The 61,019-nt window shown below is 27.5% G+C and overlaps 9 protein-coding genes across 15 annotated transcripts in view; 4 read left to right on the top strand and 5 right to left on the bottom strand.

The window, feature by feature from the left end:
- Positions 1-780: 780 nt before the first annotated feature.
- On the top strand, positions 781-3,207 carry Bm4201 (zgc:92784, putative; the record flags this gene model as incomplete). Of its 6 annotated transcripts, none has more annotated exons than XM_043080788.1 (8): positions 781-809; positions 959-1,082; positions 1,461-1,586; positions 1,734-1,892; positions 2,116-2,237; positions 2,422-2,509; positions 2,751-2,847; positions 3,071-3,207. In XM_043080788.1, the coding sequence occupies 8 exons, from the start codon at positions 781-783 to the stop codon at positions 3,205-3,207; spliced, it is 882 nt and encodes a 293-aa protein (XP_042936722.1). The 6 variants fall into 6 exon arrangements, with proteins under 6 accessions (XP_042936722.1, XP_042936721.1, XP_042936723.1 ...); XM_043080787.1 differs by having other exon boundaries at positions 959-1,088; XM_043080789.1 differs by lacking the exon at positions 781-809 and having other exon boundaries at positions 960-1,088; positions 1,461-1,581; positions 1,747-1,892.
- A 5,719-nt stretch (positions 3,208-8,926) lies between these two features.
- Positions 8,927-13,563, top strand: Bm2804 (Uncharacterized protein; the record flags this gene model as incomplete). Its single annotated transcript, XM_043080786.1, has 8 exons — positions 8,927-9,120; positions 10,184-10,310; positions 10,589-10,801; positions 11,479-11,589; positions 12,123-12,184; positions 12,279-12,396; positions 12,918-13,046; positions 13,444-13,563. The coding sequence occupies 8 exons, from the start codon at positions 8,927-8,929 to the stop codon at positions 13,561-13,563; spliced, it is 1,074 nt and encodes a 357-aa protein (XP_042936720.1).
- Positions 13,564-14,642: 1,079 nt separating this feature from the next.
- On the top strand, positions 14,643-18,898 carry Bm10270 (Uncharacterized protein; the record flags this gene model as incomplete). The annotated part of the gene is made up of 12 exons (XM_043080785.1): positions 14,643-14,735; positions 15,232-15,345; positions 15,569-15,704; positions 15,952-16,037; positions 16,320-16,383; positions 16,548-16,612; positions 16,747-16,820; positions 17,042-17,153; positions 17,317-17,396; positions 17,949-18,225; positions 18,433-18,576; positions 18,758-18,898. 12 exons carry the CDS (start codon positions 14,643-14,645, stop codon positions 18,896-18,898), a joined length of 1,386 nt encoding a protein of 461 aa, XP_042936719.1.
- A 1,805-nt stretch (positions 18,899-20,703) lies between these two features.
- Positions 20,704-23,994, bottom strand: Bma-aex-6 (Uncharacterized protein; the record flags this gene model as incomplete). The annotated part of the gene is made up of 6 exons (XM_043080784.1): positions 20,704-20,887; positions 22,295-22,407; positions 22,618-22,732; positions 23,060-23,142; positions 23,274-23,348; positions 23,923-23,994. The coding sequence occupies 6 exons, from the start codon at positions 23,992-23,994 to the stop codon at positions 20,704-20,706; spliced, it is 642 nt and encodes a 213-aa protein (XP_042936718.1).
- A 2,503-nt stretch (positions 23,995-26,497) lies between these two features.
- On the bottom strand, positions 26,498-29,875 carry Bm3661 (Uncharacterized protein; the record flags this gene model as incomplete). Its single annotated transcript, XM_001892200.2, has 9 exons — positions 26,498-26,659; positions 27,003-27,111; positions 27,325-27,408; positions 27,672-27,826; positions 27,987-28,107; positions 28,269-28,510; positions 28,786-28,933; positions 29,121-29,299; positions 29,684-29,875. 9 exons carry the CDS (start codon positions 29,873-29,875, stop codon positions 26,498-26,500), a joined length of 1,392 nt encoding a protein of 463 aa, XP_001892235.2.
- Positions 29,876-30,352: 477 nt separating this feature from the next.
- Bm3140 (mothers against decapentaplegic homolog 3, putative) lies at positions 30,353-34,913 on the top strand (the record flags this gene model as incomplete). 2 transcript variants are annotated; one of them, XM_043080782.1, is made up of 10 exons in its annotated part: positions 30,353-30,447; positions 30,837-30,960; positions 31,616-31,743; positions 32,155-32,348; positions 32,650-32,768; positions 32,916-33,108; positions 33,230-33,349; positions 33,575-33,790; positions 34,264-34,401; positions 34,645-34,913. In XM_043080782.1, 10 exons carry the CDS (start codon positions 30,353-30,355, stop codon positions 34,911-34,913), a joined length of 1,596 nt encoding a protein of 531 aa, XP_042936716.1. The 2 variants fall into 2 exon arrangements, with proteins under 2 accessions (XP_042936716.1, XP_042936717.1); XM_043080783.1 differs by lacking the exon at positions 30,353-30,447 and having other exon boundaries at positions 30,859-30,960.
- A 5,895-nt stretch (positions 34,914-40,808) lies between these two features.
- On the bottom strand, positions 40,809-43,747 carry Bm17662 (Uncharacterized protein; the record flags this gene model as incomplete). Its single annotated transcript, XM_001892197.2, has 6 exons — positions 40,809-41,080; positions 41,362-41,628; positions 42,167-42,427; positions 42,586-42,810; positions 43,013-43,222; positions 43,288-43,747. 6 exons carry the CDS (start codon positions 43,745-43,747, stop codon positions 40,809-40,811), a joined length of 1,695 nt encoding a protein of 564 aa, XP_001892232.2.
- Positions 43,748-49,034: 5,287 nt separating this feature from the next.
- Positions 49,035-51,125, bottom strand: Bm17661 (Uncharacterized protein; the record flags this gene model as incomplete). Its single annotated transcript, XM_043080781.1, has 5 exons — positions 49,035-49,303; positions 49,572-49,838; positions 49,997-50,188; positions 50,391-50,600; positions 50,666-51,125. 5 exons carry the CDS (start codon positions 51,123-51,125, stop codon positions 49,035-49,037), a joined length of 1,398 nt encoding a protein of 465 aa, XP_042936715.1.
- A 6,863-nt stretch (positions 51,126-57,988) lies between these two features.
- The window catches only part of Bm17660 (Uncharacterized protein), a gene marked incomplete at both ends in the record, with an annotated part of 5,367 nt that continues 2,336 nt past the window's right edge, over positions 57,989-61,019 (bottom strand). The window contains one exon of the mRNA XM_043080780.1: positions 57,989-58,367. Within this exon, the coding sequence (XP_042936714.1) occupies positions 57,989-58,367 (379 nt within the window). The remainder of the gene's footprint in view (positions 58,368-61,019) is intronic.

The following is a 61,019-nucleotide window of genomic DNA, read 5'->3' as shown; positions in this document are numbered from 1 at the left end:
TCATTTTCATTTTCCTTCAAAGCAATTGAAGTTACAAATTATAAATGGAAATTTTAAATTGTATAGAATATTGCAAAATATAACTGCTAAAAAAAATAATATTTAAAAATATCCAAAAATGAATAAAAGTAAGCATTAATTTACAAAATAATTTAGTTAAAGTATTAAATTTTAATCAATTATTTAAGAACTAACTTTATGCCATTCTAAGTAAAAACTAATTCCTACATATTTGTTTTACTTCGCCAAAGCAAACTATTATACCACCATCATAAAGCCATCTTAGCTACAGGAAATAACAATTTGCATTTCGCAAATTGTATAATTATGCTTCCATCGGTTTAACGTCAGAATGCGATTTTGTTTTATAACTGATTTTTCTTATCCCATTTTTTTCATCCCTTATATTGGTTGTTATTTTAGCAAATTCATTAAATTTTAATTCAAAAACTCACCTTGACACTTTTTTTCTTAGTTTTATGATGAACAAATATTATTTCATGTATGTTTGAAAAGGAAAAAAATGAAATGAATTAAAGATTATAAGAAGAATTTTTGGAACAAACATAAAATGATCACTTGTTGAAATTAAAAGCTACGAATAATAATCGAGCATATCTCTTTTCTTAATAAGTTTAAAAATAGGGATAAAAAGACATGTGGAATTTGTTATGATCGAATTTTTTTAAACTCTTTTTTTTAATTATCGGTACACTGATTAGCAAGCATGTGGCATTTGTTAATGATTTTTCAGCGTAAGCAGTTTGATGATTAATTTTGATGATGCATTGGTATTCTCGTATACAGATGTATGAATAGAATAGTTTCAAAAAATCTAAGTAAATTTTAATTTTACAACTTAAGACTTGTGGGTGTACATTTGTTTTTTTTATTTTATAGCAAATAAATGATGAAGTTGCCATTAATTAACAAGCAGTTTTGAGTAAGGAATTTTCAGAATGGCTGACTGGGCAGATGTTGCTGATCTTTTGGGTGAATTGAGCGATAGTGATGATAATGATGAGGAGAAAAAGTCGGATGCAAAAGAGAGTTGCGCCGAAAATGAGGCATCAGTATCAGAAGTAAAAGTGGCTAGTTTCATTTTTTTCAATTCATTAATTATCTGTTTGTGCATCATATAATGATGAATAATTAATATATATTTCTGTACTCAAAAAAACGGTTTTTATATTTCTATTTCATTTTTCTGCAGAAAGTATTTAGTTAGCAATCTTCATTTACCGATGATTTACAAGTTATCTCCTGAAGTCATGATTTGAATACTTGAAAAGATCATTATTAATATTACGTGAGATTTATTAAATCTGTAATAATTATTAAATCTCGTAGCAGATTGCCTCAATTATCTTTTTGTTTTATATTTGTCTGTTCTACAAAGCAAATGGTTTTAATGTTTTTTTTTTTTTTTTTTTTTTTTCATTATTGTATAAAATTTTTAGCAGTCATCGAGTGTGAAAAGAAAATCTGATAATGATATTGGTACAGATGGTATACCGGTTAAAACTAGCAAGGGAGAGCTACCTCTTCATGCAATCGAATTACTGGACGATCCGCTATTTGGTTTAGTATGAATTATAACAATTGCTGTTTTGGGGAGAGGGAAATGTTAAAGGATTTGGAAGAGTAGTAAGTCAAATGTTGTTAGATCGAAAGCAAATAATAAAGTTATTATAAAAGGCATTTGATAATAAAGATACATTTTAACGTTTCAGTTAGACCCTGCAGATTTTACTACAATGGATGCTGTATCGAAGAATTCATCTCTAGCCTCTTCTTCTGCAGCAGGTTCATCAAACTTAAAGAGTGGATTGAATGTCCATTTTGCAGAAAATGTTAGAGATAATGAAAAGACAGGCATTAAGGATGCATCAGTAAGTAGTCTAATTGCTACTTTATTTTGATGTCGTTAAAAATATTTTATCAAAGTGATTTTTATTTTTATTATTGCGGAAAGCATGAAAGATGATGATGAAGTGTGTTATAGAAAATGAAGGAAGATGAAAATAATATTAAAGAAAAATAGAAAAAAAAAATTCATCAAAGCTGGATCATCACGTCATTTCAGTCGTGGCAACAATGATACATAAATTGCAGAGAGCAGGACCGAGTAGAGGGAATTCTCCTGAAACCGAAAATTCCGATGACGAGCAAAATGAAGCTGCTTTGCAGCCGAGAAAATTAAGTAGACAAGATGAAATCTTGCGTCAAAAAATGCAGTAATTATAGATAACAATTTTATTTATTTTATTCCTCAATCTTCGATCCATATAACGATTTTAAGAAAGTGATTCAAGCACATCATTTTCCAAAAGGAATAAAACACGGTAGTAAGGTTACCTTTGATCCAACTATCTCTTTCTTCCACATGCTGTAGTAATTATTCTTTGTGATTATTTGTAGGATATTGGTAGCTAATTTTTCGTCTGAACAGTTGGCACGTTACGAATGCTTCCGACGTTCATCTTTTCCGAAAAGTGCAATTCGAAAAGTGCATTTTTCTTCTATCAAAAATTTTATTAAATTTTATTTTTATCAGAAATATTAATTCATTTATTTTATTATCACGAATTCATTCAAATTTTATATTTATAATATTCCTATGGTCTTATAATATCCCTTTTTATAATATTACTTTATCCAAAAATTTTATCGCTTATATAAAAAGAAAGCAATTTGGAAAAAATTTCTTTAATTATTTTGCGTAATAAATAGTAAAAGGAAAAGTTTAGCTTATTCATCAAGCAACGGGTGTCACACCTGGACATAATGTTATAATAGCTGTCGCGGGACTTGCCAAAGTATTCGCTGGGGAACTTGTCGAAGAAGGTTCTATTGTTTTTTTTTTTTTGAAAAAATATTTGTTCCATTGCTTTTTTTCTATTGCTTTTTTTTTTTTTTTTTTTGAATATTTTTCCCATTGTTTTGAATGTGCGTTTTAATTATTCGTGGATTTTTTACTAAATTTAGTTGGGTTTTATAATCTTTATCTTTGATATCTGTGTACTTTCTAATTTTCAAAAGCCAAAGTCTTAAGATGGTAATATTTTAGCATTAGACATTCGCGAACGGATGGGAGAAGAGGGTGAGCCATTGAAGCCACATCACATTCAAATAGCATATGATCAATTGAGAGAAAAGGGCAAACTTTTTCCGCCTTATGGATCTCGCCGAAATCCTTTCATATAATTTTGTTATGTATCATATCGTTTTATATAGGCAATGAGATGTCGCTTTTTATTTATTTTTTTGCCGATTTTTTTTTTTTCCTTTTTGGTGAAACTGTTTAATGTCAGGAAGCTAATTGATTGTCACTCCGTTTAATTGCTTGATTCTGATTCTTTTCTGATGTAAATCTAGGGTTTTTTCCTTTTTTTTTTCTCAAAAATCTTGAAAAATCAGAATCCTGTTCAGTAATTTTCTTAGTAGTATGCGGTAAACATGAAATATCAATTACTACATATTCATCGCTTCTCATTTTGCTCCATTTTTACTTCGTGTTATTCCTGTTTGATTCTAATTAGCAATAATATTGAATGAATAAAAGTCGAAATTTTGATCATTTCTTGCTTTGCACAATCTGATTGCAATGACAAATAATGGTAAATTATGGGAAAATTTTTTATTTGAATTACGATATGACGCTATAAATTTTCTACTTCTATAAAATAGTGTTAAAAGAAATTAGATTTATGCTTTTAATTTATTTCTAAATTACTAAACTACTTATAACTAATAACTTATTGACGAATTATTTCAAATGTAACTTCAGTTTCAGTTTGAATATACACTGCAAGAAAGGTAATTTTAAATATGTGTTAATTCTTAAATCATTTTTTTATTTCTAAATTAGTAATTTGACACTTTTCAGTCATTAATACTTAAATTCAAACTATTTACTTATTATTGAAATATACCTGTACCACTGTCATGCACTAAGCATTAGTTTTTCAGGATTTTCAGTCAACTGTAATGGATGGGAATTCTGATGGAAACATAATTCAATGAGGTATATTTTATCTATAAATTTTAAAGCTTATTTATACATAACAGCTTAAAACTTACAAAATTATAATACAATTATGTAAAGTCATATGATTGTCTTATTGTATACTTTTATAATCTTTACAGCTAGCAACCAAAATATTAAACCCTTATTTTTTATCACATCTTTTTTTTTTTTTTTTTTTTTAAAAAAAAATTTTTTTTTTTTTTTGTTTAGGATAAATTTTATCCCTCGAAATATTACTTGAATTTTTCTTCTATCATTTTATCTGTTGATATCGATTAACATGCTGTCAACTATTATCTTTTAATGACACACACACATTTAATCCAGTTTCAAAGATTTCACTCTTTCATTTATAATTCTTTTTACATGCATACATAATTAGTTGCATACATGCATACATGTATACATACATACATACATAAATACATACACACACACATACACACATACCTACATACATGTACACACAAAAAAAAAGAAAAGGGATACATCAATTAATAATAGTTGTTAGTAATTCAAGTGAAATGGTAAAAAAAATCTTTTTGTTAATCAGAAGCATATTTAAATGTCAAATGGATCTTAAATAATGGAGAAAAAGAAGATGAAAGGGATAGTTAAACAATTAACATGCATATTGAATTCTTTCTTAATTTTACAATAAGAAATTTCATAAATTTTCTTTCATAAAAAATAAGAAGGTTGTTTTTTCTAATTAAGAAAGATTTACAGTTTTTTTCTTTTTTTTATTTGAATTAATATTATTCTTTTTTATTTTTCCAAACAAATTATAACAATTTATTCGTATAAGATAAGTGAAAAAAAAAAAGGGAAAAAAAACGAAAACAGAGAAAATGTAGCAATTAGTTTTTTTTTTTTTTTTATTTTCTGAATAATTTGTTATAATTTGTTAGATTACTTTTGTACTACTTCTTTAAATCATAGAGAATTTTAAGTATTCATTATGCAAATATTTATATTTGCGAATTACGTTAGTGTTGTGGTGAATAGCTCAAATTTATATAGTTTAGCTTTTTAATTTATTCCACATCAAAAATTAATTCCTCAAGTATCCATTTATGATTTATTCTTACTTAAATAGTTTTTATATGTTCACATATTTATTTAATCAAATTTTCTCTCATTCTTTGCTATTACATCATTGCTTATTCATTGTACTTTTTATCAGCATTAATGTAATGAGTAAACAATATTTTATTAATGTAATTAAATTTTAAATACTTACCTTATTCTATGGAAAAACATAGGAGATATTTATATTCTATGAAAATTTTCGTTTATTATTAAAAAAAATGCAACCAATCTATGAGAACTTTATTCATTATCATCAAAATGAAATGAAATGGAAAATGCGACATTTGGTTTAGAAGCAAATTGAATTAATTCACTGAATACGGCAGATTTATCTATCTTCTAAATGTTTACATTTTGCTATTTCGTATAATCCTATATTCACTTTCTTTAAATACCATTCAATTTTAGCTACTCATTAATTATACAAAAGATCCGCGATTATTATTCGTGGATTTTTAACCAAAAATTTAAATTCATCTTCGAGATTTAAACAGAAATTAAGATAAAAATAAAATGAAATGATGAGAAAAATGATGAATAAGTTTTTTTTTTTTGACTTTTTTGTGATTTTTCTTTTCCTTAATTTGAATTGGTTGATTTTATTTTATTGCTTCTATTCTTTGTTTCATTTCTTAATAGTTTAGACATTTTTTTTTTTTTTTTTTAGTAAATTTTATTTTCTATATTTTACATTAAATGAATGAATATTTGTCACTGAATGATTTCGACGATTATATGTTGAGACCTAATTTATTTGTTTGTTTCCTTCATTTGTTTCATTCGATGATCCATCTTCTCGTTGAATTCTAATTATCATCTCTCTTCTCTACATACTCCATTTCTTTGTTTCTTTACTACCTTCACTTTTTTATAACAATTATTGGTGTTTTTTATTACTATTGTTATTATCATTATTAATTATTATTGGTTTTATTGTTATTATTATTACTGTAAGTCATAAATTAGTTATGCTTCTTCAAGTTGTTAGCAAAATTAGTTTGATTTTAATTTTAGGAGATTTTTTTTTATTTTTTATGGTAGCAAAACAGATTAAATGAACGGAAAGGTGAAAATTTTTTAATGTTTTATACCATACTGAAATTTCTGTTTTAGTTTAATGAAATTTTATAATAAAAATTCTTCCGTTGCTATCTCATCTTTTTTTCATCTTTAATAACTGATAACTGATATTTAATCTTGCTCATTTCAATTACTATAAAATATTATTGGAAAAAGCAATTTTTCTATAAAGTAATCTTTCATTTCTTTTTTTTAACTTTTTGTGAGATTCACATTTATAAATAAAAAATGATTCTTTTAATATTTATTAAATTGCACTTTATTTTATGTTTATTATCATAACTTGCTCTTGATCATTTTACAGATATTCATTTTAAATATCAATTGTACCGAGATATCACTGAAATTGAGGCAAATTATAGCAATTATACAGTTTGATAAATTAATTGATATATTTGTTCCAAATTTATAATCAAATTCGAAATTGCTTTGTGTCTATTTGTATTTTAAATTTATTGTTACTATTAATTTTTTTTTTTTTATCTTTATTATTAATTATTACTTTTCTTACTAATTATTATCCATTGTTTTTATTGATTATTAGTGTTATGTGATGACAAATAGTTATTATCATTACCACACATGCTACCATATTCATGATACTATGGTTATTAATGATCAGTAAAAATTTTCGGTATTTTTGGAATTTACTTTTCTTTCGTTTTTTTTTTTTTTTTTTTGTCATCCTTCTTCCATTTTCATTCTTCTTCTACGACTCTTTACTTCTACTTCGATTTCCGCTATACCATCCATCACCATTTCTACTATTTGATTTGCTGGTTTTTCTTTTTCTCATCAGATGTTTTGTTAAAACATTTGAAAATAAGCTTTTTTCTTAACTCACCGGTTTTTCTTCATTTTTTCTCTCTCCTTATTTTGAATTACTACCATATTGCTATTACTCATATTATTTTCTATTATTATTTTGCTGTTGTTATTAATATTAATTATTATTTATTATTAATTATTGTTATCATTAATTACTATTGTTATTCTTATTATTGTTATTATTACTATATGTTATCATTAATTATTAATTGTTATAATTGTTATTTTTATTAAATCTAATGCGGAATTCTTATGCTTAATTAAATTTTATATGAAAAAAACTTCTATCATTTTAATTGATCTTTAAGTTGATTTTGAAGTCTTTTTTTTTCTCTTCAGATATTAGTTAATTTAAATTTAATGTTACAATTGGTTATTTAAACTTATTTTTATCGCGTTTATAGCATATTTTATGATTTATTTATTTATTTATAATAATTTAAACAATCGTATTGTTTAAATTAATTTTTAAATTATATTTAATAATATTCATAGTTTTCATTCATTCCCAAATGTATTTATCCATCTAAACATGATGCATACGTTATTTACTTCTGAATACATACAGGATGAATATTATAGTAATATATTTATTAAATTCTTGAAATAATATATTTAATCTAAATTTATACATTAACTTTATATGTTATATATACAATCCCAAAGGATGTTTCGTTACATTTGCTTTAGCTGATTAAATTATCAAATGCACTTTACCATGGAAAATTTTATTTTCAAATATTTTTCCTTCATTTCCGATAATTATTTAATCAAATATTTAATTCTTAATTTTAATGTAACTTTTAGACTCTTTTTAAACCTTTGTGATAAACATTCTTATCTTTTTCTTTTTGATTTCTTTTTCATATATGTTTTTTTTTTTATTAAAATCTCATATTTACGCAAGAAATAACAAAAAAAAAAAAAAAAAACATTCCAATTTATGCTTGATTGACAATTGTTTCAAAAATTTTTCTCAAAAACCAATTTTTTATTTTTTGCATTTGGCTTCAGCTAACTGAATGAATGAATAACTTACAAGCATTTGTTCATTTTTTTTTTTTTTTTGTTTGATTTTCAAGATTAATCTGTCTGCTGGTGTGATATAAAAAAAATTTTTCAAATTTTACTCAATCAATCAGATTAAAACTATCATGATTATAACAGGTTTTTTCTTTTTCTTTTTTTATGAAGTTCGAATAAAAGCTTACCGAAAAGACCTGTTGCATTGATAGCAATTTTTTTTTTTTTTTTCTTTCTTTTCTTTTACGTCCATAAGAATATTTTCGCTGTTTTTTTTTTTTCTTTTTTTAAAAATTATTTTACTTTAGTGAGTGATAGGAAGCAAGAAGGCATTCTTTATTTTTTTTTTCTTTTACATTTATATTTCTACGAATATTTTGATAAAATGCATCTGCTGATATTACTTATTGCAATGACTATAGGTTTGTGAAATTCTTTTTTCTTTTGTAAATTTTATTTTATTTTCTTAATATTATTATATTTGATGAGACATTTGCTGAATAAGGAAAAAAGAAATTTTTTTTTTTTTTGAATATTTTAAAAATTATCCAAAAGTTATTAATATTATTTAGCAAAGAGTAACTTAATTAATTTGGCCAATTTTTTTATATGAATGCAAGAAATTACTTCATTTTATATATTTTAAGGGTAATTATAATATTAAGTACAAGTGCGCCAAAATGATGGAAGCTAAATGAATTGTAAAATAGCAAAATAGATTTTAGCTGATGAAAAATTGAATGAAATTACTGTTTAATTCTAGCAATTGATTAAATATTGATGAAAATGAAAAAAAAAATTAGTTATATTTATTAGAAATAACAAAAAATAAAATTAAAATAAAAAAAAAATTTTTTTTTATTTAAAGTACTAATGAATTGTCGAGAAATTGGCCATCATACATCTGTGGCAATTATTGGTGAAGGTTCATCTGGAGTATCATCAGCTTTAGCGCTAATTGAACGTGATCCAAGTCTTAATATAACCGTCTTTCATAATGTGCCATTTGAGCAAACTGTTAGTTTTGGTCCTGCTGGCTTATTTCGAATTGATACATTTCAAAACAGGTTTGTTACTATATGATTCCTTTTTTTTTTTTTTTTTTTAAAAGCAAGAATTGTTCAATATCTCAACTAAAATCTTTAAATAATAACCATTGATTTAAAACTTTGATTATTATATCTTTCATTCCATGTTTTTTTTTTTTTTGCTTTTATTTTTATCTATTATTATAAATTATTCAATTAATTAATTCCATTTATTAATGACTATTTTTATTGCATAATGTGAATGTTTTCATTCTTTTTTATTTCTTTCTTTACATAATAATGCATTGAAATAGTTAATGAATTATGTATAATTGAGATAATTAGGTGAATCTATTTTATTTTACTAGTACTAGTTCCGATCGTATCATTAATAAAGGAAGATGATAAATAAACAGTATTTTAAATGAATTTTAATGTTCATACGAATTTAGTTAGAAAATTCACTTTTATCTAATCATTAGAATAGTTTAAGCAATTGCAATTAATTATGCAATATTTACCTATCTCTATGAAAGGTGTGAATTTTGAGTGAAAATTTAAAAGATTTAATAAAAATTTTTGAATTTTTTCTATTAAATAATGGTAAGATGTTATTTATTTTGTTAAATCGATTTGCAATCAAAAATATTACAACAAATTAGAAAAAAAAAAAAAGAAAAATAGCGAAAAAAGATTAAAGTTTGTGATCTGTAGAATATATATATATGTCAGATTGATAGAAGGGATTTTGTTCCTTTATTCCTGATATGATTCTTTAGTAAAAGGGAGAAATACTTGCAGTAAAATTCTATTTCAAATGATTTTACAATTCAATAATTTACGAACTCTTTTGATGCATCTCATGTATTGAAATATTTTGAATTCCATTCGTTGTTTATTTTCATTTTAAGCTTTATCTAAATCATTTTATTATTTCTAATAAATTATAGTTAGTATATTAAATAATGAATTATATTCACTATTTTTAGCAATTAAAAAAAAAAAAATTATAAATTTGTTTTTTTCGAAATAAAAGTTCATCACTTTCTATGTTCCTTCTTGTTTGTTTTTAATTTTTAATTTTTTTTTTTTTCTTTTTCAGAGCTTATGGAAAACGTTCATTTAATCGTTATGCTAAATTATTTCGAGAATATGGTGGTGAAATCTCTGGTGTTAATTTGTTATCCGGATATATTTTATCAACAAATTTGACAGAACTTGTTGAACAAGTTCTATAATTTAATTTTTTTTTTTCCTATAAAATTTATTTTTGATTTGTGGAATTCGCCAAAATTAATGCTTAATTTTTTAGATTGCACCAAAATTATGCTTTTTTTTAAAAGAATATATCAAAAATTATTGTTTTTTTTTTCTTTTTTTGAAATATATCAAAATTAATGAGTTTTTAAAACCAAATTAGTGCTCTATGTTTATTTGTTTTTTCCTAAAGTATGTCAAAATTTATCAAAATAAATTTTGCTAAAATTATATTGAAATTATTTTAAAGGATGAAATTTATGGTGATATTGTTTACAATTTTCGTTATCTTCGTGAGAATGAAATGCAACAATTTGCTAATCAAGGTGAAATTGATCGTGTTTTTGCGATACATTTTACAACATATACAACAGAAGGTGGTAAATATATACCATGGATGAAGAAGCAGTTATTAGCAAAAGGTGTACGATTTATACAACGTCACATTAATACAGTTAAAGATGTAAGTTTACATTTGTATTTTTAATTTATACTACCAATCATTTTAAATATTCAATTATTATTATTATTATTATTATTATTATTATTATTATTATTATTATTATTATTGTTAGATCAAATTAATGATTAAAATAAATTGAAAATTTTTTAATTTGATGGTTTTTGAAAACAAAAGTATTGATGAAATGATATCTGAGCTAAAATAAGACAAGTAATTATTAGGACTTTATTTATTATGACTAAAAAATTAAAGTTATTCTTTTTTCTAAATAATAGTATTCAAAATTTTAATTAAAATTTAAATAATATGATCAAAGTTTTTCATTCTTTTTATGGTATATGACTTATTTTAGTGTAGTATTATTTTTCTCTATTATTTATTATTTTTAGCACTAATTATTTTTGCCTTATTTATTATGATTAAGAAATGTGGTTGAAAATAATCAAAGCATCATATACTTATAAAAATAATAATGCACATTAGAATAATTCCTAAAAGATTAGGTTTTTATCTTATTTTAATCTTGAACTGATTAAAATGTTATGATAATAACACTGTAGAAATGTTTTTAAATAGTATTATATTATTTTAAATTAGATAAATGTTGTATTATTTTAAATTAAATGAATAATATTATGCTATTTTAAATTAGGTAAATAATATTAGATTATTTATAGCTATTTGATGAATTCGATATTATTGTGAATTGTGCAGGTTTAAATGGTGGTAAAGTAGCAGGTGATGGTGATGATAAGAATATGTTTCCAATACGAGGCATTATATTTGAAGTAATATTTGATAGCATATTTCTAAATAAATTAGTTCATATTTAAAATAAATTAATTTATAATTCATTTTGAAATGAAATGGTAAGATTATACGTGAGCTAATAATGAATTGACGGAGGAGTTTGTTTTGTAAATATTTCGTTTTTAGTTTTCATTTTTAGTACGTCATTTTAAATGATTTGCACTTTGCTTTTGATCACATTTTTTCTTTTTTTTAATTAGCTTAAATATTTTGAAAATCTGTTATAGTTATATTATTATCACACTCATATCATATTTTAGTTATAAAATTAAATTTTAATAATTGAATAAACAATTTGTGTGAACAATGGGATGTTCTCATGTCATATGCTCCCTCTTTCTGTTTTTATGAAAAAAAAAATCAATTTTTTTTAATAGAATGACTTAATGATATATCCAATTATATTCTTCTATATTTATGATTGTTAAATTTCTTTCTTCGTTTTTTTTTTTTTTTTTTATTTCATCTAAATAATCTTACATTACAGAAATTTAATGTATTATTAATTAAGGTTAATGCAACATGGCATAAGCATTTCCTGTACAAAAGATTTGATACATTTTCTATACCAACGTTAGTTTTTTAATTTTTCATTTATTATTATCTTTTTTAAAATTATTCTGATATCAAAATTGCATTTTATATATATATACATTTTTTTTTTCAGTACAGATAAAGTGTTTATCGGTTCTGTGAAGCAAAATGGTAGATATGATCTTGAAATTACACCTGCTGATCGGAATGATATCCTTAATCGATACTATCGATTGCAGCCAGCAATTAAAGTATGTATAAAATGTGGTAACGGCATTCAAATTTTAATAATTGGAAATTTAATAAAGCATTAATTAGTTCGTCAAATATTTTCTAGATGTGACATTTTTTCTGCTTTTTTTTTTCCTTTTTTTTAAAAAAAAAAATTGAAATTATTAATACAGACACATTTTAAAGTTTGTGCATTTCTTTTTTTGTAAATGTGAGTCTTAGAAGAGAAATGTAACTGATATCCTATTAACTTTACCTGATGAGAAAATTTAGTTGACATATTTGATACACTTACTTTGTCTGTCACATTTAACTCTAACTGATCCACTGTAACTCATTATTAAACTATATATTAAGGCAAAAAAATATTGTTGAATTTAGTGTACTTAATTTAGGCCATAAAATAATAGTTACAGTAGTAAGACAAATTACAAAATTAAGTTTTGTTGATTCAGAATTATCGATTTCTTTATAGTTTAATATCCAATTTAAAAAAAATGCAAAATTAATTAACAGTTGATGAATAAATGTCATTTCATAGGGTGCAGCTATTTTGAATGAATGGTCTGGTTTAAGACCGGGTCGTAAGGGAGGTATTCGACTGGAAATGACAACAATTCGTTTCCCAGCTCCAAAATTCAAGGAAACTTCTAATGAGAAAATTGTTAAAGTTTGTTATTTTATTATCATCAATAGCTAAGTAAAGTTTGTTTTAAATAAGCATATTGGTTGTTTCTTGATCGTTATTATTCAGTTCTTGAAGACATATGAAATATAATAATCATTCAGCTTAATGACATCTAATTCATGATAATATATTCTACAAAAAAATTGTCACTTTGTAATCAATATGAAGTAATCATTTTAAGAAATTAATTTACTGTTTATTTTAATTATTAGTCTACATGTATTGAATTATCATTATGCTAAAAAATTTAGGATCGTGCATTTATCCTAAAATTTAGAATTTTGATGGTTATTTTGATAACTTAATTCCTTTATTTTGTTTTGTTTGTTTGTTTACTTTTTATTTTTAAAGCATTTTTTATTCTTTTTTTTTTTTTTAGATTGTACATAATTATGGTCATGGTGGACATGGTTTGACATTAGGTTGGGGTTGCGCTGAAACAGTTGCTGATCTTATCACAGGCAGTGGTATCAGTAGTAAGAATATTAATCATGAATAAGAAATATTAATCGATGATGTTTGTATATTGTGTATTGTTATTGTTACTGTTGTAGTAGTATGATGAGATGAGTTGTTTAAAAGTTGAAAGATTTTTAAACCATTAAAAAAAAGCTAATGAAAAAAAGATGATATGAGAATGAGAGAAGAAGGAAAAATAAATGATTATTGATTACAAACTTTTTTTTTTTCCATTAATTGTCTTGTTATATTTCATATGTGTGCAAAAATGTTTGACAGATAATTAGCTAATAATAAGTATTACTATTAGCTAATAATGAAAAGATGAAAAATGTGAAGATAAAAATCAAAAAGAAAAAGTAATTACTTTAAGATTAAAGTAAAAGAAAGAAACATAAAGATGGTAAAAGTTTTGGAGAAAAAATCATTAGACTCATTAAATTTCTGTATATTTGATAAGTGTATTTGTGATAATCATGCTCAGAAAATAACGCCTCCATGTCTTTCTTTTTTTTTTTTTTTTTAATTCTTAATTTATTATATAGTTTTTGATGATGATAATAAAATAATGATTTCATTGGTTTTGCATAAATATGCTTTGCATATTTTTTTTCCTCATTCATAGATGATATTGATATGATATGTTGGTATGATTGAAAATATCAAATTAATATTTCCAAAGATTTATAACAATTTTTTTCTTTTTTTTTTTTGACATTTCTTTTACTAATTTGCTATTTCTAAAAAAAAAAAATCATTTATGTTAGGCAAACAATAAGTATTATCTTTTAATTTTTCAATATTATGTTTTAAATTTTTACTAAACTGATTAAATTGTTCTTTTAGGATCATTGGTAGAATACATGGTGGTTAAATGGTTAAATTGCAAAAAATATTATTATTATTGTTAATATCAATATCATTACTGTTATTGTTATTATTAATTATTATTCCTATTAATTAATTAATCAGTTATCAATCTGTTAAATTATACTGGGTTTTGCTTGGTTTTTTTTTTTCTCTTTAAGAGGAAATTTCTAATTAATTTGAATGATGAATTGGATATAATTAATCATAAAAATTGTATTTTGTCAATAATATATAATAATTTTTGCAGCAATGGATAAGGTGGACGAGATATATCCGGTAAACAAACGGTATAGTTTTAATGAAACGACAAAATTAAATTATATGAAGGAATCAATTGATCAGGTTTTATTATAATATTTTTTGGGGAAAATAAAATTACAAGGAATGGTTGATTTTATTTTAAGTGAAAAAAAAGTGCGTGTGTTTAAAAATTACGATCAATTTACCAATTAATTGTGCATCATATTTTGTCTCCAATAAAAAAAAAAAAAATGGGTTGGTCTATTTGATTTATACTTTATAATATTAGATGAAAGGTATCACTCAGGTAGAGACGAATGAGAGTTCTAGTTACGTGGCTTTTAATTTCGCTAACATTTGATCTTTGAATAACCAATTAAATATAGTTCTCTGTATTAATACCATATGACAATTATAATTCTTAAAATCTGTCATTGTTTTAGGATGTCATGAAAGAATTAAGTGGTTTGTTGTGAAAATTTTTACAAATTTATTTAACAATATATCATTTGAAAACAGGAAGAGGTTTATTATGATTTTTTGGTTTCTTTTTTTTGAAAGAAAATAGCAAGGTCCTAAGGTTCATCTTTTCTTTCAGGAGGTAAAATTTTGTGACACAGAAATAGCAAAAAGAAACGAAGAGATCGAAAGTTACAGAAAATTACAAAAGCATCTCGAGGAACTTCCAAAGAAGCTTACACATAATGTTAATGTAGGAAATTTTTTTTTCCATATTTTTTATTTGAATAATATTTTATTGTAACTTTTCATTTCCATCAGATTATGTAATATTTTTACCTTTTGGTGTTGGTTTAATATAATATTTGTTCATAAAAGTATGAATACAATAAAGTATGATATATTAATTTTACTGTTTTTGTAATTGGTTCTAAGTTTAAATCATGTATTGGTTTTTTTTTTTTTTCTAATTTCAGGTTCCGCTGGGTAAAGTTGGTTTTATGCGTGGTCGCCTTGTACATACCAATGAAGTAATGGTTTTACTTGGTGATAATTATTTTGCGGTGTGTTCATGCTTTCATGCATGTGAAATTATTGAGCGTCGAATATCTTGTAAGTTTATTTCTCTTAAAATTAACCATGGTTGGTAAAATGATTTTTAAATCTTACTTTTTCATGAGTTACTTTTATAATTACTTATTATGTGATACAAATTAAATTGTAAGATTTATAAATTTGAGAAGAAAATAGAACGATATAATAGTAATTAGTTAATATGCTAAAAGTTAAATTTTGTATTTGCTGTAGTAAAATAAAATGCATTAGATGTGATTTGCATGTAATAAGAATTCATTTTCAGTTATTCAAAAGATTATTAACGACTTTGAAGAACAGAAGAAACGTGCTTTAGCACAAATGAAATTTGGTAGTGAATTATTTAATTTGGTGAGTTATTTTTAAAATATATCTTAACGTGAAGTACTTTATAAAAATTTTTACATAGTCATATGGACAGTACTTTATAATGATCACCGAAATTTTAACAGTTCTGTTTCTAATAGGATTATCAAAAGTTTGATATTTTTAGAATCTGATAATAATGTTTGTATGCGATAATGAAATCTTGTAATATAGCAGTTCTTAATATTTCGAAAACTCTTTTTTTTGTTTGTAATTTATGATATTTGTAAAAATTGGATATCATAATGATTTGTAATTTGTTTATAGGAAAGCGAACAAGTTGAAATACGAGAACCACTTGATGAAGCAAAATATGAGGAAGAAAAGAAGTGTAAGTTTCTCATCGATTTTAATAATAATTGCGCCTAAATATTATTTTATTAATAAATGCCTAAATGTTGATCTACTTTTTCATATGAAATTAAAAATTTTGTTCATACCAGAAATGATTATTCTATAATTACTTTCCTTTTTTGCTATAACGTATGGTTTTAGTGAAATGGATGCGCAAAAGTTATCATTTACAAGCAGAGGAACATAAAGAAGAATGTAATAATGAAGTGAGTAATTTGCTTACTTTAAGAACAAGTTGGAATGTAAAATTTAAAATATATTTGTAATTGTTAGCAAAATAATTTTGAAGTTTTTTTTTATTCTGCACAACTTAAATAATTGAGAAAATTTCTAACTTCAGGAAGATCTTAACGAAAAAGACAAAAAATTGATTGAAATGAATGATATAAGTGAGACAGTCAATGATTTAACGAAGTAAATGTTTACAAATTTGTTGTTTCTTTTTTTTCCATTATGAAATTTAAGCTGTTTTCTACTATCTTATATTAATTTGTATTATTTTTTCTTTTCTTAAATCTTTTTAATTGATAGATATACAATACGCTTCATTTAATTGGAGCTTTCTTTTAGCAGTTTAATTATGAGTGATTTTGTTTCTTTGTTCTTTATTTATTTTTTCTTCTTTTTTGTTTTAGTAATTATCAATATTTGTGCACAAAACCAAATGAAGAATTGATTGAAGCTGGTGATTATAACAAAAAAATAACTGACGAAGAATTTGATGAAGAAATCAAGAATTTTCCGACGGTTAGAGTAAAATTTTTTTTTATCATCTACATGTATTATTTATGTGTGAATTGGATATAAGAGTTTTGTTTTCAGTAGCTTTTATAGAATTATCAGGATATTTTTCTTCTTTTAAAGAGTGATTGTTTTTTTTTTTTCATTTTTTAAAAAATTTCAAGTTTAGGATTATCAAAAATTGCTAGCAAGATTGGATGAGCTTGAAAGGCAAGAAGAGGAAGAAGGTGAATTAGAAAGCGATTATTGGTGAGCTATTTATAAATTCAGATAATGATAGTATATTTTAATTGTTCTACAATCATTTTTATTCTGAATGAATGCTTAATCGTATTACATAATTATGTTAGAATAATTGCGCTTTTTTAATTGTAATGCAAGAAATATGCAATGAAAGCTTGCATTAATGCAGCTTACATGCATTGTTATTAAAGATTTATTCATTAGGGAATATAGCTTTCAGTTTTGTTTTCTATCTATTAAGTTTTAATTAATAGTAATGCTACTTGTGCATCATTACTAATTCCCAAATGAGTAACATACACATATCTATCGTAATAGTTTATCAAAAAGAAGAAAAAAATAAAACAGAGATATTTAATTTTTTGTAGTTTAGTTTAAATCATTTAAATTTTTCAATTGTTTCGTAATTTTTTTTTTTTTTTTTTTTTTTTTTTCATTATAATACAGTAATATTTTATTTAGACTAAAATAATTTAGTAGATCATTGAATTTATTAACTATATTTATATATTAATTTTAAATTACTTTGAACTGTAATTAATTTGATAACAATTTTAGTAGCAGTCTTGATTCGGATGATTTTCCATTGAAAAATAAGGACGATACAATTAGTAGCAATTTATTGGACAAGAAAAAAGAAGAGAAAACAATGGAAGCGATGAATGATGAAACAGGAAGTATTTCTCAGGTGATATTAAATGAAGCAAATGATGAATCACAAAAAATACGACGTACAGTACGTTTCAAGAGTGAAGATGAAGCTTATTCAGCTAATGTAACACCAATTTCATCACCAGATTCAGGGACAACATTTCATGAAAATGAACCAAAAATGGTAAATATTGTTATGTTTATGTTTATACTATTTTATTTATTTATTTGTTTTTTGAAATTATTTTATTAATTAAATTGAGTAAATATTTCAATGAATAAATTCATTATATCTTGTTTGTGTAATAATATTGGAAGACGAAATAGTATTAATATATTATTATAAGTTTTTAGAGTTTTTTTATTACTAAAATTGTTGAAATGATTGCAGATTATCAATGAAGATCCATGTTTCTCGTGTCCTTTGCCACGTTCGATTTTGCGTAATTTTAATGAAAAATCACCAGTTGATATTGATGCTTTAGCTGCTACTGAACCAGAAAATCGAAAAGAGATTGTATCGATTTCTGAACAAGTAAATATGTCATCATTATAGTATTTAAAATAATTTTTAGATTTATAGTGATTTTTTTTTAAGTAAATCTAGTATTATTGGTCATTATGTAACGAAGTTTATCATATTGATATTGTTTATAAGGAAATTACTTTCATATAAATTTTTAGTATGCTTTAAAATGTTTACTTTATTATTTTAGGTATTTACGGGTAAAGTATTAGAAAGGCATCCACCGAATAATGATACTAGCATCGAATCAATGCCAGTTATAATGCCTTCGAAGGATGATTCACCTCGACGGATTTCACGTTTTAAGATGTCACGTGCACGTCTTGATTAGCTTTATCATTTTATTAGTTGCATAATAGATCTCTGCAACTGTTTGTTTTCTAATATGTTAGTTAAATTGAACTTCTTTTTTCTTTCTTTTTTCTTTTTTAGTTCATACTGGAAATTATTTATAAAATTATATTCCTATTCATGAATATAAAAACTTAGAATGTTAGTTTAATACTCATTGTTGAAAGAACTAATTGATTTATTGGATAGAATTTCTAATTTTTGCTCGTTAATTTTCATCATATATTCTGAAACATTTTACTATTGCATAGATTTTTATTTTGTTCCATTTATTTTCAAGAACATGTAATTTTGATATATGAAAATTGATATCGAAATGTAAGCTTTAGCATCAGGAAAAAAATTTGTATTCAAAATTTCTTTTACATGATGACTTCGATTTATATATATATATATATATGTTATACTAATGAAACATGAATTACTGGGATTGATTTTCTTTAATATTTTTATATTTAAATATATTACTATCGCATATCTCACCATAGTTGTTTGATAAAGACATTATCAGATATTTTCAAGACAAAATTTCCAATCATCCTATTTTATTCATCGTACTGATTGTTGTAATCTTAGATTGCATATTTTATTTTATATTTGAGTTCTTTTTTTTTGTTTGTTTGTTTATTTGTTTAATATTTACACTTAGTATTTGAGTTTTTTTCCTCTTTATGTATATTTAATGTTTGAGTTTTTTTTTTTTCTTTTTTTTTCAATGTAGGAGAATATTTAATCTGTTGGTTCAATTTGAATATCGCTTTAATTACTTTTGATTACGTACTTTTTTTTTTTACATCTGTATTTTATTATTTCATATTAAGATATGATAATTTTCACTTGTCTATTAAATTACTATCATTAACATTAAGTAGTAACATTTGTTCGAGTTTAACATGCAGAATTTAATTTCATTAATGAATTCAATTTACCAATGCACTTGAATTCTCTGTATCACGTAATGCATGCATCTATGTGTACAGATGTATTTTAGATTATGTAAATTTGATGGATAGAATATGATCAGCAATACACGTACGTATGGTAAAATCAAAAGAAAAAAAAAAAAAAAAAACAAAGAAAAAACAATAATTGAAATAGAAATAACAGTAAGAAAAGAGGAAATTATGTAAATAGCGATATAAAAAGAAATATTTTTTTTAAAAAAAAAAGAAGAAAGAACATTTGAAAATACTTTACCAAAGATATCATTTTATTTACATTATGGAAGAGTTAGATGATATGATGATATATTTTCATTATCTGATGACTATCGATTTTTTTTATTTTTAAAAAAAAAAATAGCTAAATTTCTTTTTGTCAATTAAATTTGCCAAAATTCTATTAATTCATTTCAAAAGAAAAATCATCAAGCACTTTTTATATTTTCTGATGCAATATTTTCTCGATATTTATATATGATTTCAATGAATATAATACTTAAACAATTTTTTTTCTAGTTTTTTTTCTTCTTTTTTAATTTAGAAAAAAATAGATATGTGAATTTGAGAATAAATACCACTTATTCGGAAGGAATTACTATCACTAATTATTGTAATTTAAATTGGAAATTGAAAGAAAAAAGGAGAGAAATGATTGGTAATTCCTGGATATGTGTGAATTTTTTTTTTTTTTTTTTTAAATTGAAAGATTTTAACCTAGGACATATATATATATATATATATATATATATTTCATAAATTAATAATAAAACTTATGAAAGCTTATAGGGAATGAAAGAAGAAAGAATGATAGGAATGATTATGAGTGATTAGAATAGTGATAAGATTAGCAGTAGGAACAATAGGAAGAGGTTGTATCAGCGTCCAAAATAATACCTTTACTATCACCAAGTGGCATTCGTGTATGCTTTACGGATTGTTGAATTCGTTGCATAACTAAATCCAATAAACAATCTACTGATTTTTCGACATTTGTTGATGAATAGGCGCTTGTCTCAAAATATGGCAAACTGAAATGAAATTTTATGGCTTCTTTCTATTAGTATTTGCTTTTTTTTTCTTTCAATAATAATATTAAGTAATATTATTTTTATATATTTTAATACTAATCATAATTTTTATACATATAATTTTAAAATTTTTATATATTTTAATACTAATCATAATTTTTATACATATAATTTTAAAATTTTTATATATTTTAATACTAATCATAATTTTTATACATATAATTTTAAAATTTTTATATATTTTAATACTAATCATAATTTTTATACATATAATTTTAAAATTTTTATATATTTTAATATTAATCATAATTTTTATACATATATTTTTAAAATTTTTATATATTTTAATACTAATCATAATTTTTATACATATATTTTTAAAATTTTTATATATTTTAATACTAATCATAATTTCATTTCCATTTTCATCAATTTTTACATCTACACCATTTCAATTTAATTCATAAAATTTTTGATCCAATATTAACTTTAACTGAATATTAAGCATTCAAATAATATAATTACAAATAAATAGATAACAAAAAAAAAATTTTTTTTTTTAATGCCAAATGAGAATAAAATTTGGAATGAATAATTAGCTAACTCTTCGTTGTTTATTAGTAAATGATGTTTTTTTATGGCATAAAAAAAGAAAGGATGGTAACATAATTTTAGTTGAATAATTAATTAGTTAATTATTCAGTGAATGTTTTTTTTTTTTTATTTTACATTTTAATAAATTTGAATGAACTTAATAACATATCAATCAAAATTTTGGCAAAATGTTGTATATTGGAAAATGAAAAACGAAATGGAATATAGCAAAGTAATAGAAAAGTTATTTAATGAGTTGATCTAATATTTATTTAATATTAAAGTGAAAATAAAATTAAAATTGAAGAATGAGAGGAGACAGAATTGTCATTTAATTATACTAACATCATCTATTCTATGAAGAAAAAAAGGGAAAAAAGAATAAATATTATAGAATAAAAATGTTTAAAATTTGAAAAAGAAAATTTTCTATAAAATAGAAATGTCCAAAAATTCTAAAATTTGAAATGAATATGTATAAAATCTAAAATTTGAATTGTTGCTTTCCTTTTTTTCTGATGAAAAAATAAAGTTATGACAAATATTTAAATTAGAAAAAATTTTGTTAAATATTGTTTGATACTTCTTCTTCTAGTAAACAACTTTATTTTTTAAATTTATAAGTCAATGAATGAAAAACTATAGATTTAATTAAACTTTTTCTTTTGTTTTGCATTTCTTCTATTTAATTTAAATGATTAATTGTCATGTATGATTGATTTATATATGATTGACAATGTATAATTTAAGATTAATAAAATTTAATATGCAAAAAAAAGTAAAAAAAAAAAAAAAAGATGTTTATATGAATACCCCAATTGATCAGCTAATTGCTTAGCTCTTGCCGTACTAACTTGTCGTCGATTTTCCAAATCTGATTTATTACCACAAATAATTATATCAGGTGTTTCACAATATGCATGAATCTACAAAAAAAAAAAAAAGAATAAAAAATAATTTTTGGAATTTTAAAATTAAAAATAATTAATATAAATTTTTTAGAGAAAAAAAAATAGGAAAAAAGAAATGATATTATAATTCAAAAACAAATTTCCTTGTTGCTAACAATGTAAGTTTATCAAATTATTGCGAAAATATAATTAAAGTAAGAAATAAAAATTAAATTAAATATGTACTTTTAATTGTGATAACCAATCTCTAATATTTAGGAATGATTGTTCGTTTGTAATATCAAATATAAGTATAAAACCCATTGCATCACGAAAAAAAGCTGTCGTAAGACTACGAAACCTAAAAAAAAAAAAAGGCAAAAAAGAACAAAATTCATTACTTTTTTTTTTAAAAAAAAAGAGAAAAGAAAAAGAAAATTTATTTTTAAATTATTTCTTTTTATCACTTTAAAGAAAAAGAAAAAATTTTTACTGATAAGTTAACATTTATAGTTAAATTTTATTTTATTCATGAAAAAATTCTAAAAATTAAACAAAGCAAAATATTTTAACAATCAAGTAAAAAAAAAAATCAACTTAATTCTTATGAGAATATGAAAATGAATAGAATGATAAGATTATAAATTTTATGAAAAATAATAAATAAATTAAAATAAATTAAAAAAACCTTTCTTGTCCAGCTGTATCCCATAACTGTAATAAAACACGTTGTCCCCTTCCACCATAGCCACCACGACCACTTTTATAAACCTAAACATAATTTATTAGAATTTAAGCCTAAGCCTAAGTATAGGCCTAAGCCTAAGTCTAAGTATAAGCCTAAGCCTAAGCTTTTTTTAAAATTATTTATAATTTTATTATAAAATGATAAAATAACATACAACTTTCTTTTCTTTGAAATCAATTCCAACAGTTGATATGAATTGACCAGTAAATGTATTATCCGTGTAACGATGCTACAATAAAATAAAATGAATAAATGTGATAATCAAAATTTATCAAAAATCATTTTTGTAATAATAAAATATAGAGCAAATTATTTTTGTAATAATGAAATTTTGTGAAAAATTATTTTTGTAATACATTTTTCTTTTTTTTTTTTTCTGCAATTTAAAAATAGTGAGAGAATATTTGTGATAGATGATAATATTATCAAATGATATTGTTATATTAAATATTAAGAATAGAAAATAAAAAATAAATAAATAAATATTAGGAATAGGAAAACAATGAAAATCTGTTTGCAATAAATTATAGTAATAGAAATGGTGATAATTGTGATAAAAATGATAAGTTAAAAAATTTTAGTAAAAGAATAAAAAAATGAAAAATATGTGATTTTTAGTTCAACAGTTTTTCATCTTTCTTTTCTTGCTTTTTTTTTTGTTGTTTAAATTACGAAGAAAAGTTTTAAAATGCAATTTAAACATAAAGATTTACAAGATTTAAATTAAATAAACAATAAAAAAAAAACAGAATGCATATATATTTTTAATGATAAATGATAAGAAAAAAAGAGATAAAACAAACCAAAAAGGATGTTTTGCCAACACCAGAATCACCCAAAGCCAAAAATTTGATCAAATAATCGTAATCACCCATTACCGCTTTATTGAGCTAACAAAACAACAACAACAATAACAATAATATTAATAGCAATAACAACGCTAATGTAATACACTAATGATGATGAATTAAAAAATGGAAACAAATTAATATAATTAATTATTAAATTTTATAAAAAGGAAAATATATAAAAATGATAAAATAAACTATGATTAAGTAAATAAGTAAATCAGTAAAATGAATAATTTTTTTTTTTTTTTTTTTTTTTTTTAATAAAATATTTATTAATGGATCGATTTGTTAAAGTGACGATATTCTTAGCTAGCAAAACTATAGTATCCATTTTCTAGTCGTTTCTATCGATGCTTTTGAAAATGCTAGCTAGCTATTTAAGCATAGGCTAAGTTAGCAACAACAACATCACACTAAGTCTTTTCTATAGACATAACTCTTACTCTTTCTCTTCCCTTAGTCACTTTCAATTTTGTTTTTTCCCCTTTTTTTTCCTTCTAAGCCTAGCTAGGCTTAGGCTTATTTTGCAACCATCCTAAGCTTCATTCTTGATTAATTCTCACTCATTCAAGTACATACATACACATACACATATACATTCATACACACACACACACACACACACACACAAATACATCCATACATGTATGCATTCATTACTTATTGCCCCATATCAGGCAATATTACAGTTCTAGGCTCGTTAATTGAAGGCTTAAAATGTTTCTTTTTTTGAAATTAACACAAGAGTGACAGCGACAACATATATTAATTATAATAGTACAGTGACAATAGTTATTATTATTATTATTATTATTATTATTATTATTATTATTATTATTATTATTATTATTATTATTATTATTATTATTATTATTATTATTATTATTATTATTATTATTATTATTATTATTATTATTATTATTATTATTATTATTATTATTATTATTATTATTATTATTATTATTATTATTATTATTATTATTATTATTATTATTATTATTATTATTATTATTATTATTATTATTATTATTATTATTATTATTATTATTATTATTATTATTATTATTATTATTATTATTATTATTATTATTATTATTATTATTATTATTATTATTATTATTATTATTATTATTATTATCATAACAATAATAATAATAACAATATTTATTACCGATAATGTGCATTATTATTACTATTACTATTATTATTATCATTATTACTATATTATTATTTTTGTTATCTTTATTGTTATTATTATTATTATTATTATTATTATTATTATTATCATTATTATTATTAACTACTGCTATTGTTATTGTTATTATTATATTAATTATCAATTGTAATTATTCGAGGAAAGATAAATAATCTAAAATAAAGTGTGAGAATTGTTGCTCCCTTGTTGAAATTGCACATAAAAAGTGAGCCATTCAGCTTTGACATAGTATGATGAAATTTAATTATCCATCTGCTTCCAACTACATCATACCATCATCACATCATCAACCCAGAAATTTTCCTTTAAATAAAGGAAAAATAATCCTTTCTTTTTTTTCTTTTGGTTTCTTCTACTTTTTTTTTTTTTTACAACAAATAAATTTTCTCCCTTTTTTGTTTCTTAATAATTTTTTAATAAATAAAGTTGGAATGCTATTCATTTATAAATAAATAACATCACAACTTATCAGCATTCTCATCATAAATAAGCACTCTTAAGCAAATTTCAAAAACAATACACATTTTTTTTTTTTTTTTGTATTAAGAAGTACTTATGGAAGGGAAAGAAAAATAAATACATTATTCTATAAAAACAAAAAAAAACAAAAAAAAAGCTTCAAAATTTTCAGAACTTTTGGAGAAAATAGAAAATTTTTTCACCGCTTGAATAAAAATAAATAAATAAAATGGAAATCTTAAATGGATAATGTGATGATATGATGTCTGAGTAATGCATGATATTATTTTGTTGCTAGTTGCAGAAGAAATACTGATAATTATGTTTATCTCTATCAAATAATATTTATAGCTATAATCATAAGATTCCTACTAGTATGATATCTCTATTGATATACAATCATACTTGGGAAATAAAAGCACTCCATTGAATTGTTCGATAATGTTTATATAATAGATATTATTAATGAATAAAGTCCTTTTCGTGCTTTGTAAAATTGTAATTAAAAATTATTATTGCATTTTTATTATTAATACAATGTTACTACGCAGAAGGCTTTTATTTTCTTTTAGATTAATCTGCTGAATGCTTCAAATAGATCATTTATTTACATTTGCATATACATTACAGGTAAAAATTAATTCTCATGATAAAATGATAACAATGTGTCAGCAGCCGAATAATGAACGTTTAATGATTAACAGTTATTAATTAATACGAATTAATCATGTATTAACAATTATCTTGATGATTAGCTCCTAGTAATTACAATTATTTCATTCAAATTATGTTATAAATTATATAGTTACTAGCACAAATTAAGCAAGACATACAATTAGTTAACAATTAGTATTATACAAAAATATCACCCTTGGAATTTTTTACTGAGCATTTTAAAGTAAAAGGATAGAAAATTAGTAACTGCGCGGCACTAATTATCGAAGTTGTCAAGCAAACGACATAAAACATGCCATCAATGAGTTTCACACTTGGCAGATTGCTCGTTTGGTATTCCTAAATTATTTCAAAAAATGAGAAAAAATTTTATACATTCTTGAAATAATGAAAGCAATATATTTGCTTGCTTATATTTTGTTACATTTAAATCAATAAATAATGTCGAAATGAATTTAAAAAAGTACAGAATGCATTGTACTTTCATTAGCTCATTAAAATTGTTCAGCATTTGCACCTGCTCAACATATCTATCTTGCACTTATATGTTACTTCTGAACAATAGAAGCATGCTAACAACGTCGTACTTTATCAGCAATTTATATTGAAACTTTAATTATTGATATGAATGTTTTAATATATAAATAATCCAATGCTTTTATTAAAAAATTTTAATAGTAACCTTATAACCAAAATGAGTAAGAATCATTACGATAATAAAGGGAGCAATAGATTGAGCTGGCCTGACTAACAGAGCAGCTAAGCTATATATAATAGTAGAAATTGGTTTCCTGAAACATGTATCGATCAAAAACCAAATATTTTGCTTCTCAATGGTTTACAACTATCAACAACTAAATTGTTTCATAACAAATTATTTTTTAAAAATTCTGTGGTAGACGAAAATTTTTAGTTACAAAAATTTGACGTAGCAATGCATATTGTCTGCTTTCATCCTTCAACTTTATGGTTAAATTGTGAAAAATGAAAAATTTGCCACTTACTGTCTTGAAAAGAAAACCATATCTTCGTCAACATAATCAGCTAATAAAACTTGATATAATGGAGCTATTGAATGAACTGATATACTGAAAGCAAATTAAATCGATATGATTTTGAAATATTGATATTGGAACCTAAATTGTTACAGAAGAAATAATTTAGCAGACCATTACTTAATAATCTATTCCTGATGAATTAAAAAAAAGAAAATAGATATTTCCATGTATTAAATACAGTATATTGCAGTGATAAAGTATGCTAACATCTCGAACTACGTGAAAAATGACAAGTGATAATATCATGCACTTCCAAACAATATTTATTGTTTGTTGAAATTTGTTGAAAATACCTGTCAAAAAACATAAATAAAATGATCAAATATGGACGATTATATCCAGAAGTTAGAAGTAATACAGAAGCAATTATTGAAGCTATGAATGATTTCATAATAACTGACGCAACACCAATTCTAATGATTATTTTACCGCTTAATATCACAAACAGCTGCAATTTCAATACATTTTAAAGTTATATTAAATATATTTTAAAGATATTTTAAAGAAAAACTAGTGTATTTTAAAGAGAAACTCTTCCACACATAACATTCCTGATTTTTTAAATTCAAAGATTAAATTTATTGCAAAAGGAAAAAATGAATAACAACCTGAGGAGTGAGTGTACATGCCGCATAGAAAAGAGTCATTTTCCAAGATCCCTTTACCATAACTTGCTGTGGGATGAATATTTCAGTGGCAACTGCAGCAAAGTTCAAATGAGCAGTTGACCTAGATAAATGCATCAGTGTCAGCTTGAAAATAAAAAATAAAAAACTAAGATGGCAGTTGAACCGATCAATTTTGTTTGTGCAGATTCAAAACTTGAAACATTCGATAAAATTTTCAACATAAAAAAAAAACTTTAGAAAAAGCAAAAAAGAAAGATAAACCTGCACGTGTGAAGAAAATAGGTTATAGTAATAGTTCGAAAATCACGTCTTGTTAGTATTTGCTTCGTTATTTTGAAAACATTCAAAAATTTTTCCTTAGATTCATCCTGCATCAATGTTGCTGAAGAAGATAAATCCTCATGTAGCAATTTGTTTTGATAATGCAATGATCCGGTGATTTTGAAACAAAATACTGCTAACACCGCGATAAAAATACTAATGCATTGGAAAATTCGGAAATCCTAAAAACCATGCTACTTTATATTACAATAAAAACTTCTCTAAATTCATTAATTATACAATATAATTTCAAAGAATTAAGTTATATTTCTGGATATATACTTCATTAATTTATAAGAGCTCCTTTCTATCTTTTATATTTGGAACTTTATTATTATGAATAAGAAAGTTATCCATGACCTGAAATGCATATTACAATGTATTTCAAATGCACAAAATCAAAATTAAAAACAAAATATCAAGACCTAAAGATAAGGGAGGATGAAATAAAACATACATTTAGTCCATTTGTTAGCTTCTCAGTAACTGGTACAATATTCACAGATAGCAGAATTGCAAATTGGGAAAATTTTAAGGCTAAAATACGCTCAGATTTGTTGCACGTCGTTTCCGCAAACAAAGCACTCCATGCAACATTTACACAACTGCAATAACTTGAAAATTAAGCAATGATTGAAATTGAAAAACATTAATCAATTCACTAAATTAAGCATAATTTTCAGTAAGAAATCTAAACAAATACGAGAAAATCACCATTTATTTATTCAATTATGAAGGAAAAAAAAAAAAAAAACATAAAATAAAAAGACCAAAAGCGACAGAGAGAGATACCTGTAGAAGGTATCATAGAATAAAAGGCCAAAAACCAAATGACATCCGACAATGTACGATGGTGATGACCCATCCATGCTATTCCATGGAAACCATAGAAGCAAAAATGATATCGATAAACACGGTCCTAAGATTGATATTACTTTTGTGCGGCAGTGAAACCATGTAGTACTAACATCCTGAAAGCAAAATAAAAAAAAAAAATTAATTGGAAATATAGAATTATTAGAACCTTATTGCACCCACTATTATTATTCCAATAAATATATATATATATATCATTTTGTACTGTGTTCATTAAACAGCATTTATTAATTGGATAATCTTTAAAAAAAAAATAATTTAATAAACCATCAGTTAATCATTATTGAGAAATTTTTGATATTTCGTGTATGAGGTAGCATTTTTATTCCAGCACAATCATTTTTTAAAATAAATTGATGCTTTACTAGCTTAATTTTTTGTTTTTGTTTTTTGTTTTTTTTTTTGTTTTTTGTTTTTTTTTTTGTTTTTTTGTCTTTTTATATTCTTATGGCATTTACTGAAATGAATTAATTTCTAACCTGAGCATAACCAAATAATGGATCGTTAATAGCATTCCAAATAGCAAATAACATTTGCGCCATACCAAACCAAAATTGATCAATTTTATAAATATTCAAGAATATTTTGACATAATAAAACATGAAGAATGTTTGCATCAAACTCATCGCCAACTGACCACAGCACAAAGCACCATTCACAGTTACATTCATTTTCACTTATCGCTTATCACATTGTCATAATCAATCTGATATATGCATTCAATAAAAATAAGACAGATGAAACAATAATTAATTCATCCTTTAATAAATCTCTGGAAATAAAATGAAATATTATATTAGTAAGAATGCTATTTTGGACTGGAATGTTTGTCGTAAAAATAAAAATAACTATTAAATATGCTTATGCAATTATGAAAAAAAACAACATTGCTTTACTTATATATGAAAACGGTTGCATATGAATTACAGAAAATACAAAAATTATAGAAAATGTAGGAAGAATGAAGAGGAAAGGAAAACTAGGCAAAAATTAAACAAAAGAAAAGAAAAAGATAAGAAAATAAGGTGATAAGGTGGAAAAGAGAAAAGGATAAGAAGTGGAAACGCTAAGGAATATAAACAAAAGCAACAAAAGATGTAAATTAAAAGTACAGAAGAAAAGTAAACAAAAGTGTAGCATTTATTTGGATGGGGATGGGGTGGAGGATCTTGAAATTTGCGTCGGCCATTGCTTTCGGCTGCGTTATTTTCAGGCGATTTTTTTGGCCACTATTGAATATTTGGTAGTTTGTTTCGTGGATTTTAGCAAGTCTGGAAGTTTAATTTTTGTGCCTAATAACATTTTAATTCGAATTTTTTTGAAAGAAATTTAGTAGATATTTGAAAATTTTCAAACATATGTGCTACTGGTGTCACATAACTTAGTTTTTCTTTTTATATTTGCTTACTATGCTGTATTTTCATTCCTGTTTAACATATCATTCACTTTTTGCTTTTCCTAAATGTTAGTATTATTTTAATCTGTTGCATTCGAAAATTACCACTTCATTTAGTTTTCTTTGCGTTATTTGTTTTAGGTGTATTATATGATTGTAATTTTATTTAGCTTGTTAGTTTATTTTCATATGCATATTGATTTCAGTATTCGTAATTTTAAATTAATATTATATAGGTGTATCATTGGTTGTTTCATCATGAAGGGATTATTTGATATCGGTACGGCTAGCGCAACGGTGCGTCGACTGGTAGCAATGATTCGGGAAAAGCCTCTTAGTGAAGAGACAACCAACATTGAGGTTGTAAGCTGTAAATATTTATTTGCCTCAGTGATTTTAGGATCGTAGGTCAAAAGAAATTTACATCGAGTAGGCGTGAGTGAATTTGAACTGTATTAGACTGAATGGATTTGCTTTTAATATACAAAGTCACTCTTAAATAAAACCAAAGTTAAATAAAAATTTATCGAAAGTGAATTATAATGGACTTAATAAAATGAGTTAATTTAAACGGGATTAATTTGAAAGTAATTATGTACAAATGAAATGAACTTGCGTAGGAATGGATTAGGTTAGATTTGAATTAGATGGATATCTATCTGCAAGAAAGAGCCAATAGATTGAAATTAAATGTTGAATGAATTGAGCTTTGCTAAAATGTATGCTAGACTTAATTCTTTTTAAGTACAACTCTCTTGATTCAGCTTCATCAAATTTATTTCTAAGAACTTCCTCGATTCTTTTCTGATTTTAACTAAATTTGCAATTATCTAGCTTTTAATTTAGTTTAATGTCATCTAAATTCACTTCTTTAGATCAACTCTAATCTAGTTCGGCAAAGTCAGAATGAATCAAGTTAAGTAGAAGTAAGCAAAAGGTTAATAAATTTATTTAAATTGAATAATATTGAAATATAAGTGAAACGAATGTAAATAAATGGTTTCTTGCACTAAAGGATGAACATTGGCCCGAGAAAGCGGTGAAAAGTTTGGTAAAGAAACTCAAGAAATCGAAAGCTATCGATGAACTGGAAAAAGCGATTTCGACAGAAGATCCAAATACTGATTGTGTTTGTATCCCACGGTAACATCTTTCTTGCGTTTTTGTTCCTTCGCGGTTGGTTTATATTGCTAACATTAACATTTCAGTTTTCTATAAGTGTACTAAGAGGCTTGGATTGTTGAGAAATGCAAGTTGTTTATCTTAAATAACTTACTTCGTGCTGTTTACAAGTTCCTGATCAAAATTTTTGACGAGATACTATTCTCTGCCTGATATTTACCAAACTTCTGCTATGATTATTATCTATCATGATAGATATATCTTTTGCTGCTAACAAAAATAGATCAATTAGGATTGAGCCAAATAATCCATGACTTCATCCAAACAGACGTTGAAAATAAATCTGATACAGGTTTCTCAGGAACTCATCCATTTTCTTTGACTTTTAAATTTCTTTTCAAATTTCTTTGTTATTCACCAGATCGTTTTTAGGTCGTTGGACGGCCGATTGCAGGTGTCACAGCGTAAATGTTTGCCTCATGTGATCTATTGTCGAATGTGGCGTTATCCAGAACTTGCTTCATCTCATCAATTGAAATCTGTCCCACATTGTCGTTTTCCATATAGTAAAAAGCTGGAATCAGTTTGTGTCAATCCTTATCATTATGAAAAAATCGAGAATCCTCGTATGTTTTATTCTGCTATTTTCGACAAAACTTTCAGCATCTCACAGAATTCAAACCAATTTCTATGCATTGCATTTCTGAAATCGTATTCCTCAGATTTTTCCTAAGCTGAGGGCGTGGCGCTACTTATACTGGATCATAAGTTGAATCTCGATTAGATAAGTGGAATCCAAACTACAATGGATACCAGTGGGGTTTCGTATTTACTGCGTTAAGTGGGTTTTATTTTCTCATCCTCTAAGATATTGTTTAGAATCAGTTTCCATTAATTTTTATTTTTATAAAAAAAGTAGCATTTTAGCGCTGCCTGCTATTCTTATACCTCGCAATGACAATTTGAATGGAATTGGCAGCTTTTCCAATGTTGGTGATCTTTCGAAAGCACTCCGAACCGTTTATCCCACAGTGGATACTAATGAGGTTGCATATTTACTATGTCAGTCAATAATGCATTGCACTGTAATCATTACAGGATTTCTGTGCTATATTGAAAAGACTTTTTTTATTTCATTTTATATAACTTATTGATAAATTATTATATTGCATAGTCTTTTAAATTATTTATAGATGGTGACACAGGGTATTCCGAACCGTATTGTAACTAATGGTGATCAAATAGGATGGCATAATAGTCGTAATTCTCCAACACTTTCATCACCAAATATGAACAGTCCTAGCGGAATTCATGCTATTAGTCTTATGCCGTTATCACCTACTGAGAATACTATGGAAAATCGCTTATTCTCTATCAAAACTGAAGGCTTGTTTTCGGAGATATAAACTAAATAATTTAAAAAATCGAGTTTTTTTATACAAATTTATTGATTTTCATTTTTTTTTTTTTAATTATTAGAATTCTGATAGGAAATTCATTATTTCAGCAATTTCTCCGCGTGGTTATATAAGTGAAGATTTGGAAATGGACGAGAGTCAGAGTCCGGATTCATCGCAAGTACTTTCACCTACTTGTGATTCCTCGGTTACTGAACGAGCCAATAATTGTAATTTTTGTTTAGTTTTGAGTTCGATTTCTATTTTTAAGGAAAAAAACACAAATAGTTCTTTTCTTAGTTATTTCGTTCATTTTTTTTTCTGTTTTTGTTTTTTTAAATATTTCTTTGAAAAGCAATTTTCTGACAAATGAGCAAAAAAAAAAAAATCTTTTTTGAGAAGTTTTCATAAATTATTAGAGAAATATACCTCACGTCCATTTATGATATGTTTAGTGAATTTAATCGCTGTCGAATATTGTGAACCACCGTTTTGGTGTTCCGTATCATATTATGAGCTGTCAGAACGAGTTGGTGAAACATTTCATGCATCACAGCCATCTTTGATTGTTGACGGATATACGGCACCTTCTGATGCAGAACGTTTTTGCCTTGGTCAACTTTCTAATGTTAACCGTACTGCTAGCGTTATGGAAGCTCGAAAACATATTGGTAAAATTCATACCATTGTTTTATGTTTTAGAATGTATTTCATCTTTAAAAAAAAAAAAACAAAAAATAGTAATAATGAGCTGCTCTTTTATATTACGTCATCTCGTTTTTATATTTCTTGTATGAAATTTGAAAATTTGGTACTTTTTGAATAAACATTTCATAATGCATTTTGTGCTCTTCCACTTTATGTAAAAAATCGATGTAAAATTGATTTTTTTTTTTTTTTTTTTTTATTGCTGATTTGTTTTTCCTTGTAGTTATCGTAATTTTTTACATGATTTAAGTATATATATATATATATATATATATATATATATATATATATATATATATATATATATATATAATTAAAACAAATGGCTTACGTATCCAATATGAATTATTTTAGACAGCTCATATAATTTTACAACATTCTAATCTCTTAATTATTTCTTAATCAGTACATTTTTAATAGTTTTCTTTATGTTCAGGTCGTGGTGCACGTTTCTATTATATAGGTAGTGAGGTGTTTTGTGAGTGCTTAAGTGATTCGGCAATATTTGTACAAAGTCCAAATTGTAATCAGCGGCATGGTTGGCATCCGGCTACAGTTTGTAAAATTCCACCGAGTAAGTGAATTCTACTTTAATCAGAGATTCCCAAATTTTTATCCCGATCTTCTAAGATTTAGGATATCCTTAATCTTTCATCTTGTAATTATGAGAATCTAAAGTTTTAACCTCAGCTTTATTGAATTTTTCCAATACTGTTAGAAGGGAAGGGAAAAATCAAATTTGGATTTTATCGCAGTTTTTTACCATGTTTTTTTCAGTGAACTATTCGCATATGTATAATATTTTTTGTCATTCCAGATTGCAACTTAAAGATTTTTAACAATGCCGAATTTGCTGCACTGCTAGCTGCATCAGTTCCGCAAGGTTTTGAAGCTGTTTATGCTCTTACTCGAATGTGTACTATTCGAGTATCTTTCGTAAAAGGTTGGGGTGCAGAGTACCGTCGTCAAACGATCACCGCTACACCATGTTGGATCGAAGCATATCTTAATGGTCCATTACAATGGCTGGATAGTGTTTTGAAGCAGATGGGCAGTCCACCAAATCGGTGTACAAGCTTTACGTAGTTAATAGTTTTTACGTTTCAGATTTTTTATGTGAGCAAGAGAATGAAGCGCTTCGCACTAATGAAGTTGCATAATCTTTTTATTTTTTGAATTTAAATTTGAAATTAGAATTTTCAAGGAAAAAAAAAAAAGCTATACGACGGTCTTTATAGTTTCAAATAATAAATTATGTACCTGACAAATATTGTTTAATATCTTGCTCTGTTTATATATTTTAATTAGCTTGAAAGAGTTGACAATTTCAACTGCTATATTTGTCCCTGTAATAAGAATTCTCGATCAGAACTGCACTGTTTCTGCTTTTTTGCTTTTTTTTTAAAAAATTATCTCATCAGGATTTTTATATTCTATTCATTATTGTCACATTTTTGCTGCTTTTGATTCGCTTTGCTTTGCTGTGAAATGAAAAGTAAGATTTTATGTTATTTTATTTTAATATTATTTTTTTTGTTGATAAAATCAACAATAAGTTATTGTACTTCTATTGAATATTGTCCACAATTGATGATTTTGTTATAGTCTAATCACATCTGGTACTAAAATTTTTTTTCAGTATTTTCATTTGATTTCTTTTGTATCTAATTTCTTTAAAATTTGGGGTAGAGCTAATCGTTCGATCCTAATTCTTTTGAGGTGAAAATAATTGTATAGTATCGCTTTATTCGCAAGTGTAAAAACTTTATTCGCTATGTATATTTTATTATTTGTATGTATTTATAGTTTTCTAAAGCATTGATGTTCGTCTATTCTCAATACTTTAATGCCTATTGTGATACTTTTTCTTTTTATATTACTATTTCTGATTTATAATTTACCGGTTATTCTTATTTTAGTATGATTTTTCGTTAAAGTTTTACGTAATCTTTAGGCTGAAATTGCTGCTGAAATTTGCGAAGACTTCATAATAGATCATTTTCATGTAAGGATCCGATCAAAATTCTGATAATGTTTTTCAGTCTTATATATTGACCAATTTCCTCATTCTTTTCTATTTGCACAGCGATTCTTCTGCTATCGCTTATTTACTCTTTCTGATTTCTAAATTGAATCTAATTCACTACCAAGTTACAATTTTTATCCAGATTTTAGCAAAAGATTCGAGTATTAACTCAGATATATTGCTTACTTCAAATATGTGAATGTTTTTGTTTCACCAGTGAAAGCATTATTCAAGACGATTTACATGTAGACAAAAATTTGTCATGCAAAAAAAAAAATCTTTTTATTAATACTAAAGATTCTATTGGAATTTTTTGTTTTTTGACAAATTTTCGTTTTTATGGTCGTTTTTAATTCTTATATGCTTAATTTATTGCAGTAAAATTTACAATAAAATTTTTGGATTGCATAAAATATTATTTTTAGAAAGAAATCATGTTGATCATTTCAAACTTTCTTTTTTGCAACTCGTATGGCAGTGCTGCAAAATAATTTTTTTTTTTTCGAAAACTGCAATGAATTGTGAAAGATCATGCGTACAAATATATGCCTAAGCTCATATTATATGTTGTAATATATAAAAAAGAAGAAATTCAATAATTCTGAATGTTTTCGGAGCATAGTTGCCATATGTTTTGGGTATAAAATGTTTTACTTCGGATCTAACAATTGCGATTTGCGTCTGTTTCAGAAATGCACATTGCTGCAAAGAATAAAAGTTAAAATTGAAGGGGAAAAGCATCGAGTTGTACTTTATAAGTTAAATACTTAACTGTCAAAAAGTGATAACAGTTTCAATAATTGATTTAATAAAATAGCAAAAAATGAATTAAGGAAATTGGAACAAAAAAGATAAGATGAAAAATGAATTACTAAGTTGAGAAATTATGTTGTAATCGACTAATTTAATAATGTTTTATTTTTTTCTTTGTTCTTGAACTGAATCAAGAGTTGGTACCTGGTCTTGTGATTGGTCTAAGCTTATTGAATAGTGAATGGAGAAAACTGAGGTTAGATGTAGGATAAGCAAATAACTTAGAGACTAGGAATTTGAAAAAAAAAATAGGCCATTCTGAAATCTGGTGCAAATCATTGAATCGTTGAATTCATTCCATAATTTTTGGAGTATATTTTTAAATTAATAGAGTTCATAGATTTAAGAAATTTTTGAAAGTTTTGGAATTTTTAATTTTCCTGAACACTTGATTTTTTTTTAATTTATCAAATTTTTGAAACTTTTTTGATCTCTGAATTTTTTTCAGAATTTATTATTTTTGGTTTTTATTCATTTCAGTGTTTGTGTTTCTCCAATTTTTTTAATCGAATGTTTTTGAATGCAATTTATCTAATTACAAACCATTGTTAATTGTGTTTCTGCATACATTTTTCTATTTCCACTAACTGTCTTGTCTTCATGCACTTTTTTATGCATATTGGTTGTATATGTTTTTTATGGCTTCGTTACTTGCAGTTTTACTAGTTGCATGCTTTTTAGTGGATTTCTTACTGAATATTAATTACAATAATCACAATAATCAATTGAAATTATCTATTTTTTTTTTGCCGTTTTCATTTTTTGCATACATTCTTGTATTTCCACTACTGCATGCTTTTTTTTTCTGCATTTTATTAACTCTTTTGAATATTATTAACAGCATGCTTTTTTTTAAAAATAATCTTCACTTATATGGTGGATTAGTTGTATTTTTCTATTTTATTAACTGCATACTTTTTTTTTAATTATCTTTAATTATCTTATATGGGGAATTAGTTCTATTTTTATATTTTATTATCTGCATTTCATTAACTTTTTTGAATTGTATTAACAGCATGCTTTATTTTTCAAATTACCTTCACTTATATTTGGGATTAGTTGTATTTTTCTATTTTATTAACTGCATGTTTTTTTTTTTTTGCATGCCTTTTAATTTTGGTCATCATGTACTTATATTTGTTCTGCATGTTTTCTATGCATTCATCACTTGCATGTTTTTTTGTACCTTTACTACTTGTATGCTTATCTTAATCATTTTCTCTTCATTCCCTTTGTAGATAAATTGTTTTTAACAAGACTTGAATTCTTTGTAATTTTTTTTTTTTTAATTTTTCAATGTCGGAAAATTGGAAAAAGTTTTTCACCTAAGCGGAAATTTGTCGCCTAATTGAGCAAATATTTTCAGGAGAAATTTTGTTTCTCACATTTAGGTTTTCACAGATATTGAATGCATAAGTGAATGATAGCCTTATTATGGTGAACAAATTTTTATTCATTATAAATTTAATATACTCTCAACCGTGATAAATATGATAAATTAGTGACAAACAGTAATGAGAATAATAATAAAACATCAAAAATTCTAGCTTTAAAACAAGATTATCAACTGACCACAAAAATTTCTTAGATGCTTCTTTGTTCAGCCAAAATAAATGAATAGTCACAGTGTGGCTAAGCGGATATCCTTCAAGGATGAGAAAAACTATCAATTTGGCCTAGAGAGCAATGAGCTATTATATTCTCAATTGATATTTTAAAAGCTTGCTGATGTATTACTGAAGCGCTACTGTCACCACTGTAAACACCTTTTTCAAATGATATGGTTACAGAAAATTGCATATTTTATTGGAGTGGATGGACATTTGTTGTTCTTTTTGATTCTGATGATAAATGCTGATTTTGTCGTTTTCTGCATTATATGTGAAACAGTAACTTCCATATAGAAAAGTAATGATGTTTGTCGCGAATTATAATTTTGCAAAAACATCTATCTAAAATAATAAAAAAAAATTTAATAAAAACTATCATAAACTAACTTCTTATAAAATTAGATTCTTAAGATTTAAAACCAATAAAAACAAATCAATCATTTTTAAATAGTAAACAATCTTGCAATATCATAACTTATCTCTCATTAAATCAAGCTTCTTATGATTTATTACTCATGAGATTTTAAATAAAATTTATTGTAAACGCTTCCAATTCTTAACGCGTATGATTTTATCTCAGACACGCCCAATCCTCACTTATATAAATTCAATTCTAATAAACAAAATTCTTCATTGTCATTATTGTCGAATGCTACTCTGTTAACTAATACCAATTCCTCCGGTCTTCTTTATTATAAATTTCTTCTGTCTTTTTATTGCTCGGTTTATTAATACTAGATTTTCGAAAAATAAAGGTTTATTAATCTTTCTACTGTATTACAACTATTCGAATATCAACCAGACAAACCCTTTGCGACAAATTTATTGCTTCCCCTTCTTCTCTTCTTTTCATCGTGACGATTTGTTGAGTATATGTGAACCATTTATCATTGATAGATTCAAGCGTAGTTACGCATAATTGGATTCTTCGAAGTTTATCTTCTAATACTCTTTTTCTTATTACATAAAGATCTTTTTTTCTTCTATTGTCATACTTGGTTCTGGAGATTTGATCTCCAGTTGATTTACTTCTTTAAGAAGATTGCCTAACCTTTCCTTTGTCGGTTGAAAGCTCGCAATAATGTAGCTTGATATGTCCCGGCTCGTGGCACCATTAAATTTGTCGCAAAGGGTTTGTCTGGTTGATATTCGAATAGATGTAATACAGTAGAAAGATTAATAAATCTTTATTTTTCGAAAATGTAGTATTAATAAACCCAGCAATAAAAAGAGAGAAGAAATTTATAATAAAGAAGACCGGAGGAATTGGTATTAGTTAACAGAGTAGCATTCGACAATTTTGTTTATTAGAATTGAATTTATATAAGTGAGGATTGGGCGTGTCTGAGATAAAATCATACGCGTTAAGAATTGGAAGCGTTTACAATAAATTTTATTTAATATCTCATGAGTAATAAATCATAAGAAGCTTGATTTAATGAGAGATAAGTTATGATATTGCAAGATTGTTTACTATTTAAAAATGATTGATTTGTTTTTATTGGTTTTAAATCTTAAGAATCTAATTTTATAAGAAGTTAGTTTATGATATTATGAAACTAAAAATGATTAATTAGTTTTTATTAAATTTTTTTTATTATTTATTATTATTATTATTTATTATTTTAGACAGATGTTTTCGCGAAATTATAATTCGCGACAATGTTTTTGAGATCCTAAATCTTTGATGTTTCTCCACATTCACTTTTCAACGGTTCACTTACAAAATTTTTTAGTGTCAGATACCCTAGAAAGTTTTTTCACTTAAACGGAATATCCGCCATTTATTCTGCTTTAAGGTTTAGATTAAATTACAGATGCTAGTTTATTTCTTTTCTTATAATGCCATTTTTTGGTTAAAACCACTTTGCCTAATTTTGTTATAAATTATTAAAGGAATACTTTCCTCTCACTTATGATGCTTTTTTACGTTAGCTTTTTGCACAACAAATTGTGTATTTCAGTTGTGAGCGCATTTTGTTTACTCGAATGCTTGCCTTCGAATTTTAAGTTTCATAGTCAACTGATCCGTTTATGCGATTTATATGAAATTATAGGAAATAAAGAACATAAAGATAAAACAGGAAAAATTCTAATGATAAAATGAAATTATAAAATAGTCGCTTCATTCTGATACCTTGAAAACGCCCGATTGCTATGCGCCTTCCCTGTCTCATTTTTGAGAAGAATGTCCAGATTGTGCCTTGCTTTCTGGAATGAAATTTTTTAGTCGTTTTATAGCGCGAAAAGAAATGATCAGAAGTTCGTCGCAGTTGGCTTTGCGGATAGAATGATATGCTTTTCTGCACGAATTAAAAAAACAAAGCAGCACTGTCAATATTGTTAACATCTTTTTAAGCAGTTAGTTCTTACGCCAGCTGCTGCGCATTGAGTGCGCGATATGAAATATGTCACATTTAATGAGTGCTTTAAATGAATTTTGTATTGTGATTTAGTGGTCACAAGTGTTTCATAATACATTTCACACCCATTCTATTTCAAGCTGACATAAATTTTATTAACTTTGCAAAACTAACGAGGAGCTTTGGAGCATAACTTCTTGTGAGATTTCAGTGTGGTCACAGAGGAAAAGAGTTTGCCACAGTACGCGCACTGAAGATGAGTTTGATGCGTTTGTTTGTGAGCGCAAAATGATGGTATACAATCGAATGTCTGTCCACAACCGGGCACTTTGCATTCATAGATGAAGGGTTGACCGTGTGTTTTTCTATGTGCTAAATATTCGTTATAACCTTTCGCGATTACAGCACACCCGGGATAATAACATTCGTAGCTTTGTTCGCCTAAAAAATTATTTGTTTTTGCAATTGGTATTCTGTTGTGGTGTTTGGCAGTAATTAATTAATCTGATAAACCATGAAAATATCACTCCTATGAAATAATCTTACCACATTCTATTTCAAATAATTTAGATCACAAGAAGTTGCTTATTTTCGAGTATAGTTGCAACAAAAAGTGCAATTGAGAATTTTTCATTGTATTGTCACTCAGTACAATTTCATTTCACAGGTACTATTTCAAGCTGACATATCTGTTTAAAATTCCGCTAAATTTGCAAACTAACGAAGTGTTGTTGGGCAGAACTTCTTATGACAATTCAGTAGCTTCCTGGTGGCGAAGAGTTTGCCACAGCACTCGCACGAGGGATGAGGTTCATGAGTTTGTTTGTGACTGTAAAGTGATCCTACAATATCGTATGTCCGCCCACAACCGGGCACTTTGCATTCATAGATGAATGGTTGACCGTGTGTTTTCCCATGTGCTCTATATTCGTTGAGACTTTTCGTGGTCATAGTACACCCGGGATAAAGGCATTCAAAGCTTCGTTTGTCTGAAAAACTCTTATGACATTGATCTTATCAATTATTAATCCATGTGAGAAATAATCATAAAAATGCATAAAATAATCTTAACACATCTCATTTCAAATTACTTAGATCACAAGAATCTGTTTAAATATCTTCTCATATGTTTAAAGCAAAACTTTTAATATTGTTTCTTTGTGATGTTATTTCTAATGGAAGGACCTCACACAATAGATGACTATTATTTTTCTGTTATAGCTAAATGAGTTTCAGTTTCAATTTTCTTCACTGTTTATACTCCTAACTTCATGTAATCGAGTAATGACAAATAATTTATTAGGAAAAAAGATGATAAATCTTCGAGATATTAGAGCATCAGTTGCTATAATTTGCTAATGTTTGCCGTCTGTCTTTTGTCGTACGCAAAACAAATTGAGATTAGAAAAATGTCGCAGTATTTTCTGAATAACACCATGTCACCGATGTATCGAAATGAACGTTTTTAAAAAAACTTTTTCAAAGGAAATTTTTTTGATTTTTAGAAGTTAAATTTATAAAACTAACGAGGTGAGCCGTAGTACATGTTATGAAATTGCAGTGCGTTCTTCCTGCTAAAGAGTTTGTCTCTATCTCCGTATTGTTTAGGTTGATGCGTTTGCTTGTGACTGACAAATGATGATTTATGGTCGAATGTTCGGCCACAACCGGGCTCTTTACATTCATAGATGAATGGCTGACCGTGTGTTTTCTTATGTATTAGATATTCGTTGTAATTTTTCGTGATCATAGCACACCCGCGATAATGACAATTATAATTTCTCTTATCTGAAAAATTCGTGTTAAGGCACTTATTTTTGCCTCTGAAAAATGAAATGAGTTTTGGTTTCTGATTTGTTATTAATTCTATCTTCAATTTCACGTTGTTGATAAAGTAAAGAACTATAAAAGATAGAACAAAAAGTCGTTATGCAATTTATCATCACCTGCTTCTGATTTTCCATCAGTATTTCCCCTGTGATCTAGGATATTTAAACCATCCGAGAAGTGTTTGTTGTCGATGTTGCTCTGTTCAGCATTTCCATGTTGGCTGGATGTGTCATCCGAGGAAAAATAGATCGGAATGGGATTTTGTAAACCAGGATAATGAATATAGGCGATAACGTTGCTGGTGTTGGATTTAGGTAAATAGGAAGTATCACTTTCAGCAACTGAATACTTTTGATTTAAATTAGATTACAGAACTGTTACTTCTAATGGAAAGATTTCACGCAAATAATTATGAATTTTCCGTTGTGGTAAGATTTTTTGGTTTTCGATTCTTCATTGTTTATGTAATCAATGTCATGTTGTTGATAAAAGTAATGAACTATAAAAGATAGAACGAAAAGTCGTTATACAATTTATCATCACCTGTTTCTGATTCTCCACCAGTATTTCCCCTGTGGTTATCGATGTTGCTCTGTTCAGCAGCTCCATGTTGACCGGATGTGTCGTCCGAGGAAAGAGTAAATTGGTCAAAATAGATCGGAATAGCATTTTGCTGTGAATGAGGAAAGTGCATATATGTGACAATGTCATCGCTGTTGAGATTAGGTGGCGAAGAAGTTCTACTTTCAGCATCTAAATAACTTAGATTACAAGATGCTGTTTATTAGTCTTTCGCATATTTGAAGCAAAAATCTCACCTCTAATAGAAAGATGTCGCACTTTATCATCATTCGTTTTTATTTCTCCATTACCCTCTCTCCACACATTCCTGTATGAATCCATATCTGAGCCAAGTGATGACTCCGAATTAGTGTGGCCGATGAAATCATAGCTATGTGAAAAGCCAGGATAAGAAGTATCTGTGATCTGATCAGCTTCGCGTTTTGATTCTTTACTGCTTATATCCTCAATTTCACTCAACTGAGCGAAATCAATGAACTGCGAAGGATCAAACGAAAATTCTGGACCAAACAATGGCTCAAAATTGTTGTAATCAAGGGTATCGAAATTGTCTGAGATGCTAGAATAACTATTATTTGTGAAGATTTCATCACCGGTGTCGAGATTAAGTAGATGGAAAGTTTCATTTTTATCAGAAGCGATGCAATGTAGAAGATTGAGCCAAATAATGGCTATCATAGATACGGTGAAGAACATGGTGGAACACAATTTTGTAAAATGACAGAAATGCTCAAATGGAAGCTTTTTATTTCGGATTGTTGGAATTAAAAACCATAGGTTTAAACAGTTTTTAATCTGTCCATTGTTTGTCATATTTTTTCCCCTACATTTTCTCTTTCCTCACTTCCAACTGGATAGTTCATAAATATTCTTTTGAATCCCGAAGTAAGCGCCACAGTAGCGTGTTCTGTCATTTCAGTAATAATAATTAATTTATAAACCAAATAACATCATGAAAAATGAGATTCTGATTCCAATTTGGTACATTTAATAAAGTGATATGTTACATGCCTACTGATAATATTACTGATTGAAGTTCTTCATATTAACGCATCACTTGAAATTTGATAATTATTGCTTTTGACATACATCCATAGCTATCGCTGCTATTATGAAAAAGATCAACATAAGCTGAAACGATGTTTGAAAGGATGGGACAAATTTTAATAGTTGAAACAATGGAGTAATATTTGCATAAAGGAAGCTGGTGAATAGTGAAATTAAATGTCACTGCATAATGAAATATTTAATCTGTAAGTAGCAAATAATCCTGCCTGCTTTATTTAATAAAATATTGTATGGTGAGTGGTAAATAATATATTCAATGAATTATTTGTATATTGTAAAAATTTTAGATTTTAAATTTTGGTGACATCAATTAATTGACAACTGGAAATATATTGGTTTATTTCCGATGTCTATTCTTAGGTACTGCTTCCCATCTTAATCAATAACTGATCGAACTGTAGTGGACATAATTTCCAGAGCAGCCAAAAATGGAAAACGGCTCACAATGAATTGACCGGAGATAAGCAAAAATTTTAATGTGATAAAAAAAAAAAATTCTGATTTAGTAATTTAAAGCACCATTCTTTCAGCAATATAACTCATTTTAATCTCTGCCTTCTTTTTGCCGATCCTGAATGTTAAAATAACTATTGTCGTGGAAGATTTGATAATTTGATTCATTATTTTGTGAGAGGTCGTTAATCGTAAGGAGATTCGTTGGAGTAAATATGTGGGGTAACTTACTACTGCTTCTTATGGAATAGGTGATGGGTTAGCAAGCGAAGAGTCATCAAATCACTCAAGGGCTCGTCTTTATTCCGTCTGGAATAATACCACATTGATATGCTATCACCTGATATGCTATCGTTGTTGCCGTTATCACTCCGAGGTGTTTTTTCTCACCTCACTTCTATCTTTTGAGTTAGCGCCATATATAAAATGGAGGACATTTTGGTGCGCATTAATAAGAACGCTTGCTTGCTTAATTTTCCTCCCTAATTTTTGTCTGGGTAAACTGCTTTATGACTCAATCAATGCCAATCACCCATCTCTTCTCGTATGCTCAATCAAGACAATGCCTGTTTATCATATTATATTAGATGTTTATCATATGTGTCTGTTTATCAGTGAATTTTTCCCGAAATAGTATAAATTGCTGAGAACTCTGAAAGTTAATCTAATTAGGAAAACGAAATGACAATACGACTCGATGACGCAGTATACCACTCTTCCGCCCATTCTCCGCACTCTTATATATATAGTTAGGGTAAATGCGCAAAGGAGAGAGAGAGGAGGGACCAGAGGAAGAGAAAGTGATCCACCAGCAATTTAATTCTCAGTTGTACAAAGAATGTTCCGTCATAGATATGCTTTCTTTTTCGTCTTGTAATTCACTGCTTTTTTTTCTTTTTAGTTTAAGCACTTTACCCTCCCTCACTTAATCGTATATTATTAGTGTGTCAGGCAAGTTTTCGCCCCTTCTTCTCTCTTTCTTCGTTATCGTTTTCTCTCTGGAATAATTGCTCCCTTTGTCTCTCTCAGTTGCTTCTACATTCCTTCGGTCTTTCACTTGTTGATGGCTAATGTACATCGAGTGAGTGCTGTATGTCCTTACTTTCATCATTGTGAGACAAAAGGTTATCGAATTATACTGACTGCCTCTAATATTCTCTTAGATGAGAACTCAAATTACTTTATGAAACAAATTTTGCAAGCACATTGTTTGGTTAATCACTTATGGTGTTTTTTCATGCAAATAAATTTAATTCCTGACAGATGCCCAATGCAAGTGAAGGTATTTGGCCAAATGTAAATTGCAGCGTTATATGTCCTCGAGATATGATGGGTAAGGGAAAGGCATCCAGATTGGGTTCGCTCGCAAGATATGATGAGTAAGAGAATGAAAGTGAAATGTTGACATTGTAATGAGTCGATGGAAGCGATGATCGGACTCTGTATTAGCTGAGTCTAATTGTGATGATAGCTCTTTTTTCCGTAAAAGAAAAAATCTACAAATCAAAAACATTCTCAGAGTTCGCGTTCATCACCAAGGAATGATGATCATGTTCTGAAACAACTTGAAATAATACAGGGTCATTTTAAAATAAAATCATGAAATCAAAATTCTTTGGAGATATGAGCATTTGACCAAAGTATTTGCAAGAGACATGGCGGGAGATTTTATTTTGTTCAACGATGAAGTAACTGTAGCTAACTGATAGACGTAAACTAGAGTCATGGGTAGTCGGTCGTATTAGAAATTTGCTTGGGACTGCTTCAGATTGTCGTTCGATAGAGAACAGTAGGTTGTAGAGGAGTATTAAGCCGAGACAACAGGTTATATAGTGGACATTGGCTTGTAACAAATCACTTTACAGATGACTGATGAACAAGCAGAATGCATGCAAGATTAGTTGCAGTTTAGTTTGGAAGATAAAGTTATATAATTATTTATGACACAATTTTAAATGGAATAATCATTGATGTTAGGAATAACAATCTTTATTCCATAAAATTTCCGTCTTATAGATTGGTTACAAATTGTTTCGACATGTTACAAAATCACTTCGATTAATTAGTTAAACTGTCGTAAACTTTGTAATGAAAGATTGGTTGTAGAACGGATATTTAGCATTTGTTTTACATTTTGACTACATGTTATTAACTTTAATTTCCTAATCATTTTCAAGTTTTATCGTTGGTAGTGCATAAAAACCATAGAAGAATTTTTTGCCGAGGAATTCCTGGTAACAAAAATATTTTTTTTTTCAAATTATTAATTAATTTTTCAATATGATTCTCCCTTTCGTTATTTTTTCCGGTCTCACTTCATACTATTATTTATTGTCAGTGCTTTTGCCGTTTGGTGTCTAGGACTTCTTTCACTGCATTATATAATTTTATGAAAATTAAAGTGATCTTTTAATTGGTACCTAAATATTTTAATTTGATGACGGCAGAATGCCGGCCTATCAATTGGCTGTTTTAAAATATACGCTGAAGTAGGCTATTTCAGACTTTCAGAAAGAAATATTTGTTCATATTTATAAATATTTTTGGGGTCTCTCTGAGATTTGGAATGTGCTCTCTAATCGAAAAGACCTATCAATTGGTTTAATGAAAACTATTTTATAATTTACAATAAATTGGCATATTGTGATTCATAGAATATCTTTTATAACTTGAGACGAAACGTGCAAATACACTTTCATGTATTTTCGAACTTGTTGCTTCACCCTCAGTTATCATTAATTCTAGTAAGTATTTAGCACCTTAGAAGTTTTATTTTGAATAAAAAATTTCAGAAGGTAGATGAACAGACATTTGGTTTAATGTGACAATACTTTGACCATATTACGTATTTTTTTGGTTAGAAATAAGTTACATAGATGAAACTAGATTTGAATTTTATTCTGTTGTCTAACGATAGAGTATTAAAAGAAGAGAAATATTGATTTCTTGAGTGAGTTAATTTTCCTTCAAATTATTAACTAATTTTTCTTAAATTATTAATTGATGTAGCGAAAATGTCCAAATTGTGTACCGCTTTTTGGAATGAAGATTTTTTAGATGTTGTTTTATTATGCCAAAAGCAGTTCGTCGCATTTTGGCTTTGTGGACGGAACGAATGTTTTTCTTCATATCTTTCACAATTCAGAAAAACAATAGCAATTTTGCCAAGAGTGCAATGAAGTATTCCTTTCTCTATTACTACCATATTATCACTGAAGCGTTATTGTCACCACTGTCAACACATTTTGGTCCATTAATAAGTATAGGTATAAGTATCTTCCTAGGCTTAAAATGTAAGTGTTATCCTGATCCTTTTCTATATGATATACTTAGTTGAAAATTGCATATTTTATTGGAGTGGATGCACATTTGTACTAGGTGAATACTTTTCTCTCACTTATGATTTTTTTTTTTTATATTAGCTCTTGCACAACAAATTGTTTATTTCAGTTGTTATCGTGAAAGGTTTGTCGTTTGATACTCGAATAATTGTAATACAGCAGAAAGATTAATAAATATTTTTTATTTAACGTATTATCAGTAACCTGAACAGTAGAAATAGACTTTATAAAATTGGAAGAAATTTAGATTGGTTATGAGAGATTATAGTCGACAATAATGACAATCAATTTTATTTTTTTATTAGAATTGAATTTATATGAGTGAGGATTGGGCGTGTCTAAGATAAAAAACACATGTGTGAAGAGTTAGAAGTGTTTACAAAGAAGAGATTAAAATGAAAGCTAATTTCAATTTTACATACAATTACGTGAGTAATAAATCTTAAGAAGCCAAATTTATGAAGAGATGATTTTTGAAACCGTAATATTGTTTACAATTTTAAAAGGAGAGATAATTTATGATATTATGAAATTGGTTAAAAGTTTTCGCGAAATTGAAATTCGCGACAGTTGTAAGCGCATTTTATATATTTAAACGCTCGTCTTCAAAAATTTACTGTCTATACATTCCTGTATGTTTATACATTCCTGTGATATTATGATATTATACTAAATAAAGAAAATATTATAAAATCCAATGATAAAATGAAATTATAAAATGTTCACTGCATTCTGATGCCACGAAAACGTCTGATTGCTACTCTCATGTTTGCGAAGAATGCCCAAATTGTGTCCCATTTTCTAGAATGGAAATTTTTACTTGTTTTCTTGCTTTTTTTTACTTGCTCAAAAAGAAATGATCAGAAGTTCGTCGGAGCTTGGTTTTTTGAATGGAATGGTATGCTTTTCTGCACAAATTAGAAAAACAAAGTGTTACTGTCAATATTGTCAACATCTTTTTAAGCAGTTAGTTCTTACGCCAGCTGCTGCGCATTAAGTGCGCGATATGAAATATGTCGCATCTAATGTGAGTCTAGTGAATTTTTGTATTATTATTCTGCGGTCAGAGATGTTCTGTAATATATTTCAAGTCTGATATAAATTTTGTTAACTTTGCAAAACTAACGAGGAGCTTTGGAGCACAACTTCTTGTGAGATTTCAATGTAGTCACATAGGAAAAGGATTTGCCACAGTACTCGCATTGAAGACGAGGTTGATGCGTTTTCTTGTGACGTCGTAATGATGAATCATGGTTGAATGTCCGCCCACAACCGGGCACTTTGCATTCATAAATGAAGGGTTGATCGTGTGTTTTTTTATGTGCTAAATATTCGTTATAAGTTTTCGCGATCACAGCACACCCGACATAAAGACATTCGTAGCTTTTGCCTAAAAAGCTTTGCTTAAAAAACCCTTGTGATATTTGTTTTTGCAATTGGTATTCTATTGTGGTGTATGGCAGCTAATTAATTAATCTGATAAACCATGAAAATATCACTCCTATGAAATATTCTTACCACATTACATTTCAAATAATTTAGATCACAAGAACTTGCTTAATTATTCCATTGTATTGTCACTCAGCACAATTTCATTTCACAGGCACTATTTCAAGCTGACATATCTGTTTAAAATTCCGCTAAATTTGCAAACTAACGAAGTGTTGTTGGGCAGAACTTCTTATGACAATTTAATCGCTTCCTGGTAGCGAAGAGTTTACCACAGCACTCGCACGAGTGATGAGGTTCATGAGTTTGCTTGTGATAGTAAAGTGATCCTACAATATCGTATGTCCGCCCACAACCGGGCACTTTGCATTCATAGATGAATGGTTGACCGTGTGTTTTCTTATGTATTAGATATTCGTTGTAATTTTTCGTGATCATAGCACACCCGCGATAATGACAATTATAATTTCTCTTATCTGAAAAATTCGTGTTAAGGCACTAATTTTTGCCTCTGAAAAATGAAATGAGTTTTGGTTTCTGATTTGTTATTAATTCTATCTTCAATTTCACGTTGTTGATAAAGTAAAGAACTATAAAAGATAGAACGAAAAGTCGTTATGCAATTTATCATCACCTGTTTCTGATTCTCCACCAGTATTTCCCCTGTGGTTATCGATGTTGCTCTGTTCAGCATTTCCATGTTGGCTGGATGTGTCATCCGAGGAAAAATAGATCGGAATGGGATTTTGTAAACCAGGATAATGAATATAGGCGATAACGTTGCTGGTGTTGGATTTAGGTAAATAGGAAGTATCACTTTCAGCAACTGAATACTTTTGATTTAAATTAGATTACAGAACTGTTACTTCTAATGGAAAGATTTCACGCAAATAATTATGAATTTTCCGTTGTGGTAAGATTTTTTGGTTTTCGATTCTTCATTGTTTATGTAATCAATGTCATGTTGTTGATAAAAGTAATGAACTATAAAAGATAGAACGAAAAGTCGTTATGCAATTTATCATCACCTGTTTCTGATTCTCCACCAGTATTTCCCCTGTGGTTATCGATGTTGCTCTGTTCAGCAGCTCCATGTTGACCGGATGTGTCGTCCGAGGAAAGAGTAAGTTGGTCAAAATAGATCGGAATAGCATTTTGCTGTGAATGAGGAAAGTGCATATATGTGACAATGTCATCGCTGTTGAGATTAGGTGGCGAAGAAGTTCTACTTTCAGCATCTAAATAACTTAGATTACAAGATGCTGTTTATTAGTCTTTCGCATATTTGAAGCAAAAATCTCACCTCTAATAGAAAGATGTCGCACTTTATCATCATTCGTTTTTATTTCTCCATTACCCTCTCTCCACACATTCCTGTATGAATCCATATCTGAGCCAAGTGATGACTCCGAATTAGTGTGGCCGATGAAATCATAGCTATGTGAAAAGCCAGGATAAGAAGTATCTGTGATCTGATCAGCTTCGCGTTTTGATTCTTTACTGCTTATATCCTCAATTTCACTCAACTGAGCGAAATCAATGAACTGCGAAGGATCAAACGAAAATTCTGGACCAAACAATGGCTCAAAATTGTTGTAATCAAGGGTATCGAAATTGTCTGAGATGCTAGAATAACTATTATTTGTGAAGATTTCATCACCGGTGTCGAGATTAAGTAGATGGAAAGTTTCATTTTTATCAGAAGCGATGCAATGTAGAAGATTGAGCCAAATAATGGCTATCATAGATACGGTGAAGAACATGGTGGAACACAATTTTGTAAAATGACAGAAATGCTCAAATGGAAGCTTTTTATTTCGGATTGTTGGAATTAAAAACCATAGGTTTAAACAGTTTTTAATCTGTCCATTGTTTGTCATATTTTTTCCCCTACATTTTCTCTTTCCTCACTTCCAACTGGATAGTTCATAAATATTCTTTTGAATCCCGAAGTAAGCGCCACAGTAGCGTGTTCTGTCATTTCAGTAATAATAATTAATTTATAAACCAAATAACATCATGAAAAATGAGATTCTGATTCCAATTTGGTACATTTAATAAAGTGATATGTTACATGCCTACTGATAATATTACTGATTGAAGTTCTTCATATTAACGCATCACTTGAAATTTGATAATTATTGCTTTTGACATACATCCATAGCTATCGCTGCTATTATGAAAAAGATCAACATAAGCTGAAACGATGTTTGAAAGGATGGGACAAATTTTAATAGTTGAAACAATGGAGTAATATTTGCATAAAGGAAGCTGGTGAATAGTGAAATTAAATGTCACTGCATAATGAAATATTTAATCTGTAAGTAGCAAATAATCCTGCCTGCTTTATTTAATAAAATATTGTATGGTGAGTGGTAAATAATATATTCAATGAATTATTTGTATATTGTAAAAATTTTAGATTTTAAATTTTGGTGACATCAATTAATTGACAACTGGAAATATATTGGTTTATTTCCGATGTCTATTCTTAGGTACTGCTTCCCATCTTAATCAATAACTGATCGAACTGTAGTGGACATAATTTCCAGAGCAGCCAAAAATGGAAAACGGCTCACAATGAATTGACCGGAGATAAGCAAAAATTTTAATGTGATAAAAAAAAAAAATTCTGATTTAGTAATTTAAAGCACCATTCTTTCAGCAATATAACTCATTTTAATCTCTGCCTTCTTTTTGCCGATCCTGAATGTTAAAATAACTATTGTCGTGGAAGATTTGATAATTTGATTCATTATTTTGTGAGAGGTCGTTAATCGTAAGGAGATTCGTTGGAGTAAATATGTGGGGTAACTTACTACTGCTTCTTATGGAATAGGTGATGGGTTAGCAAGCGAAGAGTCATCAAATCACTCAAGGGCTCGTCTTTATTCCGTCTGGAATAATACCACATTGATATGCTATCACCTGATATGCTATCGTTGTTGCCGTTATCACTCCGAGGTGTTTTTTCTCACCTCACTTCTATCTTTTGAGTTAGCGCCATATATAAAATGGAGGACATTTTGGTGCGCATTAATAAGAACGCTTGCTTGCTTAATTTTCCTCCCTAATTTTTGTCTGGGTAAACTGCTTTATGACTCAATCAATGCCAATCACCCATCTCTTCTCGTATGCTCAATCAAGACAATGCCTGTTTATCATATTATATTAGATGTTTATCATATGTGTCTGTTTATCAGTGAATTTTTCCCGAAATAGTATAAATTGCTGAGAACTCTGAAAGTTAATCTAATTAGGAAAACGAAATGACAATACGACTCGATGACGCAGTATACCACTCTTCCGCCCATTCTCCGCACTCTTATATATATAGTTAGGGTAAATGCGCAAAGGAGAGAGAGAGGAGGGACCAGAGGAAGAGAAAGTGATCCACCAGCAATTTAATTCTCAGTTGTACAAAGAATGTTCCGTCATAGATATGCTTTCTTTTTCGTCTTGTAATTCACTGCTTTTTTTTTCTTTTTAGTTTAAGCACTTTACCCTCCCTCACTTAATCGTATATTATTAGTGTGTCAGGCAAGTTTTCGCCCCTTCTTCTCTCTTTCTTCGTTATCGTTTTCTCTCTGGAATAATTGCTCCCTTTGTCTCTCTCAGTTGCTTCTACATTCCTTCGGTCTTTCACTTGTTGATGGCTAATGTACATCGAGTGAGTGCTGTATGTCCTTACTTTCATCATTGTGAGACAAAAGGTTATCGAATTATACTGACTGCCTCTAATATTCTCTTAGATGAGAACTCAAATTACTTTATGAAACAAATTTTGCAAGCACATTGTTTGGTTAATCACTTATGGTGTTTTTTCATGCAAATAAATTTAATTCCTGACAGATGCCCAATGCAAGTGAAGGTATTTGGCCAAATGTAAATTGCAGCGTTATATGTCCTCGAGATATGATGGGTAAGGGAAAGGCATCCAGATTGGGTTCGCTCGCAAGATATGATGAGTAAGAGAATGAAAGTGAAATGTTGACATTGTAATGAGTCGATGGAAGCGATGATCGGACTCTGTATTAGCTGAGTCTAATTGTGATGATAGCTCTTTTTTCCGTAAAAGAAAAAATCTACAAATCAAAAACATTCTCAGAGTTCGCGTTCATCACCAAGGAATGATGATCATGTTCTGAAACAACTTGAAATAATACAGGGTCATTTTAAAATAAAATCATGAAATCAAAATTCTTTGGAGATATGAGCATTTGACCAAAGTATTTGCAAGAGACATGGCGGGAGATTTTATTTTGTTCAACGATGAAGTAACTGTAGCTAACTGATAGACGTAAACTAGAGTCATGGGTAGTCGGTCGTATTAGAAATTTGCTTGGGACTGCTTCAGATTGTCGTTCGATAGAGAACAGTAGGTTGTAGAGGAGTATTAAGCCGAGACAACAGGTTATATAGTGGACATTGGCTTGTAACAAATCACTTTACAGATGACTGATGAACAAGCAGAATGCATGCAAGATTAGTTGCAGTTTAGTTTGGAAGATAAAGTTATATAATTATTTATGACACAATTTTAAATGGAATAATCATTGATGTTAGGAATAACAATCTTTATTCCATAAAATTTCCGTCTTATAGATTGGTTACAAATTGTTTCGACATGTTACAAAATCACTTCGATTAATTAGTTAAACTGTCGTAAACTTTGTAATGAAAGATTGGTTGTAGAACGGATATTTAGCATTTGTTTTACATTTTGACTACATGTTATTAACTTTAATTTCCTAATCATTTTCAAGTTTTATCGTTGGTAGTGCATAAAAACCATAGAAGAATTTTTTGCCGAGGAATTCCTGGTAACAAAAATATTTTTTTTTTCAAATTATTAATTAATTTTTCAATATGATTCTCCCTTTCGTTATTTTTTCCGGTCTCACTTCATACTATTATTTATTGTCAGTGCTTTTGCCGTTTGGTGTCTAGGACTTCTTTCACTGCATTATATAATTTTATGAAAATTAAAGTGATCTTTTAATTGGTACCTAAATATTTTAATTTGATGACGGCAGAATGCCGGCCTATCAATTGGCTGTTTTAAAATATACGCTGAAGTAGGCTATTTCAGACTTTCAGAAAGAAATATTTGTTCATATTTATAAATATTTTTGGGGTCTCTCTGAGATTTGGAATGTGCTCTCTAATCGAAAAGACCTATCAATTGGTTTAATGAAAACTATTTTATAATTTACAATAAATTGGCATATTGTGATTCATAGAATATCTTTTATAACTTGAGACGAAACGTGCAAATACACTTTCATGTATTTTCGAACTTGTTGCTTCACCCTCAGTTATCATTAATTCTAGTAAGTATTTAGCACCTTAGAAGTTTTATTTTGAATAAAAAATTTCAGAAGGTAGATGAACAGACATTTGGTTTAATGTGACAATACTTTGACCATATTACGTATTTTTTTGGTTAGAAATAAGTTACATAGATGAAACTAGATTTGAATTTTATTCTGTTGTCTAACGATAGAGTATTAAAAGAAGAGAAATATTGATTTCTTGAGTGAGTTAATTTTCCTTCAAATTATTAACTAATTTTTCTTAAATTATTAATTGATGTAGCGAAAATGTCCAAATTGTGTACCGCTTTTTGGAATGAAGATTTTTTAGATGTTGTTTTATTATGCCAAAAGCAGTTCGTCGCATTTTGGCTTTGTGGACGGAACGAATGTTTTTCTTCATATCTTTCACAATTCAGAAAAACAATAGCAATTTTGCCAAGAGTGCAATGAAGTATTCCTTTCTCTATTACTACCATATTATCACTGAAGCGTTATTGTCACCACTGTCAACACATTTTGGTCCATTAATAAGTATAGGTATAAGTATCTTCCTAGGCTTAAAATGTAAGTGTTATCCTGATCCTTTTCTATATGATATACTTAGTTGAAAATTGCATATTTTATTGGAGTGGATGCACATTTGTACTAGGTGAATACTTTTCTCTCACTTATGATTTTTTTTTTTTATATTAGCTCTTGCACAACAAATTGTTTATTTCAGTTGTTATCGTGAAAGGTTTGTCGTTTGATACTCGAATAATTGTAATACAGCAGAAAGATTAATAAATATTTTTTATTTAACGTATTATCAGTAACCTGAACAGTAGAAATAGACTTTATAAAATTGGAAGAAATTTAGATTGGTTATGAGAGATTATAGTCGACAATAATGACAATCAATTTTATTTTTTTATTAGAATTGAATTTATATGAGTGAGGATTGGGCGTGTCTAAGATAAAAAACACATGTGTGAAGAGTTAGAAGTGTTTACAAAGAAGAGATTAAAATGAAAGCTAATTTCAATTTTACATACAATTACGTGAGTAATAAATCTTAAGAAGCCAAATTTATGAAGAGATGATTTTTGAAACCGTAATATTGTTTACAATTTTAAAAGGAGAGATAATTTATGATATTATGAAATTGGTTAAAAGTTTTCGCGAAATTGAAATTCGCGACAGTTGTAAGCGCATTTTATATATTTAAACGCTCGTCTTCAAAAATTTACTGTCTATACATTCCTGTATGTTTATACATTCCTGTGATATTATGATATTATACTAAATAAAGAAAATATTATAAAATCCAATGATAAAATGAAATTATAAAATGTTCACTGCATTCTGATGCCACGAAAACGTCTGATTGCTACTCTCATGTTTGCGAAGAATGCCCAAATTGTGTCCCATTTTCTAGAATGGAAATTTTTACTTGTTTTCTTGCTTTTTTTTACTTGCTCAAAAAGAAATGATCAGAAGTTCGTCGGAGCTTGGTTTTTTGAATGGAATGGTATGCTTTTCTGCACAAATTAGAAAAACAAAGTGTTACTGTCAATATTGTCAACATCTTTTTAAGCAGTTAGTTCTTACGCCAGCTGCTGCGCATTAAGTGCGCGATATGAAATATGTCGCATCTAATGTGAGTCTAGTGAATTTTTGTATTATTATTCTGCGGTCAGAGATGTTCTGTAATATATTTCAAGTCTGATATAAATTTTGTTAACTTTGCAAAACTAACGAGGAGCTTTGGAGCACAACTTCTTGTGAGATTTCAATGTAGTCACATAGGAAAAGGATTTGCCACAGTACTCGCATTGAAGACGAGGTTGATGCGTTTTCTTGTGACGTCGTAATGATGAATCATGGTTGAATGTCCGCCCACAACCGGGCACTTTGCATTCATAAATGAAGGGTTGATCGTGTGTTTTTTTATGTGCTAAATATTCGTTATAAGTTTTCGCGATCACAGCACACCCGACATAAAGACATTCGTAGCTTTTGCCTAAAAAGCTTTGCTTAAAAAACCCTTGTGATATTTGTTTTTGCAATTGGTATTCTATTGTGGTGTATGGCAGCTAATTAATTAATCTGATAAACCATGAAAATATCACTCCTATGAAATATTCTTACCACATTACATTTCAAATAATTTAGATCACAAGAACTTGCTTAATTATTCCATTGTATTGTCACTCAGCACAATTTCATTTCACAGGCACTATTTCAAGCTGACATATCTGTTTAAAATTCCGCTAAATTTGCAAACTAACGAAGTGTTGTTGGGCAGAACTTCTTATGACAATTTAATCGCTTCCTGGTAGCGAAGAGTTTACCACAGCACTCGCACGAGTGATGAGGTTCATGAGTTTGCTTGTGATAGTAAAGTGATCCTACAATATCGTATGTCCGCCCACAACCGGGCACTTTGCATTCATAGATGAATGGTTGACCGTGTGTTTTCTTATGTATTAGATATTCGTTGTAATTTTTCGTGATCATAGCACACCCGCGATAATGACAATTATAATTTCTCTTATCTGAAAAATTCGTGTTAAGGCACTAATTTTTGCCTCTGAAAAATGAAATGAGTTTTGGTTTCTGATTTGTTATTAATTCTATCTTCAATTTCACGTTGTTGATAAAGTAAAGAACTATAAAAGATAGAACGAAAAGTCGTTATGCAATTTATCATCACCTGTTTCTGATTCTCCACCAGTATTTCCCCTGTGGTTATCGATGTTGCTCTGTTCAGCATTTCCATGTTGGCTGGATGTGTCATCCGAGGAAAAATAGATCGGAATGGGATTTTGTAAACCAGGATAATGAATATAGGCGATAACGTTGCTGGTGTTGGATTTAGGTAAATAGGAAGTATCACTTTCAGCAACTGAATACTTTTGATTTAAATTAGATTACAGAACTGTTACTTCTAATGGAAAGATTTCACGCAAATAATTATGAATTTTCCGTTGTGGTAAGATTTTTTGGTTTTCGATTCTTCATTGTTTATGTAATCAATGTCATGTTGTTGATAAAAGTAATGAACTATAAAAGATAGAACGAAAAGTCGTTATGCAATTTATCATCACCTGTTTCTGATTCTCCACCAGTATTTCCCCTGTGGTTATCGATGTTGCTCTGTTCAGCAGCTCCATGTTGACCGGATGTGTCGTCCGAGGAAAGAGTAAGTTGGTCAAAATAGATCGGAATAGCATTTTGCTGTGAATGAGGAAAGTGCATATATGTGACAATGTCATCGCTGTTGAGATTAGGTGGCGAAGAAGTTCTACTTTCAGCATCTAAATAACTTAGATTACAAGATGCTGTTTATTAGTCTTTCGCATATTTGAAGCAAAAATCTCACCTCTAATAGAAAGATGTCGCACTTTATCATCATTCGTTTTTATTTCTCCATTACCCTCTCTCCACACATTCCTGTATGAATCCATATCTGAGCCAAGTGATGACTCCGAATTAGTGTGGCCGATGAAATCATAGCTATGTGAAAAGCCAGGATAAGAAGTATCTGTGATCTGATCAGCTTCGCGTTTTGATTCTTTACTGCTTATATCCTCAATTTCACTCAACTGAGCGAAATCAATGAACTGCGAAGGATCAAACGAAAATTCTGGACCAAACAATGGCTCAAAATTGTTGTAATCAAGGGTATCGAAATTGTCTGAGATGCTAGAATAACTATTATTTGTGAAGATTTCATCACCGGTGTCGAGATTAAGTAGATGGAAAGTTTCATTTTTATCAGAAGCGATGCAATGTAGAAGATTGAGCCAAATAATGGCTATCATAGATACGGTGAAGAACATGGTGGAACACAATTTTGTAAAATGACAGAAATGCTCAAATGGAAGCTTTTTATTTCGGATTGTTGGAATTAAAAACCATAGGTTTAAACAGTTTTTAATCTGTCCATTGTTTGTCATATTTTTTCCCCTACATTTTCTCTTTCCTCACTTCCAACTGGATAGTTCATAAATATTCTTTTGAATCCCGAAGTAAGCGCCACAGTAGCGTGTTCTGTCATTTCAGTAATAATAATTAATTTATAAACCAAATAACATCATGAAAAATGAGATTCTGATTCCAATTTGGTACATTTAATAAAGTGATATGTTACATGCCTACTGATAATATTACTGATTGAAGTTCTTCATATTAACGCATCACTTGAAATTTGATAATTATTGCTTTTGACATACATCCATAGCTATCGCTGCTATTATGAAAAAGATCAACATAAGCTGAAACGATGTTTGAAAGGATGGGACAAATTTTAATAGTTGAAACAATGGAGTAATATTTGCATAAAGGAAGCTGGTGAATAGTGAAATTAAATGTCACTGCATAATGAAATATTTAATCTGTAAGTAGCAAATAATCCTGCCTGCTTTATTTAATAAAATATTGTATGGTGAGTGGTAAATAATATATTCAATGAATTATTTGTATATTGTAAAAATTTTAGATTTTAAATTTTGGTGACATCAATTAATTGACAACTGGAAATATATTGGTTTATTTCCGATGTCTATTCTTAGGTACTGCTTAACACCTTAATGACATTTCACTTCATTATATCCAATTCCACATATCTTATTTTCTTTTGCTATTCTAAATTAATTTCTTTTCTTAATAATTAATTTAATAATATTAATAATAAATGCATATGATTTGTTTTGTAACAAATAATTTCGTCGAATGATCACGACAGAATGTGAGCAGATCATGTGCAATGCAGATGAAATTGTTGATTAACTTCGATAAATATATTTTTTTGGCAGATACAATTTTTATAATCTTTTATATCGTACAATATGTCATGCACTGCCTTTCTTTCAATTATCTCCTAGATATGTTGGAATAACTATTCATTTTGTTTTCTACAAGTAAACAGTTAGTGCTCAGTTATTGTTTCATTTCATTAAAACTGCAGTTACGATAATATTAAGGCATTTCTGATAGACTCAAAGAGTATTCCGAGAGTGGAAAAAACGTGACAATTGATGCATACCATTTGAGAGACAAATTGGTTTCCTCTCTTATAAGTGGTCCCCTCTCTTGGATATTGGTTTCCTCTCTTATAAGTCGGGTAATCACTTTCTTTGGTGATGCGTCAACACGGCCTTCCCTTTTTCTTCCATATCTTTTGTATACGTTACAGTAATTATTCAGTTTATTTTCAGCAAGCAAATTGGATGGAGCGCATTTATCCTTTTGGAGAGTATGAGTAGAACGTGACACTTAATAATACTCGAAGTGCTAGTCGAACTGTTTGAGATGAAAATCATCTATTTGGGTGGATTTTTTCACTTTTTTGCTGGGTCGTTTGCTTTGATTTTCTTTTTCTTTTTTTGGAGTTAATGAATCTGTATGAATCGAATTGTTGGTTTATCTTTATTTCTTTCAAATTTTCCTGCGTTATTCAGCTTAATAACACTCGAAGTGTGTTTTAGGTCTAAGGATTAACTGCTTTCACATTTTTCCATTCCCATCCTCTTTAAATTCCAATTTTTAAAACTTCGAAGCCTGTTTTGAATAAGTTCTTTTAATCAAACATTCTTATAGCTTCCCATGCGTAATTAATATTTTCATTTTTCAGTTAAAATTTGCCATATCTTTTTTGAAATAATCGATGCGCTAAATATTCCGAACTCTACCGCCTTCCTCAGAAGTGTTTCCGTCTGCAACTGTAGTTCAGTGCGTGAGAAATCAAATTTTGCCTTGAATTGTTTGCTGTTGTTCTCATAAGAAAATTCTGCCACTCTTACTGGCTACATACTTTTCTTTTTCTAAGCTTATGTCGTGTAATTGTCGGGTAAATTATTAATATCATGACTGGGTTTAATTCACTGCAAAATTATGAATGCAACAGTTGTCTATATAATTCATTTACACGAGTGAAAAGTCTGATGGTTGCTATATATTTATTGTCATTTATTATTTCCTCCGTCATATGAGTGTTCGTTGGATTATTTTCTTTTTGTTTGTTTTGCTTCTCAGTAAATATTTGTTTCATATGTTATTTAAGCAATGTTACTTAATTTTTTGAAAGTTTTTGTAATTATGAAATAAAAGAGAAGAGACGCTTCATTTATACAAAATCTGTGAGATGATATTTGATTGGTTTTAGATTTCGGAACAATACGGTACAATAAGCTGAATTAAGGTGATGCCGCCAATGCTGTTATTGAAATTTGTCAATTTAAAAAATATCGTTCACGTTGAATGCTATTTTAAAGAGATTTTGATTGATTTTAGCAGGAAAAATGGTAAAAAAATGATAAAAATTTTCCAAAGTTCAAAATCAGAAGTTAAGGAAAT

Source organism: Brugia malayi, assembly GCF_000002995.4.
Source record: "Brugia malayi strain FR3 genome assembly, contig: Bm_v4_Chr3_scaffold_001, whole genome shotgun sequence".
NCBI classification, from domain to species: domain Eukaryota; kingdom Metazoa; phylum Nematoda; class Chromadorea; order Rhabditida; family Onchocercidae; genus Brugia; species Brugia malayi.
This window is presented reverse-complemented; position numbering and strand designations above follow the sequence as displayed.